Source organism: Sprattus sprattus (assembly GCF_963457725.1).
Source record: "Sprattus sprattus genome assembly, chromosome: 10".
Taxonomy (NCBI): domain Eukaryota; kingdom Metazoa; phylum Chordata; class Actinopteri; order Clupeiformes; family Clupeidae; genus Sprattus; species Sprattus sprattus.
Genome location: NC_137908.1, coordinates 27,957,253 through 28,025,979, shown reverse-complemented (window position 1 = coordinate 28,025,979; position 68,727 = coordinate 27,957,253). Strand labels below are relative to the sequence as shown.

Sequence of the window (68,727 nt, the reverse complement as noted above, 5' to 3'; positions counted from 1 at the left end):
TGTGTGTGAGAGAGAGAGAGAGTGTGAGAGTGAGTATGAGCGTGTGTGTGTGTGTGTGTGTGTGTGTGTGTGTGTGTGTGTGTGTGTGTGTGTGTGTGTGTGTGTGAGTGAGTGTGAGTGTGTGTATGTGTGTGAGTGTTTTCATATTTCTCATTGCCTACCTACCAAGACCCAAATGTTTAAAACCTGTGAAGGCACTCTGCAAATTAGACAACATTTAGTGGACCAATCCACATTTTGCACCATTTATGACCCCATACCAAGGTGGAGGTTGGGGTCGGGGGGCAGGAAGGGTCCTCTGGGGCAACTGGGGCTTACGTCTGGGATAGTTTAAAATGTCACAGATCCAACCTTAGGATGTCGTGTGCTGTTGCCTGCTGGTGATCTTGGAGACATTCCTTGAGGTTTTAGTTTTTTTGTCAGAGACTGGGAGTTAGGGCTGTGGTCCAGCCATTTGACTTAGAAGGATGTGCATCATTTAAAAATCTTAATTGCCAAATTAAACACAGAGGATCAAGCCTGAGGAAACCCCAGTGTGCTCCTTTGCTGAGGTCTGAGCTGATTTGCACTGGCTTTCTTGAGTGTGAGTTGGAAAGCCATGAAACACAACCCCAAATCACTGGTGTTGCATGCCCTGCCTTTTTGGTTTTAGTTTGTTAATACTTTTGTATCTGTCTCCGTCTCTCTGGAAATAGGATAGTTGTCATGAAAAACATCCCAAACACGCAGTGAAGAAGTGTGCGGTGGCATCAATGAATAATTATATTAAGAGCAGCCGTGATATGCTTAGATTTAAGATGCTTTCCCACAGTTCTGAAAGGCTTTGAACTCATGTATAATATCTTAAGATGGCCGCCCAATGGGTTTGTTTTCTGCATGGTCACAAACAACATACATTTTTTTTTTTTTAAAAGCATCTTCATGGCTTAATTCAAGGATCTCAGAGCACCTGCCAGTTGAAAGAGGATAGAGTAATTGAGTTCTGTTAATAGTGAGAGACAGCAAGGGTAACGAGAAACCTAAACAACCAACTACAGGCTTAGTATGACATAGTATAGCATAATTACAGACATGCGCCTAACATGATCCTTCAATGGACCGATCAACCAGTGAAAAGTTAAAAGTGTTTTAAATGTTTTAAACAAGAGCTCTGATCAAAATAATAATAAAAAAATAAATAAAATTTAAGGTGAACTGATTGAATGCTTCAGAAAAAAAGCTATGCAACAGCTGATTTACATCTGTTTGTTATTAAAAGTTAAACCTTAGGCTTTTTTTTTCCATCGTCAATGGGGGGTCTGCCATAAAATGTTTGGGAATAGCTCAAGCTGTTTGCCAACCCTGTCTTTATACTGGCCACCTACTGAAGATAATGCACCTGCATTTGAAGGAAAACCTGGCCTGGGGATCTGAAACACCATGTATCATTAAAGGCAAGGTTTGCAACACAAATACCTCCAATGTCTTTCTCTCTCTCTCTCTCTCTCTCTCTCTCTCTCTCTCTCTCTCTCTTTCCCCCCGTCTCTCTCTCTCTCTCTCCCCATCTTGGTACTTGAGAGGATTTTGACTGTCACCATTGGTGTTCAGATAAGCCACCCTTTGTCTCCATGGGATCAGATCACAGCAGACAAAATAACCTGGTGCTTGGCTCCATTGTTCTAAGGAATCTTGGCTTCTATATTCAGTCCCAATTTACTCCAGTCTAACTTCTCTCTCACTCTCTCTCTCTTCTCAATCAGTTTCTCTCTCTCTCTTTCACTCCAATGCCCACGCCCTTTAAGTCTTTCTCCTAGTGCTCTATTCAGAAATCTTAAGAGGGAAATGTCAACATGTTGGATGAGACAAGAGCATCACACAGGTGGCCGAGCAGACAGACCGCAAACATGATCGAGGGCAGGCTTCATAAATCAGCTGGCAGATATATTTTTAGCATATTTACACAACATTTACACTGAAACGCATTTAGTCTACATTCAACATGAAAAAAATGAGATCCAACTAGATAATAAACACAGGCTTTGAACGGAAGGATTAGAGGTTGCTTTTTGGACTTAGTGAATATAGACAGCAGGTAAACAGGAACATTAGCAGGACCATGGAGATTTGACATCCGCATCCTGTATTTACAATTTTAGTCTGCTTTCCTGACAAAAAAAATGAAGAAATAGCTAGGCATTGAGCTATTGGTTCTTGGACATTAAGATGTTCCACAGCATCTGTTGCATGTACCCTTAGACCATAATCAGCTGTGTCTGATGTCTCTAGGCATCGGTCCAATGCTGATAGGTTCCTTTTCCCATGACTCTGGGAGTCTTAATTGTATAGGGCAGTCACCTCAATATTTACAAGCACTCTGTTGCCCTCCAACCCTGTTCCATCTGCCTCCTTCCCCTCCACTGTTGGAGACCAGAGAGCATTTGTGTTGTCCTCGTTTCATCCACCCAGGGAGGTGAGGAAGTCCCATGGCCCCGTGGGACCTCATCATATTGGGATCTGGGGGCATCTCTGGCCTGTCGTCCCACGGCCGCCAGCTTTATCGTGGGCATCATCTGCGCGGCCCGAACAAAGTGCTCTCGACTGTCCTCGGGATAATTGGGTGGGATAGAGACAGCGCATACGGAAGTGCGTATTCCTGTTTGGAGAGATACTGCAAGTACTGGGTGGTAAACGTGTCATATCAGAGTGTGCTTAATATGCCCATTTTAATAGGGGGATGCTGGGGAAGATGCACACAGTGTGAATGCCACATCTCCACCAGAAGTCAGCCGAATCTGTTTTGAATGTGGTCTGGTATTTCTCTTTTCTGGGTTTTTTTCAGCCTTTCGGCAGATGCATTCCATGTAATTTCATGTACGTGAAAAGCATGAGGCAATTGCCAAGCAGGGTTTCCGCTTTCAGAAATTGCCAGAGATCTTCAATTAATTGCATACTGGCTGCGCTCGCGCACAGCTCCGTCTGAGCTGAGATGTGAATTTGATCTACCGCAGTCTCCGAAAGACGTGCATGTATAAAACTACATGACACGAACTGTCAGGTGAGATTGGGCCTGGACTGATGATCATGTCACAACCTGAGGCAGCGTCTGGAAGTTCATCTCATGAGGAATGCCAGCTTCAAAATACCAGGAATGAGCCACGAGCAAATATACCTACAGTGAACAAGCAAATAAAAAAAGAATACAAATATATATTATAAGAAATATACTGCAGGTGTATGTTCAGATTGGCAAACCTTACAGTGTTGGGCGAAGAGGAATGGAAACACAAAGTTGGCCGTTCCTACAAGTGTTACACTTGTATGTAAAAATCATGGCTTAATATCCAGCGGTGTGCAAGAACACCTGACCCGCTGGTTTACCTGACACATACCTAAGCAGCTATGAAATACCACGCTTACCACCATACTGCACTTACACTAACACTTATACTGACTTAAACAGACCATTGTTTCAACTCAAAAAGACATTTTTCTAAGCACCATACTACTAAATGGTGGAGGTGGAATAGTTTGCCTGATGGAGTGTGTGTTTCAGTAATTAGATTCCGAGATGCAGACGTGAGAGCGAGCAGACCTTTTAGAGCAGGAGGCCTCTGTTGTCATAACACAGAGAGAGTTAATGGGGGAGTCCATATGGCAGATCTCATGTTCACAGTGATGACCTCATCACACACGCTGGATTGGGCACGTTCTGGCACTGCTTCTACGGAGAAGTATATCTGTCGAAGCTGATATGTAATTACGCACACGTACACATGCTGATATGGTGACTGGAGACAGCGAGGACACTCAAAGGTACTATCTGTTGTGTCCAGTAAGGGAAACAGTAGTAAGGACATTTAGTTTGTTGCCATAACTTCTGTGTTTTGCACCTCACACATCAACGTCTGTAATTTCCACACATATTGTGGCTGCCTGTCACCACCTCATGAAGCTGTTACGTAACGGCCTGTGACCTTTCGTGCTTGTCTGAAATGTTATTGAAACCTTGTTAAGTGAGAGGCTTACACAAGACACAAGGCTGGGCGTGGTGTTCCTTTACAATGCTGTTACAATGAATATGATGTATATGATGTTTAAGATGTATATGATGTACATGATGTATATGACTTCACCTCTACTCCTCCTCCTCCTCTTCTCTACTTATTCCAATGATATTACAGGTGAGTAAGTCCTCAAACCCTTTTTATGTGACGAATGGCCATGTACTTTTATGAGTAATTATTTGACATTCAAAACACAAAGAGTACCCTTTTCAATCCTCACCATGGGCCAAAGCATGTTCAGTGGATGACAGTGGGCACAATCACTGCACTGAATAGGCACACTATCCTGCAAACAGGCTGTGATAACATTGCCAGCCTTGTTATCCCTTGGACAAACAGCTAAATGAAGAGGTAATCTTTATGCAACACAAACCAGTAATTACGTACTCAGATCCCTTACAGAGCTATACTTCTTTTTCTTCTATTCTGTCTTTAAAGAGACATCAAGCTCCTCTAGCAAAACTAAGAAAACACACACACACACACACACACACACACACACACATACAAACACACACTCACACACATACACACACACACACACACACACACACACACACACACACACACAAACACACATACACACACACAATATTCATAAACAAAAAAGGACTGCAGCGCTGAACATCTGGACCCTCCGATTAAACATCCACTTGGTGACCTGAGCTGGGAATGATTTGTTCGCCGGCAGTGCAGGCCCCGCTGCCAAAGAGCAGGGAAAAGCTGAAATGAGGGGAGTGCGGGTATGGAGTTCATTTGGCAAACTCCTGAGCTGCACAGTGCTATGATATTTGGCAGTGTTGCAGTAAATTAAATCTGCCATTTCAGTTTCATTCATTTGACAGGATGGGAGGATGCCAGTCACTTCTCCCTGGGGTGATCCATCCCGCCCATATCAGGGTCAAAATGGCTCTCCTATAAACACTGATTAAATCCCCTGGAAATGGCTCCTCAGCACTGTTTTACACACAAGGCCTGAAGGAAGAGAGGTCAGAAGTATGAATGAGAGAAAGAAACACTTCGCGGAAAGAATGCCAAGAAAGAAAAAAATAAACAGGGATTTGGAGAAAGAGAAAGAAAGAGAGAAAGAAAGAAAGAAAGAAAGAAAGAAAGAAAGAAAAAGAGAGAAGTTGGATGTGATGAATGGGAAATAATTGGACAACTACTACAACTCACCAGCTTTTGCTAATCTTTTGAAGTGTGCTGTTCTGTGGGTACCAGGCACCAAAGGTGCATAGTCCCTTTTGCATTTGTTAGTTTTCTAATTAATCTTCTGCTTTTGTAAGTTTTCTGAATAGTCCTTTGCAAAGAGTATCTATGGCAGCCTAAAGAACGGTCTGCATGATTTACATGGAATATTGCACAGGGATTCTGGAAGGTTCGCTAACACCACCAACAAGCCTTAGGAGGACAGTGCAGCTGCTAGGTCAGCCCTGGCTCTAACAATTCCATTCGGGCTCCCAGGAGGTGACAGTGACCTGGGAGGGACACTAATCTAGTAGCACTCTCAGGGCGAGCAAGGCTCCTTTTTAGTGGTTACACCATCACATTCATCCCAAATAACCAGCAGATAAACATCAGAAATCATAAACAAGAAATTAGCTATTACCTTCAACTGATGTATAGCAACAGCCATAAGAGAGGTTAGGTTCAAGGCATAGTAACAGCCCTGCCCAACTGTGAAGATGATAGAGCAGTGGACACATGAAGAAAAAACTCCCAACAAACCCCCATGTCTATAATGCATCTTGCATACCAAGAAATGAAACAACTGTACCAAAGGTAGGTTAAGATCCATGGCTGCTGATGCTGCTCGCCCCAAAGGCCAACGCCCACTGGCGGCGACGTTCTGCGGCGAGTCATGGAATGCGCCTAATGTTCTGAATCATTCAATGAAGGTGTAACCATCAAAAAGGAGCCTTGCTCGCCCTGAGAGTGCTACTAGATTAGTGTCCCTCCCAGGTCACTGTCACCTCCTGGGACCCCGAACGGAATTGTTAGAGCCAGGGCTGACCTAGCAGCTGCAATGTCCTCCTAAGGCGCTGCAAACAGCTGCTTCCTTCATACTGTATGCGGTGAGCTGAGGGGGACTTGGGTTAGCAACAACATCCAGTGTGTCCAAATCAGTTTTCATTCATTAAAGTTTAAGAAGGTGCAGACTCTGGGAAGGGTTCAGATATGTTATATCAGTTGTTCTGTGAGAGATTCATTAGACTTTTTTTGTGTGAAGATGAATAATATTATGCAGTAGGATTTAGTGATTCTAAATATGTTGTCAGATGAGTATGAGTCATTGAAATGTACAGTCTATTAAATAGTTAAAGTGTTTTAAGCTTTAAGCACTGAGGAAGGAAGACGAAACTGAAGCTAGTTTCATGCCTGATGCACTGCTTTCCAGATTCTATTGAGCGTCTGGACAAGATTATTAATGCGGGAAAACAAATCAATTAAGGACTCCACATGAAACACAGGAAAACATTACTTGGACTATTATCTGTGGTTTTAGACCAACACATAATATGTTACACTGCCCTGTGTTCCCTCTCCAATCAGGGACATTTAGTTTGGAAGAATTAAACGACAGCAATTTTCAGTTTAGACGGGAAAATGCAAAACAGACCAAAATTGAGAAGATCCCAAATATCGAAAGTGTACCATTTGTAATGGTAATTCTCCATTTTACACGCAGTTTAGTCAGGGGATTGTGACTGATGCCTGGGAATTTCTACTGTGACTATACGCTGAGCTAAGGTTAAAACAGTTCTGCGTGCTTCATGCACAGGTCTATCTGGTGCCATGGCACAGTCTACTACACTACAGTGCCAAATGTTTGTAGGTTAACGCCAGAACTAACCTCACTGAGGAGGCATTGCAGATAGATCATCTCAAAGACATTCCAAGAGCTAACTTCATTAAATGCAAACCATACAGATACGTGGAAGTATATTCATCTGTTGTCCATTTGAGCTCCAGGCCGAGAATTGAGAAAACAGCTTACTTCAAATCAAGTTTAGTGCAAGACTTCAAGGCTGATGAGGCCATCAGTGTTGGCTAGTCCTAGTAATCATGATGGTGGGTGAGAATGCGCCTTGTAGAATGCCCTATAGGTCTTCCGCAGAGACATAAATCTTAACTATGCATCTTATTAGCATGTCTAATGTTATCTACAGTATTTTTGTCAAGGTCTGACACCAAAACCACCAGACACAGGAACAGTTTTTTTCCCCTTGCCGTCACCTTAATGAACACTTGACAATGTATTATATTTAGTATTATATTTATATTACATTATATGTATTTATTTGATCCTAAACTGTTGTGATATATTGCACATTTTCAGTTAAAGTACATTGAGAGCAACTAAACACCACAACAAATTCCTTGTATATGAAAATGTACTTGGCCAATAAACATGATTCTGATTCTGATTCTGATTTATAACTGAAAAGGCAAGCACGCACAATGCACTTGTCTCAACAGTCTGACAAGTGTATTTGGTGAACTGACTTTGTGCCAGTAGGCTTGATCAGTGTTGTGAAAGTTTGTTATTCCCAAATGCCCTAAATACCATAAATAAAACATCAATGTGTGTATTTTGACACTGCAGTTTTATATTGCCAGTCATTTGAATGATGTGTAATGATGCCAAGTTTGTTAGACACCCTCTTTCTGCAAAATGAACTTGGAGAAAGATGTGGCAGTCAGTATGCTCAAACAGTGTTTTTGCGCTGGAATTGTTTTCCTGTGGCTTGCAAACAATTTTCAATTTGAGCCTAAGAAAAACAAAATGACAGGGTTTACTATTTCACAACTGAAACCAGACACCCGGCCAGACTGGAGTCTTTGATGGTGAAATAATGGTTTGGGGGGGTTCAAAGGCCACTGAAAATAGTCACAATTATCGCCCAGAAATATGGAAACTAAAAAAGGGCCCAACGATCATGGTGAATTTCTCTGCAAGTGTGCTTGAAAAACCCTGCAAAACTTTTAACCTCAGTAGGAGGACTTTTTATGCAATAGCTTTTCAGTTGTTTGTGATTCCGATTCTTTTACTTCATTCCTAGCGCTTGGGTCTACAGAGTGCTTTAAAAGTTTGAATGCTGCCTCCTACACTGCACTGAAGCAAAGGGATCACAGCTCTCAGTATACTTTAGATATGACTTTTCCATCCGGCCCAAAGCCTGCCATGCCCTCATGTGTTTAGGGGCTGTGAAGAGTTTAACAGGAGGGGTTAGAAAAGAGGTCAAATCAGTCGGGCCAGTTTCCGTTTACTCTCCAGTGTAAAAAAGACTCAAAAATCTGAGATGGGACATTCACTCTCGTACACTTAAGCAAACAGCCACTTTTGATTAATGCTAGTAAATGGTTGGGTATCATCAAGCTTTATCACCAATCAAACTGAGTTTTTAGTAAAACCAACAAACTGTCTGTATAAAATGGTTCTTTAAAAAGATATCGCTCAGGTTGCAACGAAGTAGAGGACATCTCTCTCATCCGTTCCAACTTCCTCTCCCTCATCTCTCTCTCTCTCTCTCTCTCTCTCTCTCTCTCTCTCTCTCTCTATCTTTCTGTCTGAAGACTCTAACCTCCCTCACTGCAGTTGGTATCAGAGGGAGATTAGGAACACCCTCATTGCCTATTGTCATTTTCCATTATGTCCCAGTAGGACCCTCTGGATGCTTGAGAGCAGTTTGTAACCGAATGACAGAATGTTTCCCTTTTTTCCCAACCTTTTATCAGCCACTGTCACTTCCTTTGAGGTCATTATCCCCTTCTTCTCAGCCCCCCCCCTTTCTTCTTAACAAGATAATTAGGTCATTAGTATAAAGGCTAGTCGAAAGAAAGAGAAAAAAAGGACTTTTTGCTGAGGGTTCAAACTAGTTTATCCAGTAAAAGTTCCCAAAAAAAAAAAAACATCTTATATGATTCACAACCACTTTCAACATTTTACAAAGCCAGTCATTATTTTTTTTTTTATGTGCACAGAATATAAATCCATTTAGGACATTTGTAAGGAGGGTGAATAAGCACTCCCTTTTGTTTAAGTAATACTGTCCAAAATGATAAAGTAGGTTGTTGAAATATGAATTTATTTCGATGTCTTCCACAGTTTTTTTCAGTTTTTCTTTCCTCTGAGCATGCTGCAAAGCATCCGCCACCACAAATGGATTGCTTCAGGAAACCACATCCCCAAAAGGCATCCCTCTCTGCCCTACGTGTAGTTCCCAAACTTCAAAGAGGAGGAAAGAGGCCAAAATAAGTGTCACTGCTGCCGAATGTCCAGGGGAGCGAAGCCTAGCCCAATGCCGTAGGAGAAATCTGCCACCAACGTAGCTGACAAAAGGGATAAGGAGAGGACCTGCATCCAGTAGATGGAACTGTAGTTTTTAAAATATCATTCAGGTGTGTTTGCTGACATGATCAGGCAGAAAACATTGCTTTACACTCCTTTTGACGTAGAAAGGTAGCAGCACTTCAAGGAAGAGAGCAAGCCGTTTGAGGAGTGGACAAAGCAGTTGGTGGACATACATGCGTATGAATGAATTACAGATGGAGGCAATTTTCTGTTTTTCATAATTTTATTATTCAATTTCAAGTATAGAAGCCATACTTCCAGCGCTACCAGGAAACACGTGTGGTTTTTCTACTGGTTTCAACTTGTACCAGACTAAAACTCTAAAACGCTCTTCTTTGAGGAAGGCAGCTGTGGATTGTTGCTCTGATTAGCTAGGAACCAATCAGCATCTATGTATTAGAACATTATTAGTTGATCGTGGTATTTCTCCTGTGTCTGATCTTTGTTAATTATGTCCCAAAACGACACTGCTATGTTGAAAGGCATCAAGAACACATAGCACAACACTGCTCAAGGCTGAGAATGTGCTTCAGTGATGCTCAGCCATTACAGTTATGAGAGTCACATTATATCGCCTTTTTTCAATGGTACTGACTGACAAACAGGGGCCTGGGAAGAGACCCTTCCACAGACTAGTGAGTTCAGTGAGCTCTCCACATTCATCTCAACATTCTTTAAAACTTCTCCATGAATCCAAACTCACTCCGTGACCTTATGTGACAGCAGTCTGGAGTCTGTTTCATTTAAGGTTTTCTTTGTCAAAGAGAGAGAGAGAGAGAGAGAGAGAGAGAGAGAGATATTTAATGATTTAAGTGACAGAAAGTATGGAGGGGCCTTGATTAATTCTGTCTACCCAGGCTTAAGATAACATTAGGTCTTGACTGGGGTGAGAGACGTCCAAAACAGAGATGACAGACCAAAGGTACAGCTTAGGACAAACATCACAGGGCGATGACTGAATCCAGCGTGGTTGCTCATGCAATTCCCACATGCAGGGAGGGGGGACAGAAGCGTGAAATGGATCTTGCCATGACGGCAGTGGGAGTAGATGTGAAACGCATGAGAACTTGGTGCAGTGGGCACGCTGGAGTAGATGTGAAACGCATGAGAACTTGGTGCAGTGGGCATGCTGGAGTAGATGTGAAACGCATGAGAACTTGGTGCAGTGGGCACGCTGGAGTAGATGTGAAACGCATGAGAACTTGGTGCAGTGGGCACGCTGGAGTAGATGTGAAACGCATGAGAACTTGGTGCAGTGGGCACGCTGGAGTAGATGTGAAACGCATGAGAACTTGGTGCAGTGGGCATGCTGGAGTAGATGTGAAACGCATTAGAACTTGGTGCAGTGGGCATGCTGGAGTAGATGTGAAACGCATTAGAACTTGGTGCAGTGGGCACGCTGGAGTAGATGTGAAACGCATGAGAACTTGGTGCAGTGGGCACGCTGGAGTAGATGTGAAACGCATGAGAACTTGGTGCAGTGGGCACGCTGGAGTAGATGTGAAACGCATGAGAACTTGGTGCAGTGGGCACGCTGGAGTAGATGTGAAACGCATGAGAACTTGGTGCAGTGGGCATGCTGGAGTAGATGTGAAACGCATGAGAACTTGGTGCAGTGGGCACGCTGGAGTAGATGTGAAACGCATGAGAACTTGGTGCAGTGGGCACGCTGGAGTAGATGTGAAACGCATGAGAACTTGGTGCAGCGGGCATGCTGGAGTAGATGTGAGAGAGGAGGCTATTCTTCCAGGGACTACTGAAGACTTTGATTTTCTTTTTAACTTAATCTTGTTTTATTTTTTTTCATTTTTACCCCCCTGCCCAACAGCACAGATATGATACAGAACAGAGAAGACAAACCCTGCCAACCAACCCAATACCCAGCCTCCCTCCAGCTCATAAAAAGGCTGAATTGACGTTCCTGGGCATATGATTTAAGGAATTTCAGCCGTCTGACATACGATATTTCCTGTACCTCTCCAGCCACCCATTCCAAAACAGAAATGTACACAGAAGACAGGCCGTGGTCAGAATGTCAATGTCACTGGGAGAGAAGTGGAGAGGAAGGCGGGGAGTGAGAGAGAGAGGGAGAAAGAAAGAGAGAGAGAGGGGGGGGTGGAGGGAGGGAGAGAGGGAGAAAGTGAGAGAGAGAGAGGAGTGGAGGGAGAGAGAGAGAGATAGAGGAGTGGAGGGAGAGAGAGAGAGAGCAATAAAGAGATAGAGAGAGGAGTGGAGGGAGAGAGAGAGAGAGAGAGAGAGAGCAAGAAAGAGAGAGAGAGAGGGGTGGAGGGAGCAGCATTCAGACATTCATCCTCCACACAGCTGTGTTTTTAACATAAATCCTCACAAGTCTACACCATAAGTCAGCCTGCTGGCTTTGTGTCTCTCACACAGAATGTCTGCTGTTTCGTCTACTTTCTCAGTTCTTTTACGTGTGTAACATGGATTTCTCGTGTTTCATTTTTGCCAAAAGTTCATTAAGACATCCCTAAGCGCTTGCCAGTAAGAGAGGGTCTGTGCTAATATTTAATGTGAAGGTCCGGGCGTGTTTCTATGGCTATTTAAGCCTGCATCTCTCTCACAGCCCTGTGATTATGGAAAATGCTACTCTTCCTTTTCCAACTGAGTTTGTTGGAGCTAACCTGGCATTGCTAGTAGTTAAAGAGCTCATTTGTAAAGAGCGTGTTCAAATGACACACCCTTCGAAACAAACTCCTTCACTGCATAGCTGTGTGTCTCCTCACCCTGGGTCCGCTGCAGAGAGCATACAGATGAACCCTATCAGTGGCATTTGGGCACAATGGATTTGAAAGCAAATCTTCTCGGTTAAATCTATGACGACATGTGTGGATGGGTCAGAGACCACACTAAGTGCTCTGCGATACGTAAGTGGGTGGTTGTGGGCACCAGTGCACAGTGTAATGTTCATGACCATGATCACGTAATTGTGAAAAGCGGCTCCACTACGGATAGATTAAGATTAAGATTAAGGCCCAATCTCAATACTTCCCCTTACCCCTTATCTTACCCCTTACCCTCGAAGTTGCGCGTTCATGTGAGAGCTAGTGGTGTCTCAATACCCAATTTGATCAAGATTAAGGGGTAAGGTTGAGGGGTGTATGGCCCTTGTTTTTAAGATTATCGTTGAGCTCACTTGCTCCTCCAAGGGCTATCCCAGAGCACACAGCGAACCCAGCTCGGGAATTAAAAAAAAAAAAATGGCTGCTTGAAGCGAGGAATATTTTACATGAATAAAGCTATCTACACAACTTTTTATATGTTTATAATGACTCGGTTTGATCTCAAATGAACGACACGAACGATGCATAGTATTGTAGGTCTTAACTGAAGCTTTCAAACGGTAGTTTTAGGTAACAGCTAGCGCGTATGCCACCACTTCATTGGGTTATATGGTAGCTTGCTAGGACTAGCCTGACTCCATGCATGTGTACAGATAACTTTATTATCCACGAATTACGTTTGATATCTGTGAATGACAGCACTTGCTTTGGAGACATCGATCCGTGCTTTACATGTACCGTCCACAAAACAATTACGACAGTCTAGTTTTGTACTCTATACAGTCGTATATATTTGCAACCATAATTGAAACTTTTTTTAAATCGCTAGTTTCATAGCTCATACAGTCACGCATGTCTACAGATAACTTATCCGCGAATTCCGTTTGATATCTGTGAATGACAGCACTTGTTTGAAGACATCGACCTGTACCATCCTGTATTATCCAGGGACGCCAAGTGACGTACCCGAAACCGAGTGGCGTCTCATTTCATATGGGAAAGTTTTCAGCCATTGGCCCTTACACTTGCAAGTGCTAGGGTTAAGACAAAGATAAAGACAAAGCAAAAGGGGCAAGGGGAAGAATCGAGATTCGGCCTAAGGCCTGTGCTCCTCTTCATCCATCAACTCGTGTTAAGAGACCTCAGGCAGCAGTCAATTAGAGGGGTAGTAGTTTTTATTTGGTCATAATGTCAGATTTGATAGAGCACAAACTAGGCCAGTGCAATGTAAAGCATGCAGGAATCAGTATAGTAAAGTGCAGGTCAGCAGGCCAAGCAAGGCCACAGAGAAGCATGGGAGAAGAGAGAGTCATAGCAGTATGTGGTGCGAGAGGCTTTTCCGCAGATTATTACCAATTACTAACCTCATCTCCACGTCTCCTGCATCATCAACGAGCTAAGACCAGCCAAGTATTTGTTGAAAGAAGCAGCACCAACTCCCACATTTGTTGTCTTTGTAGCAGATAAAAGGCTTTGAGCGTGTGGTGATTTGAATGACTGTTGGGTGTTAATATGCACAGAGCCCAAAGAGAGATGCACGAGGGTGAACAAACCGCATACTTCACACTGAGTCCATCGCTAGGCAAGCAATTCAATTGCACTTCTGTTGTGTGGAAACAGAGTGGAGTATCTGGGAAATACACTATCAAGACTAGTCAAGGGTCCCAGCAAATCAACGACTGCCTTCTTCTTCTCTTTTCTCTTTCACTACCCTGACATCTCCCAGACAGGAGGGCTAACCTGAGCACAGAAAAACCATGTTGGGATGTGGTATGGGTCTCAGTGAAGTCAAGTGTGCAGAGTGAAATCAAGGTTTTTGAGGGGCTGTTCTTAACAATCAGATGATCCCACAAGATTCCCCCAGGTGCATAGGGAGAGAGTGTCAGTTTTGCAGAATGTAATGGACCTACAGTGTGCTCCCAGACTCATGCAAGTCATGCGATTTTTTCATTTTATCTGCTTTTTTCCCCAAACAAAACTTAATGAATGATTTAAATATGTCCAACACAATATTAGATACAATTAGTGTAAAATATTCTTTCCCACATTTAAATTTGTTATTTAACTGCTCATTACAGTAACAAGAACAAGAAATCGGTGGCTTTACCACTGTGCATTTAAGTAATTTAAACAAAGTCATTGTAAGTATAAACACAAGGCAAACACTGTGCGCAAAATTTACCATCTTAAGAATTTCTTTTTTTAGACCACGTTGTAATAGTGCACGTTGCGGTTAGAAAATCGTGTTTATCATATCACAATTTTATCGCAAATGCAATTAATCGTTCAGCCCTATTCTCACGTTAGTTTTTTTCCCTGGGATTGCAGTCTGGAAACAAGCAATTCTAGAGAGTTTGTCAGGAGGTAGTTTTCCTTTGAAAGGAGACAATGACAATATGGATGCTTTCATAGGGAAAAGATGCCACATCTGGTGACTTTTATCACAAGTAATGTGGGGACGAGGTAAAGCATGTAATGGTTTATGTCAATTCAATTACATTTGTTTTTCAAAAACAATTCACTATTTCAGGTCCACTGGAGCAAGCACCTAGGTGACTGGGGCAAGGAAAACTCCCTTTCAACAGGAATACACCTTGAGCAGAATGTCAGCTCAAAGGGGAGATTCTTCTGCTTGGGGGTGGTAGAGAGATAGAGATAGAAAAAGAAAGGGTTAAACAAGGGATAAAACATATTAGCACATACGCGCCATATGTCAATGATACATACATGATTACATGAAGCATAAAAGAATAGTGGATACAATTATACCCTTCTTGGTTTAAGTGAATTTGAAATGGTGTGTCTCTTTGTAGGTTTGCCCTGCTATGATCTAGACATTTGTAACGTGAGCTGTCAGATGATCCAGTCCACACTAGCTGGTTAATTTACACTCAGAATGGCTTCTGGTGTAGCACGAGCAAAATTGCATGTATTTTATAAATGCTGTATGCATTGTTTGTATATCATAAGTGATGAGTTTTTTGTATGAAATACTATAGAAAGTTGCTTATTATTCCATATTGTGGCCGCAGATATTAAGTGCAAGTCTACATTAAAGCTTATATATTGAACAGTCTCTCTAGGATCATGCAAGAATTTGGCATACTTGTAAAATTGATTGCATATACTGCAGAAATTATGCAAGAAAATTGCGATAAGAAAAGAAAATTGCAACCCGCAATTGCATTTGCGGGAATACCTTGAGTGTGCATGAAACGCAAGACGGTAAAATCCTGTAAGGACTGCTCTCGTAAGCAACTTTGGGTCTAACAGAGGAGGCGCTTGGTGCCACTCATTCTGCGTGGTTAATACTTTAATAAGATTATCAATCCATATCAAATTCACAAAATCTGTTTCTAAAAAGATAACTCTTTGTGAGCACTTTACCATATCCAATTGAGCAAACACAGATTAGGAGAGGAATGCTCTGCTTATTGCAGTGGTCACTGAAGGATTACTGTTAGCCAGTGGCAAGCATCCAGATGACTCTATTGAACTCTGTTGCAGTGTTATGATTCCTGAGCTTGACCAACTTAGACCATAGCATGGCACTTACGGCGGCTTCTCTTTCCACACACATGCCGGTGCTTTCCAATGACACCATACTTCATATATGCTATGCGCTCTCTCTCTCTCTCTCTCTCTCTCTCTCTCTCTCTCTCTCTCTCTCTCTCTTTCTCTTTCATTCTTTTCCTCTGTTCCTGCCCTCTTCTCTGCTTCTCTATTTGTGCTCTCCCCCCAGCCCCATCCCCCTTTTCCCCCTCTCTGTTCCTGAATGCCCATGGTTTGGTGGGAGCGTCAGGGTAATTTCTGGAGCAGTTTTTCTCCTTTCTTGCAGCAGGGGCCCCGCGCACACTGCTGTGAGCCTGTCATCTGCTGCGGGCCTGGAAGTCACAATCGGCCCCGCGCACAGTGGCCCTGCCAGCGGGAATGAGGCCAACCTATTCTCCAGGCAATGACAGCCAGAGAATAGAGTTTGTGACCCAGAACACTAAACTATATATAATATGACAAAGGGGCAGACCTAGGCATCTGGAACAGAGGGAAAACAAATGTACCCACTATTGCACAGCTTTCATCCTCTCTCTGCATTCCAAATTCTTTTTCTCAAAATTCTGCACTCCTCTGATGTTGGCAATGGTCAGTGAATCCAGGCCATATTTACAGCCTATGAGGACTTTTTGGAGGGGTTGGAGAGGTGCAATTTGGGTGAGTGTGTGTGGACAACATTTCCTCTTTACTCTCCCAACAACATGAATCGCTGTAGTAAATTGAGTCAGACAAAGGGAAAGATATGAACTAAGTGTCCTCTGTTGATGACCTAATACGCCATGTTGAACACACTGGGCTTGCTGTGTGAAACCAATGCACTGATCACTTGTGAGAGACCTGTTCCGGCAGTGGGGAATCCTACAAAAGCAACAAACCACACTGACTGTACTGGGTATTTTCCCTTTTTTACCTCTCTCCGCCATAAGTGGAGTCTACATCAGGAATGTAAAACGAAATCTGTTCTTCCACTAAATCCCTCTTGCGCTTGGCAAAGACAACTCAACCCACCCAACCCCAGCCCCCTCCTCCTCCCATCCATCCACAGGCCCCTCTGTGTCCCCCCAACTTTCTCCTTTCCTTCCCAGCTGCTTCGTATCAATACGCTGGCTCGAGCCGTCAGGGGTGTTGGGTTATCTTTCCAATTTCTCTCACAGCTGAAAGTGATTAGGTCATCATGTTGTCCTTTTGTGTGTGAGGCTGGATGACAAGTGAATGGGCAGCCTGGGCTCGGGCTCGGGCTCCGCACACAGTTGTGCAGCGTTGATATCACTAGTTCTCCTTTCAAGCCATCTGTCAGCTTTCATACCAGTCAAAGTGGGCCTTGCGTGTCTGTCTCCCTTTCTCTCAGATCCCTACAAGACAAGTCCCTCACGTGCCCCCACCACCCACCGACCACCCCCAGCGCCCCCCCACACACTCTAACAACCTTACCCCTCCCTGGTTCAATATGTGCATGTAATGATATTATGAAAGAACACATGCTCCCTGAATCCCCCAGGGTAGAGGAATGACTCATTGCAACCTCACTTGGTTTGGAGGACACATAAACACAAGGTTTTCGTAGATCCCTAAAAGGTTTTAGGAATTTGGGGATGTATGTTTAAAGCCTCACTTAACGAGCAAGGGACGCTTACATATAGTCAAGCTGCCCTGACTCCAGTGGTCACATGGGCCACGCCTGTAAGTAGGTGTCTGTGTCCATCTTGTGTGTGTGTGTGTGTGTATGTGTAACCTCAGTTCATCAATCCTAATAGATTCCTGCTATGGCATAACACTGTTGTTGCCATTCCAGGGAGAGCAGGCGTTGATCTTTTGGATGGGATCGCCTCCACAGCTGCAGTACCACTTGGTGACAGTCCAGACACTGTTTAACCGTCTGGAAATGCTCAACCACAACGAAAAAGTGAAATTTGTGATTCAAGATTCAATTTCGTGGACATTCTCTGAATTCTCGTGCGTTCCCTAACAATCTTAAGTATTTCACATCACAAAAATGAATGGCTATCTATTAATGAATATCTTTTGACAGGAGGTCACGCCAGTTTGGCAGATTGTAGTCTTGCAACAATAATTCAATAAGGTTTTGGCCACATTAACAGCTGAGAAAACCTAGAATTCATGCATCTGTGTGCGAGAATAAGAACATGTATCCGTGTGTATCCGTGTGTGTGTGTGTGTGTGTGTGTATTTGTATGTGTATGTGTATGTCTGTGTGTGTGTGTACTCATTTACACACACACACACACACACACACACACACGTCTTTAAAAAGCTCTCTCCCTGGAATGTTTTCCCCCAATTTAGCAGCAAAGTGCCCTCGTGCAGGACGGGATGCACGCACTGTGGAGGACTCGTTCCTCGGGACTGTCTCACTTATCAAAACCCCACTTTCCTCTCACAGGAACCACCTCATTCCCAACCGCTCCGGTCTCACTCTGCACTGGCCTTTCAACTCCCAACCTCCCAAACTCCCAGCCCTCCCTCAGCAGTGCCACCCACCCACCCTCAGGCTAAGGAGGATCACTCTCACTCTACGACAGGAAATAGAAAAAATATATTTCGTAACAGGCAAACAAATACACCTTAGGATCCAGTTACAGGGCAGCATGGAGACTTGGATGCTGTTTTATGTTAAATCATGTACTTTTTTGATGTGATATGGCAAACAATTTTTCTCCCCTACACAAGGGCTGTTGTGGGAAAAAATGTGCCCTGCTGTGCTCGAGTAGCAAGGATCAATGCAGGATCCTGAAACTGTTCCCCAGACATAACGGTCTGAATTCAAACCCCTTGGAATGTGCTGCAGTGACCATAGGGTGAGCGGGGCATTTACATAGGCATGTCGTTCCAGGCACTAATAAATACAAAGAAAATGTATCTGAGCTGATATATAAAGGTCTGGTGGGGGGAAAAATCCACTTTCATTACATTAAAAACTCACTTCCTGTGATTTCAGGCGAACACAGGTTACCACAGAAATACCACAGAGTTCATAGCACAAAGCTTCAACACCATGCTACAGGAATGACACTTCAGATGTTGCATGCAGGAGAACAACACGTGTGAACATGTGTCGGTTCTGTACTGTAGAACTATGCTGTCAGCAAAGAACGTCACCAGCTGATGTCATTCCCTCACAGCTGAAAGCCCAAAATACATCTGTCTCCTCTGAACCGAGCCGTCTGTCTGGGACCAACGAGCCGTCCATCTGATGGCAACATCAAAGAGACCACTGACTTAAAGAAGGTGGAACCCTGTGTACATTCTGAACAGTTTGCTCAAAGCCAGACCTCTCAGTGTGGGCTTGGAGGACTTTAAAAGCACAGTAACTTCAGAGTTCATTCAAGCTTTCTTGGTCTTATCAGTGGCCATCAAAGGGGCGGCGAAGTTTACACAGACACAGCGGTCACTGAGAGCACTGTTGGTGCAAGCCACTGCAACAGCACACTCACCACGAAGCCCATCAGTGAGTTAGGCGTCACAAATTCTAAGGTGTGGATTCCATCATCTTATATACTAGGGTAGGCTAAACTATCTTACTTCCCAGTGACCCCTTTAAAGTAAAGTGCATGGTTTATGGAGAGTTCTGGGAAAGGAGAGGATTATAAATGAGGGAGGGGGTTGGTCATTTTGAAAGGTTTCCTGGATGCAAAGGACCACTGTGTCAGAAGTCATGTTGCTTTTATAGCATACACTGGAGTTTTACTCAAAAGCAGCAGCACAGCCCTTCACACACACACAAACACACACACACACACACACACACACACACACACACACACACACACACACACACACACACACACACACACATAGACACACACACACACAAAGTACATCAGTAAAACAACGTAGTAGAACACTTTAAGAACTTTCATTCTAACAGTTGCCATTTGAACGATGCACAAAAGAGGATTTAAATGATTTGTGTGTAAACCTTTGTACTAATTATTAATTATTAACTAATTAACAAAAACACTTCATAATAGCCCAGACTAAGAGCAAGGGCTGTCATCTATCATGGCTATGACCTTTGATTTTATATAGAAAATGTAGGGTCTTCTCTGTACACCTGCAAAGCTACATCAAGTATCCTAAACATAAAGGACTGATATCCCTGTTTTTACAAAAAATATTTCTTTTTCCAAGGCATGTTTGTGAACAAGGCATGTTGCAGAATGCTTCACCGGGTGTGTTCCCCTGGTCTACTTGTTAGACAGTTAAACATGTCATAATCACCACTTCCAGAACATCTCTTCCGTAACTACAGAACTTATTCGTTGTCAATTATGGACATGGGCACTGATTTCACTAAAAGGTAATGATATGGAATCTCCCTCTTGTGAATGTGTGCACGCAGGAACGCGGGAGTTGCAATCGAATTTTGCGCGCAGAAAGGCACCCTTGCTCCCACGTGAGCGCGTGAGTCTGGGAGAGATTAAGACCTCCGTATTTTAAATTGTAAGGTCATTGAATCACAAAAGTTTGGGAAAAGGGAAGTCGTTATGGCCTGGGAAATTATCAATTACAAGTATCTCAAAAGACGCCGTAGCACACCTCCAGAGAACGTATTAAAACTAACAGTAACCGATCGGAGTGCCGTTTTTAGGTCAGCAGAGGAGCATTTTATTTTAATAGCATTTCAACCATTGCTGAAGTATACTCCCTCAGGAGGGATTGTCTCGTTTTTATTTACAGGTGACGTAAAACTGAGCCAGTCAGTACGTTGCGAATGATTAGAATGTATAGACAAAGTTCAAGGCAAAACTTCAACGATATAATTAACTTGTTTGGAATATGAAAAAGAGATAATCGATGACTGGATGGCAAGTGGCCAAATAGTATACGCTGTAGTATGGTATGAAACAGGAGTGGCTTTATTAAGTAAGAGGCGTGTTTGCAGAGTAGTGTACCTTCCACTGCCTTCACTAGTAATCCCGCCCAGGCTCTTCAGCTAAGTGATCTGTGTGAGTGAGAGAAGCCCACCACAGTTGTCCGTACATCGACCCCCTTTTTACAGTATGCATGTTCGCAAAGGGATCCGCGGGCACTTTCCGACCAAGCGCATGTTATCTCCACGGAACCCACATCAGAAAAGTAGAAGGTAGACGCTTTGGATGAGGGAGTCACTCTCGAGAGTTGGAATCCAGCGGCGGAGAGCCCGAGTGACCGGAGCACGGCCAGAGACAGGGAGTGTATTCGGGCGTGCTGCTTTCAGTCTAACCGTGGACAATCATGCATGTGCTCTTCTGGGGTTTAGGATTTCTTACATTACTCCCTGACTTGTTGATTGTAAATGCATCAACAACAGGGAGACATTTGCTGAGCTCAACAAAAGGTAAGGTATGTTTTTGCAGATGTATTAGATATTAGATATTTTTGTCTTATTATCTTTTTGCGGTTTTTGTATGCTTCAATTCATTGTCGGTTACACGGTAACCGGGGTGCTGAGAATGAATGACTTTCTCCAGTATCAGCTGAGCACATGATCAGCAACTCCGTTTAAAAGTAAGCATACTGAATGACAGTGATTATACTTTAGGCTTCATAGTTCACTTAGCCTAATTTACGCAACAGACATCATTTGACAACCTGTTCACAGTTCGTGGCTGATACTGTTATAATCACATGCACGCCAAGGTGTATTTTCCATTAATAGGTATAGCGTATTTTAAGCTGTTGTGACTATAGTAAATCAGCAATAGTTTATATGCTATCTAGCAGCATTGTGCTTGCCTTACAGTAATAGTCTACTAATAATTCTCACCCTCAGCAAACGCACTCGGCGCATACGAGATTTTAACTCCAACAAGAGTGGATGAAGCCGGTGACAGACTGCCGTCAAGTGTACACTTCAAACGAAAAAAGCGGAGTATTGATTCAGCAGCGGATAACGGTGCTGATCAGTGGACCTCACCGACTATCCATTATCGAATTTCTGCTTTTGGACAGAATTATCACCTCAACCTCACACTTGAGTCCGGATTTATTGCTCCACTTTACACTGTCACGATACTTGGAATACCCAGCAATGGTAACCTAACGGAGTTCCCCTCAGAGGGGGAGGAGGAGGAGACGGATTATCAGCACTGCTTCTACCGAGGACATGTGAACGCAGACCCGGAGCACACCGCAGTTATCAGCCTCTGCTCCGGTCTGGTGAGTTTGGATACGTCTATCTCCAGATTGATAGCCTATCACGAAGCTACTGAATGTAAGGGCACAGGGAGTTCCATAGCGCTTCGGCCTTAAAGTCGGGAACAGTGATGTTATATGGCTGGAACATTTGCTGCTTACAAGACAGTAATCGCAATGTTGTTAGTGCTCGAATAAGTCACTGTTACTGTAGGTAAGCCTATAGGTATTGGCTGTTAATGTTAGCCTAGTAGCCTAATTATCATGATTTTCATGAAAGCTACTATAAGTGTTGAAAGTCTTTTCGTAGTTAGGGCTCAGTGTGTGCCACAAATTCACTTTGGTAACTTATTATCAGTAACTATCTAGGCACAACCTCATAATTAAAACTGATTCAGTTTGGAACTGCATTCATTTAGCGCGGTATGACGTCTTACGCACATCAGTGCTTCGGTAGCGTCGGGCGTGTTGACGTCAATAATGTCCAATTTTGGCAGCCACGATGTCTTGGTAGCGAAGCTATGCACAGAGAGGACGTTTGGTAGAACAAACCATGTCAACAGTTGCGTACTTTTAAATATTAATTATTTATCATGATTGATTGTATACGAATGTTTACACATGTGTCCGTGCTATACAATCTACATCGTTTGTTTCGTATGATTATAGAGATGTTTCAGTTTTGGATACCATACTTGTGTTTTCTTGCCTTAGATGCGCACTGCTTGTGTGTGTTTGATTGGATTTTTCAATGACAACAAAGAAGACAATAAGAGTGGCGGAATTTTAAAGATGATCGGACCATCATACAGAACGCCCATTGCCTCTATTTCGGTCCTTGTTTTCTATTTATTTCATGCTGTAGATGTAGGAACAATAATGAGTGTATCACACTCACCTTTTACGGCCAACATCATAGAAAACAAGTCGTCCAGACCAGCTAAGATTCCACTTTAAGAGAGTTCAGGCTCGTTTCCTCGCTATATTTTACGGTTTGTCAGATATAGACTATGCTGTTGCGCAGCGTGAGCTTGTTTACCTGCTGAAAGCTTGGGTGGGTTGGTCTCCTGGAGGGCGGTCCGCATATCCATATTTGAAGTATCTCCATCAGGAAGTAGTTTGAAAACTGCGCAGATAATTCATACCATTCTTTTCCCCTAGTAACACAATCCGTAATAACACAATATCTAAAATGTATATTCCCAAAATACACTTGATAGGTTGAATCTATAGGCGTTTCCTGCTGTAAATGGCATTGCATTATCTCCAAATTATGTCTAAATGATCATTCCTTCTATGAGTTATCTGTGATGTATATTCATTAATAATGTGTGTAAGCAGTATTGTTTGTGTGACATGTAAATGCTGTTAAAAAAGAGGTATTCTGCACTTTTACATTTTTATTTTCAAACCTCTTCAGTGAGACATAAAACAAAGAAAAACTAAAAAAAACATGTTCATGCACGCAATTTTCTGATAATAATCACAAGTGCGGAATATTTGTTTCACAGACCATTTTGGTGGTGTGCAAGGCCACACACAAGCTATTATCCTCCAGTGACAAATGTTATTAGGTCTACCTTTTATACCTAGCCATGACTTCAAAGCTACATCTGTGAACTGAAATAGTATCCTTTCCTGCATTTTCCCCCCCAAGCTTGGCACTTTCAGGTCACCAGAAGGGGAATATTTTGTGGAGCCCCTTCATAGCTACAATGGTGTGCATTATGAAGAAGAACACAACAAACCTCATATTGTGTATAGAAAGGATACCCCCGAGAAGGATGGGAGGGAGGAGGAGGCATGTGAAACTTCAGGTAAAACAAAAACCCATTTCAATTATGACTTTAGATTACCCCGAAAATAACACTTTAACCAACGAGGTATAAGCACAACCCACTGATTTGCTTTGAACCAGGTGGGTATGTTTAATTTGCTGCTCAATCTTCCTGTGACCATTAAAACCCAAACTGTTTCTAGGACATGACATTGCTGCCATATGCCACTCAGCATTAGATGTACAGACTAGCAAGACACCTTACTCTCAGATCCATCCGGTCCTTATGTAGAACAAATCTGCTGGATACTGGGGCATACGTAAATGACTCAGCCAGCTGGTATATGGGCAAGGTGCCACCATGGTCGGTCCAGGCCATGTATCTTATGTGCTGTGCCTCTCTGTTAGTCCATCCACCTACACCGTGGAGTGTCGGTGCAAAGCAAGGGAAGCGTTTGAGTGCTTGCACAGGAAAGAAGCATTTTGAAATGCTGCTTGATATCACCAATCTCAACTCATTACCGCAGAATGCTGTTGACTCTGGACTTCCTTTTGCTGAGATGGGGAAACCTGATAGTAATGCCATGAAGGCATGCTGCTAACAGCATTATGATGACATGGTGCCTATTTCAAACATTTGGAGAGTTGTTCTTATGAAAATAAATGTGGCTAATGCGCAAGCAAGTGTGTGTGTGTGTGTGTGTGTGTGTGTGTGTGTACAAGATAGCCATGCATATTGTTGTGTATTCAGGCTTCAATGGTGCCTTTGTGTAGTTTGATATCCCTTTGATATTGTGATAGGTAGAAGAAATATTTAGTCTCTAGAAATACACTGGACAAGAACCGAGGGACTTCTTATGAAAGACCTATTGTACCTTCACATTATAGTAGTAGAGTAAGTTTCATTGTTATTGCTATCATGTGATTATAGTCCTTCTTAAAAACAAATTTACATTGCAAGTATTTGGCTGCATGGGGATTTTGGGAAAGAGTTTCTTTGTGAAAGTCACCTCTATTAAACCAAAATTTGTATTTGTACTCGCAGAAGTTTAATTTGTTTGAGGGATATGAAGGTATTGCTCCATTTTTGGCTAGTGACAAAGTGCCAAGCTAATTTGACCCTTTATCCCACTCCCTCCCGCCACCCCCGGAGCTGATACTTTTTCACAGTCACTGAAGAAACTCTCTAACTGCTAACATCCTTGAACTTATTACCAAACCTGTCAGAAACACATAGCAGATCCAAGGCCAGTTGCTTCCTGTAATGCTTCTGCTGCTAAAGCAGAATGAAAATTATTTTGGGAAGAGAAGTAAATAAGCTAATTGGTGTGTTGAAAGTGCCTTCAAGTTCACTGGGATTTGTCTGTTCATGTTACAGTTTTAACTACAATGTGCTGCTAAACCAGATTGGGGTCAGTCCCACTGGAGTGTATTCTGGCTTTGAGTCCTCACCTAGCTACCTATCTTTCAGGACACAAAAAGAGACACAGGCGACACAGAGAGCAGGCAAAGAAGAGCCCTTCCGATGGCATGCAGGCTGATCTGGAAAGGCTGAGCACTGGTCTCTTCGCAGATCCCTTCCCCATGAGCGAAAACAAGCATGCGGCTAATGACAGCAGTGACTCAGGACCTCACAGGAGATCAAAGCGCTTCCTCTCCTATCCCCGCTTTGTAGAAGTCATGGTGGTTGCAGACAGCAAAATGGTGGAACATCATGGCAGCAACCTCCAGCACTACATTCTCACACTCATGTCCATTGTAAGTTCTGCATGGATGAACACACGCGCTTTTGATGGCTTTTTGATATTTTCCTATTTGTCAACATAGGCTAGGCTGGGCTGGAGGTGGGGGTTGGGGCGGGGTGGGTTGTGTACAGGCAGGAATTTCAAACAATTAGGACTGTGGGCAGCATGAGGTAGACCACTCTGACAGTCTTGATAAATGGGAAAGAATAACATCAGGTATATTACATGTATGGCATGCTCAGGGTATTTGTGCCTTTGTGTGCAGGGGTCTAGCCTGACCTATATGTTAATCCCGTCTGCATTCAGGACAGGATAAAGCACCTCAGTCAATATCTCAGCGACTTAGAGGAGTATATTTACTCCACCTAAGCTAAATTGAACTGTTTTTCTATAGCAGATCTTTAATTCTCATTTAATGATTATATATTAATATTATAAATACTATTTTGGTGATGTCGTAGAAATGTCTGAATGTTAAACCACATGCTCATCTAGACATGTGTAAATCTTTTCAACAGGTATCCTCTATATATAAGGACCCTAGCATTGGAAATCTGATTAATGTCGTCATTGTGAAGTTAGTTATCATAAATAACGAGCTGGTAAGACTGCATTCTTCTGTAGTGGTTCCATATTAACACACATATTTGTATTGGAATAATATGATCATATGTAGGTTATAGCCTACCTGTTTAAAAAACATGTGTTGACGTTGTGATCTTTAGGACGGGCCCGTGGTATCTTTCAATGCACAGACCACTTTAAAAAACTTCTGTATATGGCAGCAGGGTCAGAATCAGCTTGATGACAGCCACCCCTCCCACCACGATACAGCAATCCTCATTACCAGGTAGGCTACCTCCTCTTCCCCCAGGACTGGACACATTAGAGGGGCACGTCCACAGCCTCAGCTGTCTGTCTGTCTGTCTGTCTGTCTGGACAGTTAGTATGCATCTGCAGTTCTAACAGTGATGTCATTTCCCTTTCAGGCAAGACATCTGCCGAGCACGTGACAAATGCGATACCCTTGGTAAGGTTGTTTTGATAGAGGTTTTCAGAAAGTGCTATTTGAGCTCTTGCTAACAGCACAGGAAACTCATGGGAATGGCTATGATGATGATGATGATGATGAAAGTGATGATGGTTTTTCAGGTCTCGCAGAGCTGGGCACTGTTTGTGACCCATACAGAAGTTGCAGTATTAGCGAGGATAATGGACTAAGCACTGCTTTCACCATTGCCCATGAACTTGGCCATGTGTGAGTATTCAGAGTTCAGGCTCGATCAAATCATTTTTTTCTCTACACTGAACTCTTGACATTCTCTCCTTACACATTATAACATTTGTCTGCCTTAAAACCTCCTCAGTAATTTGGTTCCTAAGACGTCACAATATTTTCCTTTATATGAACTCTCTCACACACAATGGTGTTCATTGTTTTCTTTTTTTTTCTTACGTCAGACATTGTGATCTGTTGTAAACAACACCCCTTGAAACAGTGTAGTATCTAGACCCTTACCAGGCATGAAGTCACAATTGTAACAGACCCTTTAGTGAATCTTAAAAGGAAAAAAGGAAAAGCTATATACAGTGTGTGGTCTGCTTGATACGGATATCTCCAAATCTCTTCATTTCAGTCTCCCTCTTCCTCCTTTGTAGTCCCCCCTCACTCTTATGTGAGAGCCTGCTGTTAGCCAGCCATATTAGGCTGTCAAAGTTAACTGGCTGAACTCGGTGCGAGGTAAACTACCCCAGTGGAATGCTAAGAGTCCTCATCATGGCTACAAGTCCAAATACGTGGGGAGATTTGTCAGAGAGAAAGAGAAAAGCAAACAACACCTTACATCCACAACAGTGGAGAGTGTGTTAATGCCAGGTATTGGGTTAACAAGCCTCTATGCGTTTAAATAAATGCCCCTCTTTTTTTTTTTTTGCACCACCATGCACAAAATGGGATTTTTGAATTCCGTGCTTATCCGCGATAGGAGGTGACATCACTGCGAGAGGCTGATTAGCTGTTGATTAGCGTACAGTGTGGTACTGTGCACACCGCACCTCAGTGCTGTAGAGTTCTCTGGAAACAGTGTGCTGGTAGCTGTCATGTGCCTCAGTTCCTCAGGGACCAAAGGCTGATTTCCCCCCCCCCCCCCCCTTCTCTAACTCAGTAACATTATTCACAGCAATGTAGGTCCCGTAACCATTAACGGGTCTAGGCACAGCTGTCAAACTACTTTATTGTGGCAAAGTCTGAGCAAGTCTGTTTTCGTCCCCCTTGTTGCAGGTTCAACATGCCCCACGACGACAGTGCCAAATGCAAAGAGGACGGTGTGAAGAACCAGCAGCATGTCATGGCACCAACACTCAACTACTACACCAACCCATGGATGTGGTCCAAGTGCAGCCGCAAATTTATCACTGAGTTCCTTGAGTATGGACCGGTTCTTCTGTTCTCTCAGTCTCCTATAGTAGATATGGCTTCTCTAACAGTACTCAGCCCTTTGTGTGTTGATCTGATACGTTTGTTAGGTTATTTCTCTGTTAAAAAGGGCCGAGGTGTAATCCGTGTCATTCTGCCACTGAATATGTTTTTGTGTGTATTTTCTTTTCTCAAAGCTGTTGTCTCGTTATTTTTTTTACTAGCACAGGGTATGGAGAGTGTTTACTTGACGAGCCAGCATCTCGACCATACAGTCTGTCTCAGCAGCTGCCCGGACGGATATACAATGTCAATAAACAATGTGAATTGATATTTGGGCCAGGAACACAGGTGTGCCCATATATGGTAAGAGAAAGCTGCTGTAGAGGAATAAACCTGACATGTTTTCATGTTACTCTGTCAAAAACAAGCGAGCCCCCGCATAGCACTTAGCCTTCAGTTGCACATTACTCATGTTCTGCACTTCTGTCCACTTTGCAGAAAACACACACAAGAGTACAGTGGCTAATGTTTTAGCAACTCAAGTTGCACTTACTTAAGGTTCTTTAGTTACGCCCCTTGTAAGGTACCCCAAATTTCCCCTCAGTTCCCCTCCGTTCCTCTGCTTCGAGTGCTTTTGAGTTCAACGCACTTGTTTGAAGGCACACCCCGTGAATTATGACTGGGTATACATAGTGGAGATGTTTGCTGGATGGGAGTTGGCCCAAGGAGCGTGGAGGGGCTAACAGTGTGTTGTGTGGATGTTTTCCAGACCCAGTGCCGCAGGCTGTGGTGCACCAGCCCGGAGGGAGCGCAGCGGGGCTGCCGCACCCATCACATGCCCTGGGCAGATGGGACCGACTGCTCCCCTGGGAAGGCAAGTGTGAAAATGAAGTCTTTTGCATAACACTAGCATGCAAACAAATGTTGTCTCAGGCCTGGGATTTTTAAAAAGCTTTAGCTTGTACCAAAGCAGCTTGACATCATCTCTCCACCCTCACAAATGATCTCCTCACAGGGTGAGGCGAGGATTGTGTTTTTCAGATTAGCAAAGTAGCTTGCACTGTCCTCTGTAATAAAGAAACAGTGAATCAACAGAGATAATTCATTATTATTAATGTAAAGAATATTAAGTAAATCAGGACCTAAGTGGGTACCCATATGACGATGGCCATCCACATTATTAGACATTTTTAGGTCAACATGTATTGCTGTGAGGGTTGCATTGCTTTGAGTGCTGATAAGCCTGTGGGAAGTGGGCCTGCACGGCTTGTCCCTGTCTGGTTAAATGGCGGTTTTAATGAACCACTTTTCCAACCTCCACTTCCTGTCTGTTTACCTGACATGAAAGATTGTCCAATTGAAGTGGGCTTCGGGGATCCCACTGAACACATGCTTGAGAGTCCGTTTGTGTTTCCACATTGTATTTCTGCAGAAAAAGCCCACACCACTGCACTCAGAACACAAGGCTGTTAAATACAGATGTTGAGTCATTAAAGAAAGCCAGTCTTCCACAACACATTCTGTCCCACAAACCAGATATTTTTCCCTTGGGAAAGACAGATCTGCACATTTGCCAACACATGCCCCCATTTCTTTGATTTACTTAACTTCCTAAAATCCCTCCTCCATCTCGTACTCAACCAAGCATCTCACAGCTTTAAGGTGCTGTCCATCGGCCACTTTTTGAGGGTTCCTAATTTGCGTCTCATTCTGCCTTATTCATTGCAGCACTGCAAGCATGGCCTGTGCATCACCAAGGAACATGACGCCACTCCCGTGGACGGCGCCTGGGGTGTGTGGAGCCCCTTCGGAACCTGCTCTCGGTCCTGTGGCGGGGGGATCAAGATCGCCGTGCGGGAGTGCAACCGACCCGTGTAAGCCGAGCCTTTGTAGTCAAGCAACACCAACTGGACTGTGAATGGGGCGAGGAGTTTTTCAGTGTACCTTGACAAACACAAGATCAAACCCTTCCTCCACACAGGCATACGTACTGAACACCACCACCACCCACCCTAAAAAAAATCCCCCTTTGAACATCCTGAGGGGCGACCGGGGCATCAGATAGCAGTGATATAATTTGGGGCGTTCAGCGCAAACCCCTCCACCCTGTTGAGAGACATGAGACAGACGGTGAACGTGTGCTGCAGAGCTCCAGGGCACTGAGGGAGGAGATAGGGCAGGGACGAAGCTCTTAGATGGAGAGGATGTGTCTGTGTTGATTGATGGCTCATTTTTCTTTTGTTTTGTTTTTTCTCTCTGCAGCCCCAGGAATGGGGGGAAGTACTGTGTGGGGCGCCGCATGAAGTTCCGCTCCTGCAACTCTGAGCCCTGTTCCAAGGTCAAGAAGGACTTCCGAGAGGAGCAGTGCGCCACGTTTGACGGCAGGCACTTCAACATCAACCTTCTACCTCCAAACGTTCGCTGGGTGCCAAAATACAGTGGAAGTAAGGAAACTCGAGAGGTCTTTTCCAAAGTCATGCTCAGTTATACATACCCGCAACACTCAGAACACTCAGAGCCGTACCATACAAGGTCTTCCTGCAGTTCCGTCATTCCTAATGTACCTCCTGAATTTGCCAACATTAATTTTAATCAAGTGTTACAAAAATGAACTGACAAATTGTCATGAGGACGTAGTGAAGGAACAATCAATTAAAAGCAAACAATAATGAATGGTCATTAAAATGTTTACAGTCGGAGTGAGCCAACAGGAAACAGATGAAAAGAGATGAAGAAAGCCTGATTCAGCCCATCTGGGCCATAAAGGGCCATATCATTTAAGTCTGTGTGATATGGGTTATTTACAGTTATAATCACTTAATGTATCTTGCACTGTTTGAACTGAGCAAGCAGCTAAATATCTTCTTTAAGTTTAGTCAACCCTTGGCTAGAACTGCATTAGTAATATATTGTATACACAGTTCCTTCATGATGTCTGGTTATTTTTCCAGAGGTAGGCCCCATATTTCCGCTCTTAAATCTATGGATGTCCAACTAAGTAGAAAGTGGAGATGTGAGGGATGACACAGAGTGGGAACATGTGCTTCTCCCATGGGGAATGTTATCAGCTACATAACACATTACATCTGTTAGGAAGTCAGTGACTCTTGCATCTATTACCTCATGTAGCATAGCAAACCCATTTGTACGTTATTCGTATGTGCGATAAAGACTATGTCTGTCCCCTTTTGCATCCTTGGTTTGCTTGAGGAAATGTCTTGTTAGATTGTTCATATACTGTGCCTTGGTGAGAGTTTTTTAAGTGTTTTTCTGGTGTTATTGTCTCTCTCCCGCAGTCCTTATGAAGGATCGGTGTAAGCTCTTCTGCCGGGTGGCTGGGAGCACAGCCTACTACCAGCTCAGGGACCGGGTCATTGACGGTACCCCGTGCGGGCCAGACACCAATGACATCTGTGTGCAGGGCCTCTGCAGGGTAAGTTCCTGGGCCCAAGCACTTCCTTTTATTAGAGCTCTGAAGGAACGGCTGCTTTGATTCTGTTTTGTTTTTCCCTCCCCCCTTCACGTTCTCAAATATTTGTACATTCTAAAACCGGAAGGTTCACCTTACACACTGGCTTTCGCAGGTCAATGTAGGGTCCCCTTTTACTTTGAGAGTGCTTCACACTTCAAGGCGGCAGGAAGAGAAAAATGTCACACCACCAAAGGAAATGTCTAAAAATGCTTTGGGAGCCACCGGCCTTATGCCGTACGGTATTCATGCAAGCCTTAAAGTTCCCTCTCTGAAAGTGTGTGTGTGTGTGTGTGTGTGTGTGTGTGTGTGTGTGTGTTTCTGTAAATGCCTACACCTCAGTGTAGCCAGTCTGACTTCTATAAGCACATAAAGTTATGCTGTTTTTACTCTTTCACGCAAACACGCCAATCCCAGCTGTAACAATGTTATTTCCACCAAGCCGCCCGCTAAGCACTTCAGGCTCAGTGTATGTGTGTAGAAAGAGAGTTGAGTCCCACGGCCAGAGCCGTCTCCTCCACTGTGCTACATGGCACCCTAGGGTCCTCTGCTCTGAAAACATACTTTCCATACTTACTGTTGCGTGCTTATTCACAGGTTCCCCATAGAAGATAAGTGAAAAGCCTGATGAGAGACGCGGTTGTGTTTTGCTGTGACCGTCTCTTAGTGTTGTTTGTCTCTCCACCCTTCAGCAAGCAGGGTGCGACCACGTGCTGAACTCCAAGGCGAGGAGGGACAAGTGTGGTGTGTGCGGAGGGGACAACTCCTCGTGCAAGACTGTCGCGGGCACGTTCAACACCGTCCATTATGGTGAGGGTCCTGTCTTGGTAACGTGCAATGACTCTTTAGTCTCTTCAGCCACAGTGTAGGAAGCATTCAGCAGGTCTCACTAGTGTGTGTTCTTCATTCATGATTCTCTCCCAGGATACAATGTAGTCGTTCGAATACCCGCTGGTGCTACAAATATTGACGTGCGACAACACAGCTACTCAGGGAAACCAGAGGATGACAACTACCTCGGTAAGACCACATTTCCCCTCCAACTCACTCAAGTAACTTGTTTTCAGTTATCACCCTTGATCTTACAATTAGCCTAGCATTAGCATTCGAGGTCTCTGGAACTGTGATGGGGTGAAGTGGAGAACCCTCAGCAGTGGATTTGAATCTCGATCATCAGGACTAATGGGGCATACATCCTGCCTCTGGGGGGGCAGGAACAGTGGCTATTTTGTATTGCAGTCACGTTCCCAACGTGTCGTTTACATTCAGGTGTTAATGGTGTGAATACTGGCCCCCTCGCTCTCCCTGGCCATGGTGTGAAGAGTGAAGTGTGGGGTTAAAAGCCACAGCCCACAGAGAAAACAAATGGGCCTTTTTAGACTTGCTCTTGAGTGGTGATGGGCTGGCTACTGGAACGCAGTAGCACTGCCTCACCCACACGGAGAGAGAGAAAGAGAGAGAGAGAGAGAGAGAGAGAGGAAGAGAGAGGAAGAGAGATAGAGAGAGACAGGGGAAAACGGTGGTGAATGGCCCCTGTTGAAGTGTGAGGTTTATGTTCCATGCATGTTAACATGCCCCAAGATCTGGAGCCTAGACTGGCTCCACCCCATTATACACCACCCTGGAGGAGATCACTGTGTCCTCTGTGCGTTCTAGCTCAGGAGGGCCAGGCCGCCCCAGGAGAGAGACCTGTGTGTGTGTGTGTGTGTGTGTGTGTGTGTGTGTGTGTGTGTGTGTGTGTGTGTGTGGGTGTGTGAGAGTGCATACATGTCTGGATGGGTGGGTGGATGGTTACGTGCATGTGTGTGTGTGTGTGTGTGTGCGTAAGAGACAGAGTGAGTGTGTGTGTGTGTGTGTGTGTGTGCTATACGAGTGTGTGTATGTGTGTGTGTGTGTGTGTGTGTGTGTGTGTGTGTGTGTGTGTGTGTGTGTGTGTGTGTGTGTGCGTAAGAGACAGAGAGTGAGTGTGTGCGTGTGAGAGTGTGTGTGTGTGCGTGTGAGAGTGTGTGTGTGTGTGTGTGTGTGTGTGTGTGTGTGTGTGTATGTGTGTGTGTGTGTGTGTGTGTGTTTGTCTGTGTATGTGTGTGTGTGTGTGTGTGTGTGTGTGTGTGTGTTTGTCTGTGTGTGTGTGTTTGTCTGTGTATGTGTGTGTGTGTGTCTGTATGTGTGTGCGTGTATTCAGGGGCTCCTGGGGGAACGGCTGGGTGAGGGGGTTATGTGTGGAATGGGCCGGGCTCTAAAGCCACATTACTGTGACGTGTGAAATGGCGGGGAAAGTAACTCAGGAAATGAGCTACATAATCGCATTAGTGTGAATGTGTGCAGTAGACTGACTGGTGCACAGGAAGACTCAGACTCTTCAAGGAATGCAGGATTACTTTACCCCAATTAGGTTTATCTTTCTCCCTTTATCGCCAAACCTTACTGTACTTGAAAATACAGTGTTTCATCTACCAGAAATGTCTATTTTTACACAAACCAAAAAAGCTGTACAAAGTCCTGACTCTGCTCCAAAGGTCCAGAGAGGAACGCCTTCACTGTTGCATTACATGAGAGAATAAGCTGTAGCGACGTGTCCAGAGCCGCACCTGCTGGCAGCTGTGGCCTTCTTCGGGAAGATTTAAATCAAATCCAAAGTTGTGCTCGCTTTTAACCCACAGTGTGTATATTTGGAGGGTCACAGTTGGCTAATACTGTATGTTTGCTCTCTTTCTTCAGCTGTTTCTGACAGTCGTGGAGAATATCTGCTCAATGGAGGGTTTGTGGTCAGCATGTTCAAAAGGGAAATCAAGTTGGGGAATGCTGTCCTTGAGTACAGTGGCTCCGACCACATCGTCGAGAGACTCAACTGCACTGATAAAATCGAGGAGGAGATCATTGTCCAGGTAATATCACTGACATGGGTTCCAGTGAAGGAGGTTCTTTCTGTGCATTTGAACTGCACGTGCTCTGTGGGGTCTCTCTCTCACGTTCTGCTTTGGGTTCTGCAGGTGTTATCTGTGGGGAACCTGTTCAACCCGGATGTCAGGTATTCCTTCAACATCCCCATTGAGGACAAGCCACAGCAGTTCTTCTGGGATGCCTACGGTCCATGGCAAGAATGTAGTAGGCTTTGCCAAGGTCAGTGTGTGTTTGTGTTTCTAAATGTGTGTGTGTGGAAGTGTGTGTGTGAACGGGGAGATCTGTTTTAGTTACAGCCAAGTGCTAGCACACTGCAGCCAGACCCTCTGTGCCTGGAGTTCTCCTCAAGCCGTGTCAGAGATCAGCTTAGGACACAGAGCTGGACGGCGGCCATCCGCTAGCTAGTTTACTCACGGCTGCCTCAGGAACTGAAGTGTGTGAGCATTGCTTGGCACAAGGGTCTGTGTTTGTGAGAGCCGAAAAAGAAACAAGAAACATGGGTTCTCTCTCCTCTGTGTGAGCAGGAGAGCGAAAGAGGAAGATCCTGTGCGGCCGTGAGACGGACCGCGTGGTGGTGTCGGACCAGAGGTGCCACGGATCGGCCCGGCCCGTGGCCATCACCGAGCCCTGCAACACGGAGTGTGAACTCAGGTGAGCTCACATCTGGCCCACCAATCATTCACATCTGCTTGGCCCCACAGAAAAATGCTCTCTTGGCCTCGGTTCTCCCACTACAAATTGCACAAGAAGGGAAGGTTAAAGCGCTGATGAAGTATGGAGTGTGTGTGTGTGTGTGTGTCTTTGTCTGTGTGTGTGTCAGACAGAGAGAGAGATAAAGAGAGAGAGAGAGAGAGTTTCTGTTGTGACAGAACAACAGTTTTGAATGAACTAATCTTGTAACCGCGTGCGTCTCCAGGTGGCACGTCGCACGTAAAAGCGAGTGCAACGCTCAGTGTGGCCTGGGCTACCGCAGCCTGGAGATCTACTGTGCCAAGCACAGCCTCACCCAAGGCAAGACCCAGAAGGTGGACGACCGCTACTGCAACAACCAGCGCAAGCCAGATGACAAGGAGGGTTGCCATGGAGACTGCAACCCTGGCGGCTGGGAGTACTCCCCATGGTCAGAGGTGAGACTTTGGTGGTGGAGGGGTGGCAGTGTGTGTGAGGGGGTTTTGGCTCTGGAAACTTTGGAGGGATTTGCGAGCAGACTGAGCCTTGTGTAATTGTGTGTGTTTGTGTATGTGTGATGCAGTGCTCCAAGAGCTGTGGAGGAGGCACGCGTCGACGGGGGGCAGTGTGCGGAAAGGCGGCAGAGGTCGGCGGTGACGAGAGCAAATGCAACCAGCGGGACAAGCTTACCGTCCAGCCCTGCAACGACTTCCAGTGCCCTCAGTGGAAGACAGGCGACTGGTCAGAGGTACAAGGCTTCCTCCTCTCTTTCTCCCTCTCACCCTCTCCCTCTCTCCCTCCCTCTCTCTCCCTCTCCCTCTCTTTCTCTCTCTCTCCCTGCGCTGACAGAGAGCGGCTGTGTCTGTGGAATGCCTGCTTGACCTGTGTTCTGTTTACACAACCAAGGTACCCCGACCTTCAGGGGGAAAATGACCACCTATGTTAATGGCCTGTGAAATGGGCTAGATGTGAAATTGCAGCCTCCCATCACCCCCCATGACTTTGCACAGGCAGCAGTTTTTCCTAGGTGAAAGCTAGTGTTGTGTAATGAATCTCATCAACATGCCACATGGGTAAGCTGTTAAGATTGTGCTTTGTTGGGTTGTGTGCAAGCTTCACGGATAATCGAGCGACACGAATGGGTAATTGTTTCACAATTTTCCTTTGTGAACGTGCTTTTACACACATATCAGATGTTCAAACGTGTTGCAATACATTGATATCACCCTCTGTGTGTGTGTGTGTGTGTGTGTGTGTGTGTTTGTGCTTTTGTGTGTGTGTTTGTGTGTGTAGTGTTTAGTGACCTGTGGGAAAGGATACAAGCACCGGCAGACCTGGTGTCAGTTCGGAGAGGACCGTCTGGACGATAGGTTCTGTGACGTGTCCAAGCCGGATTCGGTGCAGACCTGCCAGCAGCAGGAGTGTGCGTCGTGGCAGGTCGGGCCCTGGGGACAGGTAGGCAAAGCCTGGTTAAGCAGCATGAACACGTGTCGGTAGAAGCACAACATCTCACGGCTATGGCTCTGTGTTGTCCTGTCAGGGGACATTCTTGTTCACTATCCATAAAACTAACACTAAAACGGTAACTACTGCAAAGTGCATATCCAAACAAACCTCAAGATATGTTATGCAGATATGTATGCCATATATATGTTCAAAAGAAACTGCAATATCGCATTTAGTTTTTTACATGTTATAGTGTATAGAAATACATGCTATATAAGCAGTGCTGTAGCGATTTCCTGCTTTCTCCATAATTAGGCAGATGTGGCCAAATGGAACACTCCACAGATGTGTTATGTGTTTATGCTAGCTCTCCGTGCACACACTGTTTATAAGCAGCATTAGAGTAGGCCTCATCCAAACACTTCAAGTCAAAACTACCAAACATGAATTCATTGCGCTGAATGTGTGGGTCAACTCCATCATGATAAATCTAAAAGTGTGACACAGATTAGGCATCCCCTATACTTTGGGAATAGGCAATTATTTTAAATGTATATTTGAAGGGATTAAATGAATCATGGGCAAAAATTGTTGCCCCACAGGCTTGAAATCGTTTCATTCAGTTCATTGTTAGAGGGAAAAAAATGGCCTCCTTCTCAAAACAAGAGTAGTTGAAAAAGTGAAAGTTGGATGAATTATGTGCCTGCGTCTTTTAGTTATCTTTTTGCCTGGGTTACGGCCATCAAGGCCTCCAGTCAAGAGCAGATACTGTATATTAATATGGGACATTTTACGAGGATGTGTGCGTTTTGGAAGAGCTTGCCTGGGGTTTGTTTAACCTCTTCCATCATTTGTCTCCTCTTCCTCTTCCTCTCCTCTTCCGTTATCCCACGATGCAGTGCACCACCACGTGTGGACAGGGCTATCAGATGAGGGCGGTGAAGTGTGTGGTCGGGTCGTACGGGTCCGTCATGGATGACGGCGAATGCAACGCGGCCACCAGGCCCACAGACACTCAGGTAAGATGGCAGCTCCTCTCTCACATAAGACTGCTGTAGTGTGCTTGTGAATGTGTTGCGGTGACTTTAAGAAATACCTGGAAGGAGATGACTTGTGTTAAGCAGAGAACAGATAAGAGGTTGTAGCTGCCAAGGAGAGAATGGCTGCAATTTTGAGCAAAGTAAAACTTCCTGTGTTTAGCTTGTACACTGCTTTGATGTGATGTGAGGACAGACTAGGTAGCTAAAGACCATGTGGGAGCAAACAGATTGAGTAACTAAATGAGGAGCGATTCAGAATTCTGTACACAAATAGAGGGAGAGAGAGAGCGAGAGAGAGAGGGAGGGAGAGAGGGAGAGAGAGATTCCACTGAGCCTGGGACACAGGTACTGGCCAGTCTGCATTGAGCTGCGCCTCATAGCAGGAAGGAAGTCTCACGTCCGGCCCATTCGCCACCTGGACACAATAAGGCCCTGTAGTCTGGTCAGGGAGGCCCTGCACAGCTCACATCAGGGCCCCAGACGTAGGCACATTGCTGGCATTGTCTCCCCCCCACCCACCCCACCCAACCCCACCTCCAGCCTCCCGCAGAGCGCCCTGAGAGTGAGGGGCCATCCTCGGCAGGGGGCGCACGGAGGCCCTGGGGTGATGAAGGGGTGGGGGCAGGGAACGCTGACAGTGGTTCTGAGCACTCACACATGGGCCCAGACATACCATAGATGGACTAGAGAGCCGGGGCTTGAGCTTTGTGGAGCTATATTGCACAGTTGACTGAAACATCAAATTGGATGTGTAGAACTTGACTGAGCCTGTGCCTTACAGCTGGCTAAACATTTGTTTGGCTCCACTTCAACTGATCCATGCTTCTCAGGTATGCTATGTGTGTTCCTCTATGTACATTTGTGTATTTGTCAGCTTTTACGTTCAAAGTTTTCAGAATTTTGAATGCAGGAGCCTATGACTGTCACTACTAAACCTGGCCATGATTGCTTGTGTGGCTCGTTAACCCCCCCCCCCCAAATAAAATAACGCACACACTGTCACACATACACACACACACACACATGCATGCATACGTATACATTCACACACACACACACACACACACACAAACACACATGTATACCTACTCATTCACACACACACACACACGCACACATGCACACACACACACACACACACACACACACACACACACACACACACATGCATACATACCCATTCACACTCACACACGGCTTTACAGCCCTACTACATTTTCATGAGCCCGAGGGTGGGAATGGTTGGGGCTGGTTTTTCCCGACACGTCCTGGGCGCTGCAATAACAAGGCCTGGAGGCCGAGCGCGCTCAGCTCAGCACAGGCAGCCCGAGAGGCGGGCGGGCGGGCCAGCCACAGGGAGGCCCCCCGGTCTGAATTCCCGACTCAGCCATAAGGCCCACTGACCCTGAACAAGTCACTTCACCTCTGTGTGATTCCAGCCGCTCATCCGTGAAGCCGGGTACGAGGGCGCCCCGACCGCCCGCCCGCCCACCATACGCCATTACGAACCGCCCACCCGCTATACGCCATTTTTTTTTTTTTCACTAAACTTATCTTCACCTGACTCTAGTGAGACAGATAGAAAGAAAGCAATACATAAAGAAAGAACTAAAGAAAAAACTAAACAAAAATGGTGGATAGAGAAGGTAAAGGAAAGTGCTCTATTCACTCCTTCACGCAGAGCCCAGTCGGAGCATTCCCTCTCTCCTCATCCTTCTCTTTCTCCCCGTCTGTTTTTGAAGGGAGTTTTATGATGCACTTTATTGCTAGTGTGCGGCAGCAAGATGCCGTCCTCCCACTGCCAGGGTCGTATTTGTTTCCACTCAGAGGGTGAATCTGGAATGTGTAGCACGCTTCAGACCCAGCGAGCTGATTTCAACAGCCCCGATCCCTCCTCCCTCCTCCCCCTCGCCGCCTCCTTCACAGGGCCAAGGGGATGCAGGGCACTGAGGTCGCCCGATGAAAGAGAAGTGTTGGCCTGTGCCAGGGGTTGCCCTGGAGACATGATCCAGGCATGGGTTCCTGACTGATGTGCTTTCTCTCTCTCTCTCTCTCTCTCTTTCTCTCTCTCCCTCTCTCACTTACTTCCTCCGTCTAACTTTCCCTCTTTCTGTTGACCTTCATCTGCTGTTTCCCCTTCTGTGTTTGACTTTCTCTGTGTCTCCACTCTCTTGATGTTTTATATCAACCTTTCTCCTGCTCTCTCTCTCTCTCTCTCTCTCTCTGTTTCTCTCTTCCTCTCTACTTCTCTGTCCATCTACCCACTAGGATTGTGAAGTAGCTCAGTGCCCAGTACCACATCCTGTTGCACCAGACCCCAAAGTCCTGGCTCATCCTGGTCACAAAACCCAATGGAGATTTGGATCATGGACACAGGTATATCTTACAAGTCTTGCTTCACGTTTCCTTTTGTGCTTTGTGTTTACACCACACTAGAATGCACCCATTTTCAAAACCAATTCCCCCCGATTGATCTCTACTGAGTAGTTAAGTGTCTCTTTCTCTAACCAGACACATTTTTACCATTACAGTGCAGCGCCTCTTGTGGCAAGGGCACGCGGATGCGCTATGTGAGTTGCCGTGACAACCAGGGAGGAGTGGCCGAGGAGGCTGCCTGTGCTCACCTTCCCAAACCGGCGGCGCGGGAAGTTTGCCAGGTAGTGGCATGCGGCCAGTGGAAGGTTCTGGAATGGACTCCGGTGAGTGTATCATCAAACTAGAAGGGCATCATTTGTAAATGGCTCTGAAGAATTGTTTACACCTCAAATGCACATCCACTGATTGTAGAGTTGCACATTTGTAGGACAGCACATTTGGTGAAATCTTAACCCTCCAAAAGCTAGTTTCCTTCACTTATTCACTTTAACCTCCCCCCATACACACACACACCCACACACACACACACACACACACCCCTGCTCCATTAGTGTTTCATTAGCTGGTTTATTTAGCTTGAGTCTCTGGTGCTCAGCCCAGTGTTAAATGGCCATCCTCTCTGTCATTAGGCGCCTCTCGGGGACGCCAGGAACTGATGGGAATGAGGCTGGTGGGGGTGGGGGAGGGGCTAGGCCTTGTTTACAGCTGTTTCTCATCAGCATGAGAGCAGCAGTGATATTCCCTCCTAGCCCACAGTTATCGGAGCCTGTGCGAGCGAGCGAGCGAGCGGGCGAGTCAGCGGGCGAACGAGTGAGCGAGCGAGTGCGCCGCGGTGGGAGGGCCTCCTCTGGTTATTTACTGTATGCCAGAGTAACTCGCTGAACCAGGGGAAGGAAGCCATTTATTGCAAGGCCACAGAGTTTAATACAGACAGCACTTCATTTTTCCCCTCCCAGCACTATCGCTAGCTGCCTTTCACAGGAAGTCAGTTCTGTAGGAGTCTTCTACCATTTGATCAGTTCACGTCACCGCAGCAGGTGTCAATGCCTAATGACGGCAACTCAGTATGATGCATTATGAGACAAAGTGTAAATCCATTTTCCATGAAATACAGGTCAATAATTGTTCACTCTGCCTTTCCATGAAAGTTAAATTACCGAACTACTTTTATTTGTATTATTGTTTTTAATACTTTTCTAGTTCATTGTTTTTTTCAGGGTTTTCAGTAAAACTGTGTCTTTGTAGGACCATGACACTCTGGACGTTATGAAACTGAATTGGAAAGTGTTCCTGGGTGGTAATATGCTTATGTATGTATGGTTTTTTGTGTGTTGTGTGTGTGTGTATTTGTGTGTGTGTGTGTGTGTGTGTGTGTGTGTGTGTGTTTGCATATGTGTATTTGCAGTGCTCGGTCTCCTGCGGCCAGGGCAAAGCCAATCGGCAGGTGGTGTGCGTGAACTTCAACGACCAGGTTGTGGACGTGAGCGAGTGTGACCCCGACGACCGGCCAGCCCGCGAACAGGAGTGCGCAATGCCCCAGTGCCCCTCCCGGCCCAGTGACCACGCCTCCTTCCCCTCCAACCCCAAGAGCGCGCCGCCTTCCGGGGCCGGCGACAGCAGGAGAGGCCGCAACCAGTGGAGAACCGGACCTTGGGGAGCTGTGAGTTTCTTTTCATCTAATTGCTTTTTAAGCACAAACCATTCACTTCAATGACCTCTTTTAATCACAATCATTCTGTTCAGCTGTCTTCTATTTGGGTTTCGTAGGCATCTGAGTACTTAACATGCAAAAACAATTGACTGTGGTCTGAACGGTTTTGTCTGTGCATAATTGAAATGTCTAGCTCAAGTTCCCTGAAAAAGAAAAAAAGAAAAGCGTATGGTCCTATTTTTGGAAGGTCTGCTGTCTCACTTAGTCTTTGTCTGTCTGATTCGTTAAGGATGTTCTTAAATGAGTGGTTTGGTGAGGCTGTAGCGTCAGGCTTCTTACAACAGAAGGATCTTAGGACACGAGGACCCTGGTCTGAATCCGGCCTGAGGTCATTTCCCACTCCCCATCTCACTCCCACCTACTTCCTGTCCTATCTCTGCTGTCCTATTCCAATTAAGGCAGGAGAAGACCAAAGATAAAGAACAAATGGCAGTATGTCTATCCAGTTTCCTTCACCGAGTGGAAATTGGCTGTCTTTTATCAGCAACTAAGTCCTGGGAGTTATTTATAAGCTTATCTATTGGTAAATCAAGGCTATCCCACTGATGAAGGATGTGGTGTCCTAGTGACTGTGACCAAGATAGATCCTAGGGGTCATCGTGTTGCAAACAATACCTACAACAAGGAACGCAGACAAACAGTGACGTCAGAATAGAAGAAACTCATTTGAACCATCCATGAACTGCGGCAGACCTTGTCTTAATAGTTTAACACTTTCATGAATGGTAAGACGCAGTTGTGTAAAGCAATGCATTTTAGTCCACAATGATTGGAATATATGTAAAGATATATCACTGTTCATCAATCAATCATGTGCAGGAAGTTAGCTACATCTAGGAAGTCGCTTGCAGAGACTGTTTCTCTTTAAAAGGAAATCCTGACATCAAACCCTGTTGTTATTTATGTTGTTTCTGAGTTGAAAAGAAACTTAACGTGGCCGTGAAGGAAGAAATTAATTTAACAACACTCAATATCTGTAGCCGCATTTGAAAAGACGGCCATTAGTAGCATAACCGAAGAGTGTCTTGTCTTTGGCAAACATAAAGGTTTAGCTCAGTCAGCTCAGGTTGATTTGCAAGCCTGGTTGGCATTGGTCCCGACCGCCTCTGATCTGATGTCTCCTGCTCTTGACCCCAGTGCTCCAGCACTTGTGCGGGAGGCTTCCAGAGGCGCGTGGTGGTGTGCCAGGATGAGAACGGCTACACAGCCAACAACTGTGACGAGAGCTCCCAGCCCAACGAGCAGCGCTCCTGCGAGTCCGGACCCTGCCCTCAGTGGGTCTACGGCAACTGGGGAGAGGTGAGAGGAAAGCCTCTAAAATCACTGTCAACGTGGATTCACCTGTACTGCGATTGTATTTACGGTATAATATGGTCACAGAAAACTTGATTGGCTAGCAGATGTCTGATATTTTTGAAAAAAAATTGTATTATTCGAGTTCCCCTAGTTTTACCATTCTATCATGTCTTTAGTCATTTGTGTTCATCCTAAAATAATAAGCTATATGCTTTTAGCTATTGAATGGTTACAAAGCACTTTGGCAATCAAATGTTCGTCAGAGATAGCAGTGATTGGTCATGGTGTTATTTGGCACAATACACACTAACCATTCTAATGATTGTTTCCAAATTTGTGGTAACATACCAGGGATACTAGGGAAGTTCATATGTCATAGAGTTGATCTTGGAATGTTGTGGGATTGTGTTCATTTGTGTGTGTGTGTGTGTGTGTGTGTGTGTGTGTGTGTGTGTGTGCGTGTGTGTGTGTGTGTGCGTGTGTGCATGTGTGTGTGTGTTTGTGTGTGTGTGCGCATGCGCATGCGTGTGTGTGTGTGTGTGTTTGTGTGTGTGCGTGCGTGCGTGTGTGTGTGTGTGTGTGTGTGCATGTGTGTGTGTGTGTGTGTGTGTGTGTATTAGGGGTTAGGGCTGGAAGGGTGCTGTCTTGTGTAGCTCCGACGGTGAATAGGTTACTTCCTGTCCCATAGCTGCAGGTGCTCACCCTTGCATTTTGTGTTCTCCTCTCGTCCGCAGTGTACGAAGTCCTGTGGCGGCGGGATAAAAACACGGCTGGTCGCATGTCAGCGGCCCAACGGGGAGCGCTTTAACGATCTGAGCTGTGAAATTCTTGACAAACCGCCCGACCGAGAGCAGTGCAATACTCAGTCGTGCCCATCTAACCCTCACTGGAGCGCAGATCCATGGAGCTCGGTACGCTCATAAATATTTGATTTGGTTTTTAACATGTTCGTGGATTTTTTTTTTCTTCTCATTGCATATATAGCTTGAAAGACAAGACCAAGACAAAAAGCCAAGCAAGCATAAAGATGGGTTGTGATTTTAATAGAATACTGTTCCTGCAACCAAGGTGCCATGACTGTTTATCACACTACAGACTGTTGTAAATTGTATTTATTTTGCACTTAAGGAAACAGATGACACCAGATATACAAAAATATATAGTCACCAAATGTGCTGGTACATGCTACCTATGTGTGACCATAACCAAACTTTTTGTCTTAGTTCATGTACTAATGCAGGATCACCATAGGATCTTTCAGTCTGATTCAGTTTGTAATGTTGTTGTTGTCTTCAAAAAATAATAATTTATTATGCAAGAGATGTACATAGCGTTAGCTTTCTTCTTTCTTAGATGTTCTGTTACCGAGTATGTGCTGAGTCAAGCAGCCTATCTCCTCAGTTGTTTATATGCGAATAGCAGTGAATATTTTTGTATATGAGGATTTTTGCAAAGTGATTTTGTTTTACTTTTTTGGTTGTTTTGGTGAAGATACAAAACACAAACTCCACACCTATGGTGCAAGTCAGTAGTTTTGATTTCCAAATGTATTTTTATATGTGTGACATGACGGAACATGAAAGAAATGTAATAGTAATGGCACCAATGAAATAGTTTTATTTTATTCTCATGAGATGTATACATTTTTATATGTCTATTTTGAAATTTCTCTGACTTAAACAATCATGCACTCTGTGACATAGGGTTTGTCTGCCATGGTTGATTTGTCAGCGTAGATTAGACTGGTAAAGCAAGTCATGTCACATTTAAAAAAAAAAAAAAAAAAAAAAACAGAGGCAGACTCCGTGGTATGCCTATAATTCAGCTCCAAGGCACATCGTTCAAATGGTGCTTACTATGATTTTTAGCTATTGTTTCTTCATATCTTTTGTGAAAAACTTGTATGATTTTACCACCATTACTCCGTATACGTGAAAATATGCTATGTTCAACCATACCTCGGAAAAATACACAGTTCTTTCAGCCATCAAGATTTGACTCATACAGTGGTGCTTTTACCAAACAAGGGAGATGTGAGACCTAAATATCCCATAGCTACGGTTTCTATATTTGTCACATTTAACTGTTAAGGGTCAGATCTATGTAATTACTTTCAATTGCAGCTTCAAACACATTGTGTATCAATAGTCTTGACTAAATATTTGTTTTCGTAATGTTTTGTCCAGTCAGAGTTAGACTTTCTGTGTCTTGCCTTTCACTTGTTATTTCTTTTTTTTGCAAAATGTCTGTCGATTTTCAAACCTGTGTCTGTTGAGCTGAACAAAATGCTCTTTGCCACACTCACAATACATTAACCACAGGCAAGACTGATACAATACATGAACCACAGGCAAGACTGATTAGTTTTATTTCGCTGGAGATAATTCTGAGGGCCAGTCATTTGTGTCTACCTCATTCTCAGTCAGTAGAGCCCCCCCCCCCCCCCCCAGCCCTTCATGGTGGGCATTTTGCTGGTGGACAATCACAAGTGGTGTGATCTGTACAACATCCAATTGGCTTTAAAGACTAACTCCAACTGTATGACCACATCATGTCTGTACATCAGAGGTAGCAAACAGCACAGTCAATTTGAGAGCTTCTCAACACAGCTTCTTTTTATACATCTGATGAAACTGTTTGTTTTGTGACTTGTTTGTTAGAGCTATAGACCCATAAATGTATAATTGGATCAACTGTATTTTTTTTTTAAATGACATTTTCAAAATATTTTAACCAGCCTTTGACTTGATAGTTTTACCACCTTAGAGATGTAGCCGACGGGCAGTGACAGAGAAAGCATGCACCATGCTAAGCGTGCATTTGGATGTTGACTGGCTGTTCAAATGTAGTGCGCCTCATACCAAATGGCAGTATTAAAAGTCCAAATGTTTTAGAGGTATGGATGATTTTGTATATTTATGTAATTAATTCATATTTATTTGTACTTCATCATACTGGGTTTATTTTTCTGTATTTAAATTTCATACGTATTTGTGTCATTTTACAATGTGCTTTTTGTGAGAGCGAACGTACAATGAGGAATGAATAGTAACTTGCACAACGCTTTAAGTATATTCCAAAAATATTATTTGATTATAGATCATTTACAAAACATGTATCCTTGTATTTTGTATCTTGAATCCAAAGATGTAAATTTACTTAAAACTGCCTAATGTACATCCAAAAAGGAGATACATCTCTTCTGTCGTATGTGTACGCCGAGGAAATCTCTTTTATGATTATGAAGGTGAGAATGGCATCTAAATAGCTGGAGTAGACTACAGAACTGAAGCAGAGGTGCTTGAAGTCTTTTTTTCTTTGAATCATATTGAGCATAGAAAAGCAAAAAATTGTTGCAATTATAGAGGTGAACACCAGAAATGGAGTTAGGTAGTTTAGGCTGTTAATTGCCGTTAGACATTTAGACATAGTAGCACTGAACATTGGTTAGAGCGTTTGTTGGGCGGTGGCTGATGTAGCCAAGGGGGCCTAGCCTGGTTTAAATCCACTGAGACTATGTGGGTTTATCTCTGTGTGTTTTGTTCAAATCATTCAGTCCCAAAAGGGCATTTTCAGTGAATGGCAACTAATAGAATCACTGAGCTTTGACTTTGTTTTCTTTAGGGGTCAGAACCTCCTGCCCCTGTGACTCATCGTTTCACTCATTTTTTTTTGAGAGAGAGTGAGCGAGAGAGAGAGAGAGTTTGCCCAATTTTCTTTTGCAAGGGAAGTCTGCATTATGTGCTACAATGAATCTTCGATGGAGCCATTTATGTGTTAATTCACTCACTAATGCCTGGGCTTTCTTTGGCGGGCTTCAAAATGCCAGGTTCTCAGTGGCCCCGCCTTTCCTTTTTCGGCACGGTGTGGGAGGGGTTTGATGGCTGCGTGACTGTGACAGTCACTCCAATGAACACCCGTCGGCGTGACAATGAATGAGAGCATCGGGGGTCAAAGGTCACCTTTGATTTGTGGGGAGGCCTTTCCCTGCACATCTAACCAGCATGCTTGGACTTCGCGGAAAAGCGTTTTAATCCCAGGAAAACCCGTTAAACCCTTGTGTCGGCATCAGTTCTGGTGACTTTCACGTCGCCCTCTTTCTTTTTTGGTTCAGGGACCCAGTGTTTGCTTTGGATTTGAGAGTAGCACCATCAGTCACCATTGAGTGCGCCATTTATTTGATGGTTGAGAAAACAAAACAGAACCAAAAGAAAGAAGTACAACTCAAAGTGCACGTCTTCATTGACGTGCATGACATTGTCCATGAGAGGTGTTGTCTAGATAGCAATGAATAAACTTTTCAGTGATTCTTCAAATCTCATCTGTCTATTTTGAATATGTTCATACGTCTTTATTTGTCCTGGCTTTTTTTCCAAGGTGTGGACTGTTCAAATAATTTACTACCTGCGAGATATTGCCAGAATTTTGTTTTAACAATGTCCAAGGGTGAATAAATCCTTTTTTAGTTCTGACATAGGGGTCCAAAAAGCCTTTCTGGCATGTTAGTTTACTCCACTTATCAGTTTTAAGACTGTGGTTTATGGTTTGAAATAATTATAAGGCAATTTACTTTGACCTCATGAGGTTAATCCCATAGTCGTGCTGGAGTGAAATATGTTGTGTTTGGGGTGAAATATGTGGCGATCTCATTTAAGCCCTTGTATAAAAACCTTGAAAAATGGTCTGACATTTGAATCTCAGCAGGTGCTGGCTCCTTTTTCTCAGCCATAAATTGCGTTTTGATGCCTTCAGCTCACCTCAATGTGCAGTTGCACCTACCCCCTACTTCATCACCACAGGGCAACTATATACTTTCCTCTGTGTACTTCCATTTCTCTCCACTCAGCTACTGTCCACACTTAATAATAGCAAGATGGAGAGACTTCATATGTTATTAGTAGTTACTATCAAGAGTGCCTGGTGGCTATTGTTGTTTGATGTTGTGTGTTGTCAGCTAGATTTTCGGGGAAGCAGGATTATTGGGGTCAGGCCAATAGTGAGATGTGTGTGTGTGTGTGAGAGTGTGTAAATCATGGAGTCAGACACATGTGGGCTGCATCTGGGCCGGGAGATGGGGAGACAGAGGGGCACCGCAAAGGAGGACTGTGCACCCCCTCTCTGGCACTCACACTCAAGCACACAAGCATCAGGCACAACCAGTGTCTCAGAGCCAACATTTCATTTTATTGTCAAAAGGCATTCATTTTTCTTTGCATACGAAATACTAAAAAGTTGTTTTGTTTGTAAATTCTGATTTACGAGCCAACAAAATTGATTGTGTTGATAGTTTGAATGTAGTTTATGTGCATATGTTTTTTATTACTTCTAAAAAAACATCTGTATAATCTGGTTGTTTTTGTCTTGTGTTTATTTTTCTTGTCAGTTTTTGGTGTTGTTTGAATCCAAATAGACCAGCGTTCTAATGGCACAAATCTATATAAAACGAAAACATGCAGTCAGAGTGACTTTTTGGGTCAATCTTTTTTTTTTAAACGGTAGTGACAAATCCAACCAGTAAAGAACCAAGAAGGCTCTCTCATGTGATGCTATTAATGGAAGCGCTGTTGAAAAGCGTTCTGATGTTTCCCATAGGTTAGCTCTTGCTACATATCGAGCCCCCCCCCCCACACACACACACATCGTCAAAAGTCCCCATCATATTCCTCTCCTTACAGAGGTCAGGGGTCGCCCCATTCCTGTTCAGAGCGCTCCCTCTCTGTGCAAGGCCTGCTGGGACACGCACTCGTTCAACCCGGGACCTGTCGCATCGGATCCGTCCTGGGGCGGCCTGGGCCTTTGATTATCCTGAGCTGAACCAGAAGCCGCCCCCCATCCCCCCCTATGCCCCAATGGCAGTGCGTCTGCTGCGCTATGCTTGTGCCTGTGCTGTCAGAGGGGCTTAAGCCTTCAGGCTGCTCAGTGAACCTGGAGGCGAAAGGCGGTTGCCGCTGCTGCTGCTTGGCTCGCAGTGCAGCTTTCAATTACTGTACCTTATGATTTGGCCCCTCGGTTCACAAGCCCCCTGCTGGGCTGCCCGAAAGAGAGCTTAAGGAACAATTAGCAATGCATGAACACTCCCACCGTTTTTTTTTGCGAATTGTACATGCAAGGTGGAACTTGGCTCCTAATGTTCATTCTCACATGCTTTATTTTGATACACCTTCAGTGAAATACACAAAGTCTGACAACCTGTGCTTACTGCGATTCTCAACAGTTCCATGCCTTTTGTTGTTGGATCAAGTCAACAATAAAGTTTTTTGGAAAGTTATTCAATCTATGGTGGTTTATTAGGCACTATTATACTATACTACTTACTCCAATGTCTGTATATCTACCCAGCATATCATTGAACACTATAACATGACGTAGATTTACACCATTCAATCTCAAACAGTGCTTGAATGGCTGTTTTTGGCTTTTTGATCTCTTGAGTCGCAGCATTTCTTAAATGATCTTGTCTCTCTTATCCCGCAGTGCTCCGTCTCCTGTGGAAGGGGATACAAGTACCGGAATGTGACGTGCATCAGTCGGTCCAGACGGCCAATCCCAGAGGAGAGTTGCCAGCACCTGCCCCGCCCCAGCAAGCAGAGGAGATGCCGAGGGGGGCGCTGCCCCAAGTGGAAGGCCAGCAGCTGGGGCGAGGTAAAACCCTGCATGTATCCCATAGCTACTTGTGCCTTCATTCCCACTGGGCAACATTCACCTTCTGCTGGCAGCATCTTCCCTTATGCACATACATTATTCTGTGTGCATGTGTGTGTGTACCTGCATGTGTGTGTGTGTGTGTGTGTGGGTGTACCTGCATGTGTGTGTGTGTGTGTGCACATGTGTGTGTGAGTGAATGCAATTGCATTGAATGCAAATTCAATGCTTATGTGTGTTTGAGCTGTGGTGGACTCAGATGTCTCAGTATTTTAAAGCTGTCGGCCTTCATCATCTCTTCATCACTAAGCGTCAGGTTCTGCTTAGGTTAGGGTCTATATGCTAACTCTGTGCTCTGATGGATCGCATTCCTTCTGGCTCTTGTGAAGGTCTCCGTGTTGGGAGGCTTTTTGGGGGTGTGGGGATGTTTTTCTTCTCTTTCATCTAGGCAGTCGGTCAGGTTAACTCCAGTCAGCATGAAGTGTCTCTCTTTCTCTCCCTCTCTCTTTCTCTCTTTCTCTCACTTCTCCTCCCCATGACAATGAGAAACATGTGTCAGGCGCTTCTCTGTATGCCAGCAAGAGAATCTACTTACCCTATCAGGCTAGACAGGCATCCCACAATGCATCTGAACATCTGGAGAGCCCACTGTGCTGTCTTCGCACTGGGACTGAGACCAGACACACACACACACACACAAATCACACACACATACAAAACAAATAAGCACATTAACATTTTATACCATCCTAGGCAAACTTTGAGCAGCACTTGCTGCATAGCCGGAGAAAGGAGCCTGCCAGGAGATAGTTGTTTTTCTGACTCTCTTGAAAAAGGGCACCTAGAACCCAGCATTTGTGGCCTATGTGGTACTGTGTTCCTGATGTACGCATGGATGGCATTCATCTGTCAGAAAGGGAACTTCAAAATACCTGGAATAATTCATACACTAAACAGAACAATAAAATATTTACATATCAAGCATTGTTCTATTGCAACTACATAAAGATAACATGGCTGACATTTTTTAGGGGTATTTTAAAACGTTTAAAATATTCATCAGCGTGATTCCCTACTTACGTAGTTGAAACTTCTATTCCGATGTGGGTTTGTAAACTTGTATAAAAGTCAAATCTTCAATGTTTCCTTTCTGATATGTAGACCCCCACACCCTGTACTTTCATCAGTGTGTTTAGAACATTAGGGATTGCCATCTGGAGGAGTTTACCCCTTGCCACCCTCTCACCCTTGAGTGCATAATACTGAACACAGGTGGATGGCGCTGGGCAGCAGATTCACGCCAACCACTGCTATTTGCCAGAGCTCAGCAGAGTCAGACAGAAACACATATTTAAAAGTCATATGGCATTATAATCCACTGTTTTGAGCCACCTTGAGCCTCTTTAGACTTCCAGTGATACTTGTAGGAATGCTAACAAAGAATTCTACACTCAAAGCCACTAGAGCCTGAAATGTAAAATAATGTACATGTTGTGGTAACATTATTCATCATTGGTATTACTTTTCAGAGGATTTTAATATTTGCCCACACTACCATGAATAATGTATGGCTATCCATTCTCATTTTACACTGCCAATTAATTGAATTAACATAAGTTTATATAACCTTATATAATATGTATGATGAATGTATAAGCAGTAAGCCTCATCTTAATAGAGTCTAAGTGATATGAAGTAATATGAATACATCATAAAGGTTACCTATCTCATTATTTACAACATTTAGGAAAATCATTACCTTACACAGGTGGTCAGATGTAAACATTACATTTGATATGCTGTCAGGCTTGGACTGTTTTAGGATTTGATCTACTGTAGGTGTTGGTGGCTCGTTCATATTTAAAGCAGGTATTATTTACTGAGAAACTGTTGCAAAACGTCAGTGTAAATCTAGTATTGTATGTGACAAAAGGGACAGATCAAATATTTTGGCTGGGGCTGATCAGGGCCGAAACATGATATCCTTTCTAATTTCACAACAGGTACACATACAGACTTTCTTCACAGTCCATGAATCCATATTAGGTTGGCTATTTCACACCAGCCAATCCATAAGGATTGGGAACATTCCTTTATGAACTTGAGCACATTCAAACCCTACATGCTATCTGAATCATCACACATATTGTGCAATGTCTGAACCTCTGTGAGACGAACAAAAATATACCTAGTTAACAAGTGCAGAAGCTACTGTCTTCCAAATGAAATGAATGGGGAAGACGCCATTAACACCAAATCACAGATGATGCCTTAACAGTCAATACAAAATATGTAGAGGATGACTTTCTGTTTGATGATGTGGACAAACACAAAACACTTGCAGTCATTATCAGTGGCCTCTATAAGTATGTGCTGAGTAGTCATTATATCCCTTGTTTCATTTGATTTGTTTTTAAAAGAAGCAATAACACATCACTGTGCATTCTGCTCTTACCTCGTGGCACCGACTGTCTTCTAACCAAGGCATGGGTGAACCAGTGGGATAGTGAGCGGAACGTCATGGTGACAGTGGTACAGAAGGTAGAGAAGTCGTTTAGTAATCAGAAGGTTGCTAGTTCGTTTCCCTGTCGAAGCATCCTTGAGCAAGACACTGAACTCCTAAATGCTCTTGATGTGCAGTGTGCCATCAGTGTATACATCCTTGTAAGTGGCTTGTAATGTGAGCCATGTTTTAGATCCGTGGGGTCCCACTGGCCTCAGCTAAGATGTAGTCTTTAATTATCTGTAGACTCGAGCATATGCAGATGATAGCAGTGGACTGGGGTTAGAGCTGAGGTTAGATAAAGCAATGCTGAAAACCCCACTGGACTGACTCTCTGTCACTCTTTCTTTTTCTCTCATTCTCATTCTCTGCCTTGACATGCTGGATTAATTTTGCTCTTGCATAGTTACTTTTCTTGTCAACACATGATCATACACACTCAGTGTTTTTCTCGAAAATAAATCCCTGTGATTTGCCTTTCCCCAACAAGCTATTCTCTAGCCCAGGGGTTTTCAACAGGGAGTCCGTGGACCCCTGGTGGTCCGCAACGGCATTGCAGGGGGTCCGCGCCATGAGCCTATGTTGATCAGTTCACCATTGAATTTTTTTATTTTTATAAATTCTCTCTGATATTTCAATGCATTTCCAGATTACTCTCGAATATCGTGAAAATATCGTGTTATAGGCAGAAAATCTGTGCAGGGGGAGGGGGCGTGGCGGCAGTTAGTGATCCACCCTGATAATTTCACATATTTAAGTGTTATAGGTAGAATATCTGTGCAGGGGGAAGGGGGCGTGGCGGCGGCGGTTACAAACAGGCACGCGCGTGCAGGCACATCAGTGGGCCGTGAATCACTTTCTAGTACGAATGGTGGTCCCTGGGACAAAACCAGTTGAAAACCCCTGCTCTAGCCTTTCAATGGGTATCATACCCGCAAAGAAAACCTTACCATCTGTGACTAAATACAATAATGTAACAGCTATGCTCACTTGTTCAATTTCCTGTGTTTCCATTGCAGACTGACTTTAAAATAATTTTAAACTGCATAGCACTGTTTTATTTTAATTATTTACATTTCTACCGACAGTTGAAAACTGAACTTGAAAACTGATAGTGCTTACACAGCGTAGTCTGCAGTGTTGTTCAGCTGGTTAATGATGTGTCCTGTGTGTGTGATATGTGTTAAGACAGGCTTATAACAATTCATTATTTTATCAACACTTACATTATGTGGAGTAAATTGCTCTGTATTGTCTATTTAGCTTGGCTATTGCATGTTCCATGTTATCATGTTGTTCATGAGGGTATGAGAACTATGATCTGCACAATACTGAAATGCACATGCAAGTGATATTTTTGCCTGCCTACCATCTTTGAGAGTAAAACTACTTTTATTTCAAAGTAGAAACTTAAGCATAGCATCCATAACAGTTATAGTTATTGAAAACCACTAAATGTTGAGCTTTTAATGAAATGCAGTTTTAAAAAAAGAAAACCATAGAATATCTACGTTACGTGCGAATTCTGAAACACATTGGACACTCATGTAGCCTACCAACTTAATCGACCACTCAAGCAATATCAGATTACCCACCCTAGCCAATATAAAGCAAAAATAGTTTTGATTTGAAACATAATAGCATCACTTTTAATACATCGTCAACTCTCAATATTTTCTTCTGGTCTTAAGAATCTATAGGAATACAAATAAATTACACTGTTATGTTTTCAGAATGAATTGCTAATCCATACCTGAATTCCATATCCAATCATTTCATATGGACTGTGACGAAACGGAAATGAATAATGGACTCTAGATAAATCGCCGGTAGGCTAAAGCCTATTTTAGCCTGTTGCTTGATAACATTCTGTGTTTAAATATTTCCATAACCGAGCTGTACTTACCTCTTTTACCACTTAGTGCTCCACAACATGTGGCAACGGTTTACAGCACCGAGATGTTTTCTGTCAGTTTGGAGATCAACGTCGCGCAGATGAGACGGAATGCGCCAAAATTCCTGCTCGCCCGCCTTCCAGTCAGAACTGTCGTCCCGCTGATTGCCCGTCGCCGTACAGGTGGAGCGTCGGAGACTGGCGACCAGTAAGTGAAGTTTGACACTTGAAAAAGCTGAAAAAAAGAAATGCAGCTAGCGTGTGTACACGAAGTCAGAAGCATATCTTTTTGTGTGAGGAGGGGAAACGCACTCGCAGTGCGACTGAACCAGTGAGGTGAGAGAGGCTACTCACTGCGGATCTAGTGCTCACTTCTCATTGCTGTCACGATGCCAAACAGGCGCCTGAGCGGCAGCCCGCTTCAGCGGAAGGAATGAGAGGAAAGGCTGACCATGATGAGAATCAGATGACTCCGAGTGCCTTCATATGTCATGCGATCCTTTATGATTAAGAGGCAGTTTATTTATTTGCTTTTGTTTCATTCCATTTCTGCCCATATCTATCAGTTTTGATGGAGGAAACCGCACATTGTTGGGGATTGTTTAATGTCGGCATGTCCTTCAGAACTATTTTCCTTGAAAGTTTATGAAAAAATACTTTTAAAACAGTATGAAAAAAAAGTCCTAAATGACCAGGAAGCCTTAAATCTAGGTCAACAAGCAGCATGAAATCACAGTGCTCAGAAAAGTCTAATTAGTCAAGAGCAATGCTTAGAAAATACCTTCTCAGCAGCCCCTTGCAGATGCTGTGAACAGCTGGAGCCAATTACTGCAGCCTGCTCTGTTTTCGGACATTGGCTGGGTCAAGCTGCCTCACATTGAGTTCTCAGAGCTCCTCATGCTTTTAAAGTGTACAGCATGTGACTGAGTTCTGAGAAGCAGGTACGGCAACCCTGTGTTCAACTCCATATTAGGAGAGGAGCAAGTAAGGAGCACCAAATAAAAATGTGTCTGTGTCCTTTGGAAGCACTCTTTTCAAAGCTCCAGAAAGTCGTTAGTACCCATGTGCTTCTGTATGTTTGTTCCATTTATTATGAAAATGCTAAAACCTTCATGTTTATGGGGTGCCACCAAGCCTACTGATAAACTTTGGCATTCTGAAAACACTGTCTTTCTAGTATTTGCACTTTTAGATATATTGCAGTGTCAAACTGCATTGCGTGCAGCTGGAGTACTTTCATAATAACTGAAGTACGTCCTTGTCTTCATGACGCAAGAACCTTTCAAGAGCTTGCAAAACTTGGCTTAGATAAACAGAACAGTACACAGAGCGTACATGGTGATGATCAGAGTCACAACTCTGAATGTTATTGGGCCCAGTGCTGTCAGCACCTTTGTGCTTTGGCACAGCAACAGTTTAAGGTTTAGAACAGCAGCAGTTTGTTTTGAAGGCACCTCTTTTTTTGTGCATTGCATCAGCCTGACGTTCGACATAGCAGTGGCCACAGGTTAACTAAACACACTTGACAGAAAGCTGCTAATGATAGAAGCCAGTCTGCTGTTAAGGTTGTGGTTTTTTTTTGTGTGTAGTTAATCAAGCACTCAGCCATGTTGTTCTTTTTGTATTTTTCCATCTTGCCCTCCGTCACCCGAGTGATTGACCTCAGCTTCTTTAGTATATCTGGCGAGGCATTGGGTTATCTGGGAAGACAGTGGTATTCATCATTTGTATGTAATGCATCATAGAAATGACTGAAACTGGAACAGTTTGAATGAAAGATTTTTGGTTCTTTCTGATTGCAGTGCAGTAGGACGTGTGGCTCGGGCCACAGGAGAAGACCAGTGCCCTGCCTGGATCACAGTGAAGAGGAGGTGCATGAGATGTACTGCATAACCCAGACCAAACCAACAGATTCTGAAGCCTGCAACACAGAGGCCTGCGAATTCATCTGGATCACAGGGGAATGGACAGAGGTGACAGAATATAATAAATATATGAATAATTAATATATTATAGTATATAATCTTCCTCTTCCTGCTGCCTTCTACTGTATCCTGGTTACTGAAGAGCATTTAGGCAGCCCTGTGTTGAATGCTGTTAAATTCAACAAATTCCATGTCATGTTCGTTTTCTAAAGACTTCATGACATTTAAAAGTAGTTAATTGTGGTTTTGAACAGAATTAGGCAGTACTTGACTTCAGTGTTTACAGTATAGTGCAAATATACCTTTAATGACTTGCTTGACAGATTCCATTTATAGCCTTGCAGCCCTTAACTTCCCAGATTGTTCACTGTTTTGTGATTCCCTTACTCCCTACCATTCCAGTGCTCAGTCACGTGTGGGCAGGGATATCAGAGGAGGCTGGTCTCCTGCAGTGAGGTGCATTCTGGGAAGGATAATTATGAGTATGGGCATCAGTCTTCATCAAACTGCCCTGGGACCCCGCCAGAGAGCTTCCTGGAGTGCAACGCTGGCTCCTGTCCTCCTCACGAGGCCTGGAGGGTTGGCATCTGGGGAACGGTGAGGGCGTCTTAATAAATTACCTCCAACCCCATTAAGCTTTGTTGTGTCTCCGAGCGCCTGGAAGAGCTTCTCATATACAACCATTTGCTCTTACTCCTACGCTCCAGACCACTCTTAAGCTAATTTTCTATTTGGGTGATGTTAGGGCAATATTTCTTTTTTAAGCTTTTATTCATTTTAAAATTGAAATTGCCACAGGGGTTTATTACAGTCGTTTTTTTTTTTTTATTAAACATTGCTCTTCTGTTCTCAGTGTTCAGTGACCTGTGGGGAGGGCTGGATGGAGAGGACTGTGCAGTGTGTAACATCAGAAGGGGAAGCTAGCAACAGGTGTCCGATGTCTGCCAGACCAGAGGCACGCAAGGCCTGCAGCAACCCTTCCTGTGAGTACGCCTTCTCCATGCTCCGTATTCCTAGCATTAGCCAGGCGTGCATGTTAGTGCCAGCGATCAAGCAGGTCTGCTGAATGCGCTTTTGTCTCTCCGTGCCTCAGGCCACTTGCCCACGAGCTGCAGAGAGGTCCAGAGCATGACTGGCTTCCCGGCGGATGGGGAACAGATACTGAACGTACAAGGAAAAGCACTCAAGGTGAAAGTCCTGCACATTGCTCCTCATTGTGGACTTGGTATTTGCTCTCTGGAGTCATACAATTACTAGTTTTCAGTTGAGAACAATGGGATCCTTGAGGAAAAAGAGTGTTTTTTTGGTGGTGGTCTCAATAGAGCTGTAAGCTGAGTAAGCATGCCTCAACAAGATTTATGTCTACCCCTCTTGTCTATGTGCTGAGGCCACATGAAGTAATTAAATGCTTCCCTGATGTGCTGACACAGTAAGAATGACATGTTTGAGACTATGGTTGAAGAGTACAGTCCAAGAAAATGAGTCTTAGGCTGGTAGGTTAATAAGACAATGGTAATTAAAACAATGTTGTAATGTGTTTAGTATAAATGCCATGCGTGTCCAACCATTGTGTATTTCATTGTCATTTTCCGGGTCTATAGAAAGTTTGTAATTCCAACTCGTGCAGTAATTCAGAAACCGCAAACACATGGTCCCCTTTTTCCCCTCAAATGGACAGCCATCGGGAGTTGATCTGAAATACGGACCATTTTCCTGCTGACTCCACAAAGCACACAAAGCTCTGACCATTTGACTGACATGTGTTTATAACCGGACAAAACCATAGACACAAGGAAAGAGTTTTTGAGTTTGTCGTTGACTTGATTGCCGCGTTCTAGTGGCTTCCCGCAGGAGACGGCGCTTAAGCGTGGCCTGTCGGAATGGGACAGCTCTCTCTGCTTGCCCCAGCTCATGTTTCCCTTCAGTTGGAATCACACCCTCACCGCACTTGGAAATGGCAATGGTTATTGGACAGTCAATAAGGCTGGCTGGAGGTCAGTCTATTGAAACAGTGTGTCATCTCTAAGCAGTCTGAACTTCCTCTGTCCCCTCTCTCTCCTTCTCTCCCCCCACGCCACCTCCTCCTCCACTTCTTCTCTTTCTTTAGATCTACTGCGCAGGAATGCAGACAGACAGTCCAGGGGAATACATCACCTTGATGACCGGCGAGGCTGAGAATTTCTCCGAAGTCTTTGGCTTCAGGTACAGTCCTAGCCCTCTGAAGGTCAACACATCCTTAGACATAAGAGCTTTAACAGGTCAAGTTGTATAACAAAGCCCATAGGGAGCCCTTCATCAAAATGAACCAAATGAATCAGTGGCTGGTTTTTGTGACACCAGGCTGAACGACCCAACCGAGTGCCCGGCCAACCTGAGCCGAAGAGAGGACTGCAACTGTAGAAGAGACTACACCGCTGCTGGCCTCTCCACCTTCAGCAAAGTCCGGCTGGACCTCAGCAAGATGCAGATCATCAGTGAGTGGCCATAGCCAGGCTTCTCTTTTCCTACTGTATCCATGCATATTCACATCATCCATATTACATGTTATGGCAAGGAATATTACAGCATTATTATTGACAGTCTTGTAAGAGCACACTTGAATTATAAAAACTGTTCACTAGTCATGTTTCCTTAAATTACAAAAATACGCGTACAGATAAGCCCCACTGCCCCAGGTTTTATCAGACCCTCTTCTTCACTACCACTGTACCCCTTGGTGAATGAAAACATCTGTTTATAAACTGATAGTGATTGCCAAGAGACTTCAGTTTCAGTTCAGTTTAGCAATATAGGCCAGCATATCTTCACCAGACAACCCTCCTTTCACGCCTGCATATCTCAACACAGCTCTTGCTCATCCCTCCCACTCTTAACATACTGTATGTCTTCTTGACGTAGCACTCTTGCATAAGCGGCCATGGAGGGCTCTGTTACTACCAAGATGGTCGCATTGGTTCGCCTCCAGTTGCAGAGCGAAAGAACATGAAGAGTCGTGCTTTCATAAAGGCAAAATACTCTGAAATAAACTGTTCCTCGTACAATCGTCTTTAAAGTGGGGAGACAAAGTACACGTGAGAACTTAAACAAATACACCACACGCCAAAGCTAACAGGAAATAACAAAGATTACTTGAAAGCTGGCCAGCAATATAGAGCAGTTTAAGTCAGACGTTGCAGCCATTCCACGAATAGCAGAGTATAGTAGCCTTTATATTATGAGATAGAGGGTCTCTAAAAACACACTGAAAAGGAAGTGTTGCTTTCTGATGTCTGGGGCTTTTTCAGGTCGGAAACAATTTACCAAGATTTATGGTAATATGGGTCACATGATATGTTATGGGAGTCTACAAGTCTTGGTGAAAGTCAACATTAGTCTCAGTAACTACAGTGTTAAATAGCCAAGTTTCTAAAGAACAGTTGCGATGAGTGTTTATTACAGATGCTGCAAGCCATCCATTAGAATAACATAGGGGAAATAGATTAATTAAGTGCAAGCATAGACTTAATTGGTTCAAGCTGTACTCAGAAACTGTGAAAAGGTGCACAATTAAAGGCATCCTGACGATCAGCTGTAAATTGCACCCAAATTATGTTTGCACTCATACTTACATTGACATACTTAGGGGGCCCTAAAGGAAAGTCGACACTGTGGTTATGACAGAGTATAGTTATTATGGGAAGGGAGTGTATAGCCTGTTATAGTGACTCAACTCATTGAAGTAAACTTCTTTCAGGTCAAGTCAAGTCAAATAGACTAAAAACATATAATATACTGTATACATAGGACATATATAAACATGAAAGAATAAAAGAAAGAGACAGATTGCTAAAGCTAATAAATATAGACAAATAGACAAATAAAAGTGAGGAGCATAAGCAGGCAAAATCTAAAAGTAATAGAAAGAGAGAAATATGAAGATAAAACCATAAATATAGATAAAAGAACAGAATAAAATCACCAAAACAATAACAACAAAGAACAACAAATTAAAACATACACATAAAAGTCTGACCTCAGACTGGGCTAAGTGCAGCTAAAATTGTTCATCACCAAAAAAGCCAGGGAAAGCCAGTGCATAAAAGTGGGTTATTAAATCTTATTTTAAAAGTGTTCAAGCAGGCAGCATATCTAACATAAAATGGGAGACAATTCCATAATTAAGGACCACTGATTATAAAAGCTTGACCACCCTTTAATTTCAAATAAGACTAAAGTAAAATCAGTAAAAACTCATCAGAGGAACTTAAAGTCCTTGATGGAGTGTAAGGGGATAGGGGATTATACATATAGGCTGGAGTTAGTCCTTAAAAACAAACAATTCAATCTTCAAGTCAACCCTCAACCTTACTGGAAGCCAATGTTGTTCTGCTAAAACTGGCGTAATGTGGTCAAACATCTTGGTCTTAGTTAAAAGTCTAGCTGGCACATTTTTGACCACTTGCAACTTATGAAGTGATGCCTGGTTTATCCCAGAGTATAGTGTGTTGCAATCTTCCAGTATGAAAGACATAAAAGCAAGGACCACTTACTTTTCTTTTTGGGGTAGGAGATTTCTCAGTTTAGCAATTGTTTTCAGCTGGTAAAATGAAACACTAACAACCTTACTTATCTGCCTGTCAAATTTGAGATCAAGAGAAGTGTACAAAAACACCCCAAGATTTGTAGCTACAGGCTTTCGGTATGGTATCAGTGGGCCAATCACACTACTGATGTCAGGGGAACCACAAATATAAACTTCTGTTTGAAGAAGCTAAAAACCATCCAGAGTTCAGTGTCTTCAAGACAGTCAAAAAGAAGTCTTACATTGTCTGCACCAGACAACTATCAGAATAGCATACTGAATATCTGGCCAAGAGGCAATAAATAAAGTGAGAAGTGAAAGGGGACAGGTATTGAACCTTATGGGACTCCATGTGAGAGGGGTGCAACATTTAAAACTATGCCATCTGTATTGACCATAACTATCCTTGTAGATAAATACATGTCAAACCAGTGAGGTGCTTTTCTCATTACCCCAATACAATAATCTGTGAAACAGTTTTTTTGGACCTTGGTTTTTTTACTGTGCCTTCTTTTACTGGATTCATGGATCCACTAATGCAGAATTGTTAAATGATCTTGCCTGTGTCATTTAGCCACAGATTGGCAGTTTGCCGTCACACGAGAGGGCCGCCACGTGCCGTTTGCCACTGGAGGAGACTGCTTCAGTGCCGCCCGCTGTCCACAGGTGAGAACTGCACAACAGGACTGCAGCCGGAGGTAATGGTAGTGGAGTGGTGTTGGTGCCGTGGTTTGAGATGAGGGGAGCTGTATTACTTCCTCTTAAGTCCTGTCGAGAGCCACAGAGCCACAGTTTGAGGCATGCTGCCCGTCTGCCGGCGATCTGGATCAGACGCAGATGGCCTGGGGATGGAGACATCTGTCTGGCAAGGCCGACACACATGAGCCTCTGCAGATCTTGTTTGTCTCAGGGGAGAGGCGGCCAACCGGCACGCAAACTGTGCCCCCTTTTACTCTCTGCCCCCTCTGAGGTTACTTAACTGCCAACCCCCCCCACCCCACTCTCTCTCTCTCTCTTTCTCTGTGGCCCTCTCTTTTTCTCTTCCTCACTTTTCTCTTGATCTGCCTCTCTCCTATTCTCTCCCTTTCCTCTCGCTTTCTCTCTCTCTTCCTCTTTCTCTCTCCTTCTCACTCTCTTCTGCCTCCCACTGCTTCTCTCTGTTTCTTCCCCTTTCCTCCTTTCTCTCTCTGTCTCTCCCTCTTCTCCTCCTCTCCCTCTCTCTCCCTCTCTCTCTCTCTCTCTCTGCTGTTGTGCAACAGTCTCCCTGCTTTAACTGGAGCCAGTTCTCACACTTATGGCAAGCGTTTGGGGGATTGTGAGAGGGTGGTTATATGTCGCCTTTTAACCCACAGCCACCCACCGCTCCATGTGCAGCGCATGTGAATAGTGCCTCAGACATGTTGTAGACAGCAAAAGAAACCACAAGGGAAAGGAAGTTAATGAAAGCCCGCTGCCCAATCCATCTCAGAGTCATTTCAGGGGATGTGAAACGCATATGACCCAACTTGACGCCTGACAAACTTTCTGAATGCTCTGAAATTATCCTTTTGAGAGTCTCATGTTTTTTGCTGTCGTTGGTGAGGCATTTTAGGTGCAAGAGTGGAGCAGTTTTCATTCTTTCTGTGCATTCCTACACTTCTTGAAATGTGATTATTGGCAGGTTTGAGTTGTGTGTCACATTTCTGGTCTTGTGGCTTCCCAGCGAGTTGTTCATGGGTGTACCAGATGCCTGATAATTCATTGCTCACTACTGCCACCTGCTGGTATATGTACAACCTCAACAATTTCTTGTATGAATCTTTTTCTTCTTCTTCTGTGCAGGGCCGCTTCAGCATCAACCTCTCAGGGACAGGCTTCTATGTGACGGAGCAGACTAAGTGGATTTCCCATGGAAACTACGCCGTTGCCGACATACACAAGTCACAGGTACGTCGCAAAGCCGCCTCCGCCCGCCAGCCTCCCTCACCCAGTGACTTACACTCCTCATCCCGCCAGCCTCTCTCACCCAGTGACTTACAGTCTTCCGCCCACCAGCCTCTCTCACCCAGTGACTTATTCCGGCTTCAGCCACAAGCATTGCGGGATGTTTGTGTGGCTATATTAAGACTTCGTCCTGGCAAGACAGACAAGGTTTCTGAGCTAAATCCACCAGTTAGAGACAACACCCCCACCCCTCTCCTCTTGGCCTCCTCTCCTTTCACCCTCCCCTTCCTCTTGGCTTCCCAGAGGACTCTGGGCAGGGGACCAAGTGGTCTCATTTTCTCAGCCTCCTTTGGTACCTTAAGGAGCCATGGAGAGGAGCCTTATTGAGCAGCTGCTGACAACAGTTAGCCCTCCTGGTTTTGTGATGGAAATCAGACCAGGGGGAGTTCTTTGGTAGGGTGCGAAAAAAAGGGTACACCACAAAGCAGAGCGCTTTCGAGTGTCCAGTTACTAGTTTGGTTGATTTAGGTTAAGTGGCCTCACTGGGTACTTTCTGATGAGAGCATTGGGAGTGAAGATATGGGGAGGAGAGGGGGGGTTGGGGATATAACTCATATGATACCGTGGGATCAGTGTTTCATTAACGTGTGTGTGTGTGTTTCTCTGTGTGTGTCTGTGTGTGTGTGTGTGTGTGTGTGTGTGTGTGTGTGTGTGTGTGTGTGTGTGTGTGTGTGTGTGTGTGTGTGTGTGTGTGTGTGTGTGTGTGTGTGTGTGTGTGTGTGTGTGTGTGTGTGTGTGTGTGTGTGTGTGTTAAGTTTCAGAGAGGGTAAGGGCTTTACTGTGTGAATATGTGCCCCAATGTGTTGTTATAATTCTGTTTTCACTTTGAATTACAGCAATATCTCATTCTGTGCAATGCCTTTGCTTTGATGATGGATAAAGTAGTTCTTTACTGGAAAAGCCATTTCAACTGTTTGATTTGAGTGATTCACTGAGTACTTCTGAGTTTTCTCACAGTGACAAATGTGGTCTGGTCATAAAACGTCCAATGATAACTTGTTGAAGTTTTAGAAATGCATTGCAGTGAAAACCTAAAATGGTCCTAAAACCTGTCCACAAATGGACAAAAGAGCCATTCACTATTGAATGTTTCTGTTTAAATCAACACCTGCTACACTTGCCTCTCGAGATGTGGGATTGGTTTCAAAGTCTGACATTTAACACCTACTAGTTTCCAAGTCTAACCAATGGACTCTGGTTCATGACACCTTCTCTTCTTACCACAGGATGGCAGTAGAGTCACAGGGATGTGTGGTGGCTATTGCGGCAAATGCACTCCTTCAACAAGCTCAGGCCTTCTTGTGCGAGTCTCATAACACAACCACATCCATCAGGTGAAGTTTTGCCAACAACAGATTTTCTGTGCCATTCTTGCGATCTTCACTTACACACGTATACAATCTGTGTTTTAGAATTCATGACACACAACCTAACAACAGGAACCCATGAACCACCCATTAAGACACATTTGTCTGTTAAAATTGTTGTTGGCTAATTTTCAGTTTTTTATTCTCCATCCCTATGACAGTGATGTTTCCCAACTTCTCATGTGGTCTTGCTTCTGTCTGTGGTGCTAAACAAACCGAAGGACTCGTCCTCTTAAAGAACCTCTACCCCTCCAAAATGTGTACATTTGTAAATGATGTTGCTGTAAGTACTGTACATATGCTATGTGAATTATTTATTATACTCAACATTTATTTTTATATTGTGAAATTATTTAATTATTATTATTATTATTTTTTAAAGCAACTTACCATTTTGCCTATCTACATGCACACCTCTGCGTCTGTCAGACATTTGATGTGACATGAATATGTCATGATAGCAAACTACAGTATGTACCATACACAGCCTCTTTAGGATGGGTCCCTCCAGTCTCTGTCAGAGCCAGCGGTGTGGTGCGATCAGCTAACACGGGTCAGGCCAGGCCAATTGTGCCCGTTCAGTGATGAAGAGGTTGCGTGCTAGCAGTCAGGGACGCAGGCCGCGTGAAGCAGGTGCCGATGGCACCGGGGCGGGGTGCACTGAACCGGGGCGGGGTGCACTGAACCGTGCCGCGTGGATCGATGAAGGCGCTGCCAGGAGCCGAGCGGAGACGCAGCAGGGAAGTAGGGGGAACAGGTGCACAGGTGCACAGCCGGCGTGAGGCGGTGTGCAGCGCAACACACCGTCGCCATCATCATCAGTGCTAGGTGCTCCAGATGCTACGAACATGTGGCCATTTTCCGGTCAGGGAAGTTTTCAGGAGGCGGCACGCCATACTGATTGAAACACGCACACACACACACACACACACACACACACACACACATACACACACACACACACACACACACACACACACACACACACACACACACACACACACACACACACACACACACACACACACACACATACACAAATATACACATACATATAAGTGCACGCATACACACACACTCATACACAAATATACACATACATATAAGTACACGCACACACACACACACACGCACACACACACACAGGAAGAGCAGCAGGAGCAGGCCAGAGGTTATGTGATTCCCACAGCAGGCAGAAAGTGGGCCTGATCTGCAGTCTTAGCAGTTTTATGGTGGAAAAGAAGATGCAGATAAGGAAGATGGTTGGAGAGAGGATACGTTAGTTAGGATTTTCTACAGAGAACATTTATCTGACAATGAGGGTTAGGGTTAGGAAAGAATTCAGGGCTGTAAGGAAAGAGCAAGGAGGCCATTTGAGATTTGTTTTGGAGCATGGCGGTCTGTCATTGTGGGTTCCATGTTTACTTTTTACTTGGATATCCGTTATGTAAGTAGTTCCAGTGAGCCCTCTGTTCAGAGGAGTATTTGGATAAAAAAAGAAATCAGCCTTTGTTGTTATCTCACAACTCCCTCAGAGCTGGGGCTTTTAAGTGAGTGCTGTGAGTGTGCTGCTGTGGTGAAGGAGGCCTAAAGGACTTTTTTTAGTAGAGTAGAATAGAGTAGACGCCCCCTAGAGGCCAACTGGCAAGCTGTCAGGCTGAGACAGCAACTTAGAACACCACATTTAGCAGTAGAAGAACAGGCCTTTGCTAGAGAAAAGCCATCATGTCACACCAAAAGCCATACTGAACAAGATGAAGACAGAGAGTGGAAAGTGTTTGTTGTTGTTGTTGATGTTGTTGATGGTTTGGGACCAGAGGTGGAAGAATAGCGTGTTAGCTGAATTCACCCTAAGATCTCGACAGCTCAGGAAGAGGATGATGCAGGACTTCAGTTTTTAAAAGCTCACTAAAGTTTAGGAATGTGAGTGCTCACAACTTCACACACTGTCATTAATCATCACAATACCTCAATGTCCCTTCCACAGTTTTTATAAAAGTATTTTTATTTGTTTTGTGTTACATTACAATTTCCTTATCCTCAACTATCATCACTGTCAACACACACTCCGTCGGGTAGTGTATCAGGGTACTCTATTGTAATTATATTTTTATGAAGGTTTCTAAAAGTATGTCACAATATTTGAAAGCATGAAACACTATCAAACACTGTGCTAGAATAATCAATGCAAAACATCTGGCATAATACACAGCCAGTAATTAAGAGCTCATTCTCAAGGTTGTGTGTGTGTCTCTCTGTGTGTGTGTGGGTGTGGGGGGGGGGGGGGGGGGGGGGGGGGGGGGTTGTCTGTGAACTGATGTCTGAGAAGTTTGTGTCTGACAATAGATCACATAATGGGAGAGATTTGTGAAGGGAAGACAGCCAAGCTGTGGGAGACTGGTGATGTGCAGAAGACAAAGCAATGTGTGCCTTGCATGTCCTTTTCAAAGAAGTGCCTCACTGCTTTTCGATGATATGTAATGATGTAATTAAGGCACTTTTTCAGTTACATAGCAGTTATGTCCTCAGATCAGGAATTCTGTTTTATCGGAAAACAGCCATATCACTTCCATTCATTATGTAAAGCACACAAAAGACCACAGAATATTGGAACAGGTGTGTGTATAGAAATAATTGGAAATGGAAACAGTTGAATGGAACTACAGCCAAGTTACTCTCTGGTTAGAAACTATTGTCCAGATTCACTCATGCAGGCCACTGATAAGCGAATGACATTGAATAGTTAAATGTCTTTATTAGGCCCAACAATTGTCTCTTTAAAATGAATCGGTGCTAATGGAATCAGGTCATTTTCCTATTAGCTAAAACAGGTTGATTTGTATACACTATCATTTTATGTCTGAGTCGATGGAAATTGACAGATGTTTTAAGTTTGATTTTTAAACCATACCTCCTTAACATTTGTACATTTCATTAAAAAAGGGAATGGTATACTTAGGAAACCAGTTGTCATGGTAGTAGTTTTAAAACGGAAGTTGTCAGAAATTTTCATAAATTGTACTCCCCAAATCCCTTTACGATGAGTGTAGGTGTGAGTTTGTGTATCAGGTCGTTTATTAAGTACAATGCTCAGGTTCTTGCAACAACAAAGGGAGGGTTGGTGACGTCACTTTCACAGTATCAACATGTAGCATGTTTATCATGCAGTATTTATATGCCATATTATTATAGAGATTATAAGACTATTTGTTCAATTGTTTCATTGCATAGTTATATAATAGAGTCTATCAGGTAATTATGCACATACATTTGAAGTATCTGATATATTTATTTTATGTATTGGTGTATATAGATTATAAATATAATTGTGTATTTTCAGTTACGTCCTTTAAAAAGTGCTTTGGTTGCCTTTCACTAGCCTGTCTATTTCAAACTATGTAAATGTTTCTATTGAAGCCTTTTCACCAAGACATTAATGTCTGAAAGCGTTTTAAGTGTTTTATGATTTATGTATGGAATCAAATAAGGGAACCTGAGAGAAGAAATAAACGGACCTTGACAGAGTCTATTTCCCTTGTAATGTGTCTGTACGCCTCCCTGGGATAATCCATTCTCTTCACACAGCCCTGACCCTAATATGCCATAGCAGCGCAGGCAACCTTAATGCCTCAGCTGTGAGTGGATCAAGCTACGTGAATGTCAAACGCTATATCGCTATCATTGCAACCCTCGCATTCAGTTCATCACACACCATCCATGGACTGAGTGACATGCTCAATTAGCCTTGGTTTCAGTTTCACTTGGAAATATCTTCTCTCTTTCTTTTTTTAGCTCTGCTTGTCCCAGAAACATTGTTATTGTCTTCAAAGATACAATTTCTCTATACTATTATACTCAAATCTCACAGTTTAAAAATGGCCATTTTGCAGTTTTATTATCGTCTTTGTTGTTTCCCTATTTTTCCAAACAGGTATGGAACTTGGACTTGTTACTCCTATATGTAATAATAGGGCAACCCTCATTTTGTCTGTACGAAGTTGTGCAACACAGCCAGTACCAGCAGTCTCCGATTCTGTTGTTTTCCTGCCATTCCTTATTCACATAGAAGCACATTTATTAAAATAATGTTGTGACTGGAGGGGCAATATGAATATGCATTTAACAAGCAACATGCTGTGATACTAGCTAAGCCCACTAACTAATTGTATCATGTTTTGTTTCTAATGACACAGATAGAGCAGGGTATGGACACTGATGACCAAATTACAGACATGCTCTATTGTCCATTGTCTGGCTATCTTTTAGTATTACATGTCTGTTCATTAACTGCCATGGAATGGCCAGCATAAGAGGGGTGACGGACTGAGAAAGGGACTTGGGCTTGGTAAAGGTTAACAGAGAACTGGTGTTAGCTCATGATTTGTCCTGGTTCCGAAGTGTTGGGTGAAATATGCTGACAGGTCTGCTTCTGCCCAAGGTAACATGACCTTAATGCGCTTTGATTGGTCGAGGGAAATTATTTAAATCACACTGAGGAAAAACTGCATACCAATGAAAGCAACGTGGGAAGTGAATTTATCCTCTGGATATCTCCAGAACATTTCTCACAGCATGCTCCAGATATGATCAGACACCAGAGTCCGCCGCGTAGGGCCCACGCACGGGGGAAATTGATTTAAATTCTTCAGTGTGCTCAACAGGCAAGTGAACTTCATGTCTTTTAATATGGGAGAAAACATCTCTGTAACTGGTGTTCAGCGTTACAATGTATTTATTACTTTATATTATTTATTACTTTTCTGGATGTACATTGATTTGAAAAGATGCATTCAACATATCATCTCTTAATTAAATCTCACCACTGGTTCACTTTTAAATGTGAGGATTTGAATCTGTTTTTTTATTATGTTTTTTTATTTTCTGATGAAGGCTAGCAGACTTCAAAGTCTGTGGAGTGGACTAAGAATCTTCTTTTAATGCAAACATTGATTCCGTTATTGCTTAGTAAGATTCTGATTATGCTGTTTAAATTGACAGAGAGGAAAATCTTAGCATGTCATGATGACCAATTAACTCTTTAGTAGACTTAGAAAGTGCATACTGGATTCTTACACTGCTATCCTAATCTTCGAAAAACAGAAAGAACGGTGTACAG

At 43.9% G+C, this 68,727-nt stretch overlaps 1 protein-coding gene across 1 annotated transcript; it reads left to right on the top strand.

Moving 5' to 3' along the window:
• Positions 1–20,987: 20,987 nt before the first annotated feature.
• adamts9 (ADAM metallopeptidase with thrombospondin type 1 motif, 9) lies at positions 20,988–43,659 on the top strand (the record flags this gene model as incomplete). The annotated part of the gene is made up of 28 exons (XM_080845653.1): positions 20,988–21,099; positions 21,526–21,911; positions 23,545–23,704; positions 25,136–25,422; positions 25,928–26,011; positions 26,135–26,259; positions 26,399–26,439; positions 26,562–26,667; positions 27,691–27,837; positions 28,050–28,191; positions 28,598–28,702; positions 29,557–29,702; positions 30,091–30,272; positions 31,125–31,261; positions 31,990–32,107; positions 32,222–32,317; positions 34,016–34,182; positions 34,288–34,417; positions 34,723–34,849; positions 35,115–35,325; positions 35,451–35,615; positions 36,161–36,322; positions 37,213–37,332; positions 39,622–39,729; positions 39,885–40,052; positions 41,135–41,389; positions 42,578–42,739; positions 43,471–43,659. 28 exons carry the CDS (start codon positions 20,988–20,990, stop codon positions 43,657–43,659), a joined length of 4,338 nt encoding a protein of 1,445 aa, XP_080701779.1.
• Between the last annotated feature and the right edge of the window lie 25,068 nt (positions 43,660–68,727).